We start from the raw sequence: 72089 nt of genomic DNA on the forward strand, positions 1-72089 counted from the left end.
GGATGAGTCTAACCAGTGTCTGTCTGTCTCAGGCAGGAGAATCATGGCGTCTGCCACACTTTCCTTCTTCCCAGCATTCTGTTCTGTCTACTCCACCCACATAAGGGCTGCCCTATCAAAAGGCCAAGGCAGTTTTCTTTATTCAACCAATGAAAGCAACACATAGAAAGAAGACCCTCCTACACCAAGGCAGTCTGAGGAGGCAGTCTGAGAACAAGACTGCCCTTTTGGTCTGAGCATTGGTAGAGGTAAGAATTCTAGTGGCTGACGTGATTCTTCATCTTTCACCTCTATATCTGACTCTGGATTTTTGTTATTAAGACCAATTAAAATTCATGCTGTATTGATCATTACTTTTTTTTAAAAAAAAATTTTAAGTTCATTCTACATACCATTTTTGTCTTTCTGGGTCCTGGTTACCTCAGGGACACTTGCTCAACTATGTTAATAGTAGCATTATTTGTAATAGCTAGAACCTGGGAACAACCTAGATACCCCTCAACCAAAAAAATAAAAGATAAAGAAAATGTGTTATATTTACACAATGTAGTATTGCTCAGCTATAAAACCAATGATATGATGAAATTTTCAGGCAAATCGAACTAGAAAAAAATCATCCTGAGTGAGGTACCTTAGATCTAATTTCTAATTATTCTTTATCAATAAAAAATTGGGAGTCAGATATCAGGGTAAGAACTCAAATAATGAGAGAAGTGATGGAGACAATACCAATGAATTCTTTTGTCTTCTGTTCTTTAATCAAAAGGCTGAGATCTTCTTAGTCCTGACTTACCACATCCTATCTCCTATCTGTACTCAGTCTTTTAGAACCTCCATGGTTCATTTTGGTCAGTAATGGCTAACTCCACCTTCTGGCTCAAAGAAAACTTTATTGTCAGAATGTGATCTAAATATCACATAACAACAGGAGAAAGATTTGAGTGTGCAGCACAACTTCTCATTTGAGATCCAATAGAAGGAATAGTATATTGTGTACACTGCAGGAGGAAACCATCTAGGCAATAGCTAGATTAGAGGTTGTTTCAGATTCACTTAGTGAGCTGTACCAGTCTCCATTTCAAAGGCAGTTGTTTTGGGGCACAGTGAATGCCTTCCTGTGTCTTTCCCCAGCACCCACTAGTTCATACCAAATTAATGAAGAAAAACCAAACTGATGGGTGTACAATTTTGAGACGTTAGCTTGAGTCAATGATACTTCTGATTGGGCAACTCTCTCATGTTGGTAAATGCAAACATGATTGGCTAACGTCAGACTTGTGAGAGGGCTGAGACATAAGACATTTGGCTGTGGCTTGTGTGTCTGCATACTTCACTCACCAGCTAACATTTTACACATGATGGGGTCAAACAATCTTTATTAATGGTATTCTTTCCACCAGGAAAGAGCCTAATCTCTTTTAAAAATCAATATTGCTAAGTGTAACAAATCTTTCTCTGTTCTACCACCAACTCCCAAATAATGTCACAGAGAATTCTTACTAATTATGACTGTTCAGTCTTAAGTTAGGCTTGTCCCTTATTAGTTATCACAAATTAAATTAACCTATATCTTTTAATCCACATTCTACCATGTGACTTTTTTTTTTTTTTTTTACCTTTCCTTCATTCTGTACCTCCGACTCCCTCAGAGTCTAGGTGGCAATCCCTGGTGACTCTCTCTTCTTCCCAGAATCATCTCTTTGCCCCAAAGTACCACCCATACCTCCTGCCTTGCTATTGGCCATGTAACTCTTTATTAAACCAATAACAGCAATATATCTTCACATAGCATACAAATATCTCACAATAGTTAAGTGTTCTTTAGTTATTTTTATCTCATTTTAAAGCTAAGTGTTGGCATCTGTCTGTATTCTATTGCTGTGAAGAGTCACCAAGACCATGGGAACTCTTAAAATGGAAAATATTTAAGTATAGCTTGCTTACAATATAAGAATATTAGTCCATCTTTATCATCACCTGGAGCATGGTAGCGCATAAGCAGACATGTTTTCTAAGACTTCTACATCCTTTCCTACAGGCAGCAAGAAGAAAGAAGGGCTTGGGGCCTAGCTTGGGACCTTGAATCCTGGAAGCCCACACAGGGTGGCAGACTTCCTCTATAGATTACATCTATGCCTATAAGGCCCAGCCTCCTAATCCCTCCAAAGCATTCCATGATGACTAAACATTCAAACATGTTGATCTAAGGTGACCACCCTGCAACAGATCACCTACTTCCAACATCCAGTTTCTCAGCATTACCATTAAAAAGGCTGGAATGGAAGCACAGTAGGGAACTACTAGAACAAAGCATAACCAAAGAGAAACTTGGCATATTGATAATTCTGTATCTCCATGTCTGATGCCAAAGCACTCTTCAAATCTCCAATTCATTTCAGTTTCATTGACTACAACACTCTTCTCTGTCATGGGCTGGTTCAACACGCTGTTACCAGATTTCCTTGGTGAGTATCTCATGGCTCTGGCTTCTCCAGCTTCTTGCAGTATCTAAGACAATCCAGGCTTCACCTTCACAGCTGTAATGGTTTCTCTGGGCTTCCACAGAGAGACACCCCTGACACATGCCTGACCTCAGTGGCTGTCCTTAGTCTCAGAGGGAGATTCCTCAACACCTTTTTCGTATCCTTGAGTTCAAAGCCATAACCAAGGCCAATTCTGCCAAGTTTTGCTGCTTGCTGGGGCTGAACTTGGAAACCTTCTTCAGTTACACGTGCACCAACTTTCCATTGCTGATACTTTCCTTCACTAAGATTTTCTTTAATTCCTTTTTGCAATTTTGGAGGTTAGCTAATCTTGTTGTGAGGTCATTGCACTTTTCTTTAAAATTGTTATTGCTTTGTTCACTAGACTTAGCTTCTTCATACTTTCTGGCACTCCATTTCTGCTCCAGTTCTTTTCCTTACTCAAATTTCTGCCTTTCCTTATAACTCTGCACAAGAGTAATCACTAAAAATGTGGGACAGAATCAATATTAGGCTGTCTTGACATCTCTTCTGACAATAGAATTAACCTAAACCTCATTAAATTTAGCCTTCTTCAGAAAACAGGGCAGAAAGCAGCCACATTTCTTTGCCAAAATGTCACATGTTAGTCTTTATCCTACTTGCTAATATTTCCCTCTAAAACCTCATGAACAGGAACATCCTAATCCACATTTCTCTCATTATCACTGTCCTTCAAACTCCATCTAGTATGTCCCATTCAGGTACACTTAAAGCATTCAACCACTCTCCTATTCCAAAGCCCCGAAGACCACATTCCACCAACAAGGAGTTTGTGTCTTATATTGCATTACAGCAGTGCCCTGTTCCCTGGTACCAACTTCTGCCTTAGCCAGTGTTCTATTACTGTGAAGAGATAACGTGACTAGAGCAAACATTTTTTATAGTTTTATTATTATAGTTTATTTATTCTATCATTGTGAGGAGCACAGCAGCACAAGGGAAAATATGATGGCTCATAGTTCTACATTCAGATCTTCAGGCAGTAGGAGCAGAGCAAGGCAATGTACCTGGTTTGGGCCCTTGAAACCTCAAAACCTACCCCAGTGACATAAGTGCTCTAATAAGGCCACAACTAGTCCAACAATAATACACCTCCTAATCATTCCTAGCAGCACTCCCAGATGACTAAATATTAAAATATATGGGTATGGAGCCATTCTCATTCAAATGCCATAATATCACATTCTTTTAATTGTATGTTTTACATAGGTCACTACTCTAATCTGTAATGCCTTCGATTCCACAATGACTTCTAGTCATTAAGAATTTCATTTGAGAGACACTACCTGCACCTATTGGAGGAAGAGGTCAGTGACTGGCCTCCCAGCTGGACAGCACAGTCTCTAGGAACTAGGCCCTGGGGTACATCCTATGTGCCTCCCCAACCCATCACAGCTCCACTATCTGGTCATCAGGTAAGACTCCTGCAGATATGCCAATCCACTACCCCTCCTACCATTGAACCCTGTAGTCTACAAGCCCCACTTCACCCCATAAACCCAACCATCTCCCATGGCATCAACGGCTTCCAGATACATAGAAACTACTTGCACTGATTGAGGGAAGAATGACTGCCTGAGGCACAGGCATATCCTGTATCAATTGGAGATAGAGATGTGTAGACAGTAGTTCAAGAATACATTCAACATAATAAAAATTAATATGACATCACCAGAACCTAGTGGCTCTATAGCAGTAAGATCTGAGTATCCTGATGGAATTCTAGAAATGGAAAATCTGGGTAAATGAATAGGAACTACAGATGTAACATTACCAATACAATGCAAGACATGGAAGAGAGAATCTCAGGCATTGGGGATACAATAGAAGAAACTGTTAAAGCCAACAAAATCATAACACAAAAGGTCCAGGAAAATCTGGGACAGAATGAAAAGACCAATATGAATAGAAGAAAGAGAATACCAGCTCAAAGGCACAGAAAATATATTCAACAAAATCATAGAAGAAAACTTTCCCAACCTAAAGAAGAACATGCCTATGAAGATACAATAAGCTTATAAAATGTCAAATAGACTGGATAAAAATAAAGTTCTCTTACAAAATAATAATAAAAACACTAAGCATACAGAATAAAGAAATAATATTAAGCTCTAAAAAGTAAAAAGGTCAAGTAACATATAAAGAGAGACCTATAAGAATAACACCTGACTTCTCAATGGATATTCTGAAAACCAGAAGGTCCTGGACAGATGTTATGTTATCTAGACACTAAGAGACCATGGTTGCCATCCTAGGTGACTATACCAAGAAAAACTTTCAGTCACCATAGTCAGAGCAAACATGATATTCCATGACAAAACCAGATTTAAAGAATACCTATCCACAAATCCCACCCTACAGGGGGTCCTAGAAAAACAACTACAGTCCAAGGAAGTTAGTTGCACCCACAAAAACACAGCTAATAAATTATCTGACACCAGCAAATCCCAATGGAGGGACACAAACACAATAACATCGCTACCACTAAAACAAAAAATAACAGAAATTAACAATAATTGATAATTAATATTCCTTAATATCAATGGGCTCGATTTGCTTATAAAAAAACACAGGCTAACAGAATGGATACAAAAACGGGAGCCATCTTGCTATATACAAGAAACACACCTAAACTTCAAAGACAAACACTCATCTCAGAGTAAAGGGTTGGGAAGCAACTTTCCAATCAAATGGACCAAAGAAGCAAGCTGGTGTAGCTATCCCAATACCTAAGAAAATAGATTTTAAACTAAAATTAATTAAAGAAAATGGAGAAGGACATTTTCTATTCACCACAGGAAAAATAAATCAAGATAAAGTCTTAATGCTGAATATTTATGTCCTAAATACAAGGGTACACACATTTGTAAACGAAATGTTGCTAAAACCTAAATCCCATATCACACCCTACACACTAATAGTGGAGACTTCAACACCCCACTCTCACCAAAGGGTAAGTCTACCACACAGGAAATTAACAGAAATGTCATGACTCAAATGTGCTAAACTGACATCTATAGAACATTTTACCCCCAAACAAAATAATATACCTTCTTCTCAACACAGCATGAAACCTTATCCAAAACTGTCCACGTACTCCATCAAAAAGCAAATCTTAATAGATACAAAAAATGGAATAACCCTGTTATTATTGAACCACGATGGCTTAAAGTTAGAATACAACAACACAAATTACAAAAAGTCTAAAAACTTCTGGAAAATGAATGATGCTCAACTGAATGACCACTGGGTCAAGGAAGAAATAAAAAAAATTAAAGACGTCCTAGAATTCAATGAAAATTAATACAAAACATCCAAACTTATGGGACACTATGAAAGCAGTGCTAAGAGGAAAGTTTATAGCACTAAGTGCCTACATAAAGAATTTGGAGAAAGCTCACACTAGTGACTTAACAGCACTCCTATAAACTCTAGAACATAAAGAAGCAAATTGACCCAGGAGAAGTAGAAGCCAGGAAATAAATTGATGGCTGAAATCAATCAAATATAAATAAAGAGAGCAATACAAAGAATCAATAAAACTAAGATTTGGTTCTTCAAGAAATTCAACAAGAAAGACAAACCCTTGTCCAAACTAACCAAAAGGCAGAAAGAGAGTATCCAAATTAACAAAATTAGAAATGAAAATAGGGACATAACTGACACTGAAGAAATCCAGAGAATCATCAGGTCATAATTCAAAAACCCGTACTCCACAAAAATGGAAAATTAAAAAAATGGACAATTTCATGGTAGCAATTTGAAGGTGGAAGCAGAACATCAAAATTTAAACCAGTTTGGCCTTGTGAAGCCATGTCAGCCAGCCCTAACCTGATGACAGTGTTTTTGTCTGCCCAGAAAGGAACTGACCAGACTAATGATTAACACAGGTCCCCTGGGATAGGAAAAGAAAGTTAATATGGAGCCAGGCATGACGTAAGGGCCATTGGCATTTTGCTTTGGTTCCTGGTGGCCTGTCGGTGAGATAATAACAGGATAATGGCTGTGAGGTATTTGCTTCTGCAAAAACTTCCTTATCGCTATGGGAAATGATGAATTGGTCTTTTATTGCAGTGTGGCAGGAAAGTAAGAAACAACTGATGGAATTAAAACAATTTTCCTGCCCAACTGTGGAGTTCATGGATGGTTATAATAATCACCTTTGTGCTATCTGCTTTAAAACCCACCTTAATCCCTCTTACACCTTGCCTCTAACACTGTCTTCCTTCTGTTAGCAATAAGAATGAATTCATTTCATCTAAATTTGAATAGGGTCTAAGTCTTTGGTCTTTTCCTGTAGATTAGAACATCAAAACATTCTATGTTAAACAACAACAACAACAGAAACCCAGTTCCCGAAAGAGGAAGTGTCCAGGATGAGGAACCGGGTTGAGAAAGAAAGATAGAAGATTGGGGTTGCTAGGTCTTGGATAAGCTGTTGGTTCATGCTTGACAGAACAGAGTAGAGGAATGTGGGCATGTGGGAATTCTGAGAGCTTGTGAGAACACTCCAAGAAGACCAGACAAAAGTTTTGTGACCTCAGTTTCTTAGAAACAGCAAATTGTTGGAATGCTTTGTCTTGTTTATTGTTATTTTTTGTTTTATTTATTTATCTATTGCTTCTCCAAGGGGTAATAGATAGGAGTGCATTTTTTCACATTAGTCATTCTTGTTTGAAACACTTTTTCATTTAAATGTTTCTGCCTCAGTGGAAAAACATGCTTTTGCCACATATTGCTTGTGCTAGTGACTGTATACTGAATGAACTCAGGAGAAATTTGCTCATGTGACCTTTCTTAAACCTCAGAATATACATTTTCTGAGGAGGTGAATAAAGTTGACTATTACATGTGATTTAATCTGCTTCAATTCTTTCTCCATTGTCCCAGGTATCACTGACTCTAGGGATCTAAGGATCCACACCTGATCATACCTCCAGTCCCTCACTGGAGAATTCTAGGGAGAGGTTACCACCTAATCATACCCCCAGCCCCTCAAGGAGGATTCTAGGCAGAGGCTCTACCCCTAAGGCATGCCTCCAGCCACTCTGTGAGGTATCCCAGGCAGGGTCTGCACCCCTGAGCCACAGTTCCATACCTAGGTTTCTATACATACTGCACTCCAGTTGTGTTTATTGCCATAACTGTGTTTTGGTCCAGAAGATCACACTTTCTTTTGAACCCCCTGCCCCATCCATGCCCTCACCTTTCACTGGTGAGCTTTTGCAGTGAGCTTATACTCCTGGGTCGAGAGTTCTAATGTAGCTGGCATGTGGGACATCATATCAGATAAAAGGTGATGGGAATCAGAGGGCCAGAGGGTAGGGAGCCCATAGTGTAGGTTGATGGGGTCAGCTGGGCATCATTGGCTTGCCTTCCAGTGAGTCCCTTTCATCATCCTTGGTCCTGGGGAAGGGTGTTCTGAAGCAATGTCTTTCAGAAATTGAAGCTGCAAAACAATCCCACACCAGTTAAGAATTATGGATAATAAAAAGGGTTATTTATTTAAGGGGAAAAACTTACAGATCACCGTCCCAAACAACAGTCCTCTCATAGCAAACAGGAAACAGAGAGTCTAGCAGCCAGAAGCAAGAGAGAGTGTGCCCGGTTGCTGCTGCTTTTTAAAGTATAAGAGACCACGCTCCAGTGGGCTGGTATCTTAAAGGCCACTGGCTGACCGAGCGGAAGGAGCTCCTGCAGCAAGAAATGATGTAGATTCAATGTCTGAGTGTCCTTGTGTCCTCTGTGACCCCAAGCCTGCAACTGCTGCATCTCCAGGATCTCCAGAATGCACTGCACGTCCTTATCCATCGGTCTCTGCAGTAAGATGTCAGGGGACACAGGTAGAGGCACAGCCTGGTTCACTAGTTGGGTACTCCACTGACCAATGCATTTCCCGCACTGAAACTCATGGTTGTTAATGTTCCATCAGTTAGAACTGCGGACAATGATGTTTTCAGAGCCACACGCTTGTCCCAGATCAGAAGAGGAAACTGAGGCCGAGGGAGTGGCGAAGAAATGTCAGGAGTCAGGGAACTCACCCACATGACCTACAGGAAATGACTATTGTATAAAGTCACCACAGCACCATGCTCCAAGGCTCTATCTGTGGGTAAGGGCAGGGAGAGGCAGAGGGATCAGAAGTTCAGTGCCATCCTCGGCTACATAGTGAATTTGAGGTCAACCGATGTACATAAGATTCTGCCTCCAAACAAAGAGGAAGAGAGAGTAAAAGGAAGGAGAGAAGGGGGTAGTTGAAGGGGAGGTCCATCCATAGCCGGACATACTCACAGACCTCTGTACCTGAGTCAAAACCCCATGTTCAGTGCTGCTGATGACTAATTCAGGAAAGTGACCCTGAGGTGCATGGAACTGCCTGGATCCTGCCAGCCATCCCTGTCCACATCCTGACTGCTCTTCCTGTGCCCCATCACCTGTCCCAAGTGCCCAGAGTCAGTCTCTCAATCAGTTGCTGCAAGGCTGTCACCTGCCCACACAGAGCTTCCTCTTCCTTGAAGCTTTCTGGGGAGGCCTGCTACACTTTCAGTGCCCCCTTCAGGATGAAGATATCTATAGACAGTTCTGTGATAGAGTGGAGAAAAGCACTCTGTGAGTGGCCATACTTATTTAGGCAGCCACCTCTGTACCTCTCCTGGGCAGCTTGGTATAGGGTCATTGATATCAGACAGTAGCCATACGGACTAGGAAGTTGGATTAGAAATTTTATTGCTATAGCTCAGGGGCTAAAATCATTCCTAATGTTTGGGTGGGGGATCCAAGGGAATATCTTTATTTGTAACCCTGAAGGGGTTCTAAATCAATTTGACATCTATAAATAAAACTTTATTGACACACAACCCTGTCTGCTCACAGCAAATAAGAAGACCCAGTATTGCCTACTGGACAGGAAATACTTTGTCTCATTGGCCCTTTATAGCAAATGACGCTGTCTTCCCCACTCTTAGAGTCCCTGCTGTTGAATCTATTGAACGACTAGAAAGACTAAGGTTTGGAGCAGCCTGGCCAAGCCCAGGAACCAACACACAGCATTTGGATTTTAATCTCATTTTAGGGGATTCACAATATTAATCTCTGACCTACAAACATGCACACGCACACGAAGAGCACAAACTAAAAGATCCAATTGGGATCCAGTGAGATGGCTCCGGGGACAAAGGCACTTGCTGGCAAGTCTGTCTCTGCCTGATTTTGAACTCGGGGACCCATATGGTTGCAGGAGAAAAAGATTAAGACAAGTTGTCCACTGACCTCCATATATGCCTGCCCTGTCCCCATTAGTGAATACATGTAATTTAAAGATACTCAAAAAGAGAGATGGGAAATGAGTTCAAATTCTGGCTAATGATCCATTTTGTGACTGTGTGACCTTGAGTGAGTGGCTTAGTAACTCTGTACCTATTACTTCAAGTAGGGATAGTTAGGGAGAGCAGTAAAAGCTAAACTCTGTTACCATGGTTACAATCACCAGTTGGACCACCCACATCCAGAGTGGCTCTATCTATGTATCCCTTTGTTCTCTGTGCTCCAGATTCTCGAATTAGAAATGACCTGATTTTATAAGGCCTTGCCAGTTGGGAGGATCCTCACTTCTGTGTAACCTCAGCTTCATGGGCCAAGACAGGGGCAAGGAGTGAATCCATCTTTTTGTCCTTATCCTTGACCTTGTGCATCCTGTACATGGTTCTGGGGCTGGAATGCCCTCTTGGACTCTGTACAATACCCACACTGCTGCAACTGGGCTGTAGCCAGCTGTGCCTGGGCCACATGCCTCTGCTTCATCTTAAACAATGGTTCATGCTGCATCTGTGGTCCTAGATCATCCACAATTCTCTAGACATTTAGAATGCAAGGAGGTTTGGATCCTGTTGCTCTTTCTACCCTTCAATGCAGAGAAGTTGACTTTTCTACCTCAAGGAAGGTTCTGGATTATCACTTGACCTGAAGAATATTCTAGCTCTTTCATGTACCTTTGGCTACTAGCTGAGTGTCCTGTGAGAGGTAGTTAAGCCTCTTTGTGCCCTAGCTTCATCACTTGGTGGTGAAGGCTTTTGATCTAGAAACATTGGAGGGTGATGCAGGAGGTTGAGAAGTTCAAGGTCTACAGTGTGAGTTCAAAGGCAGCCCAGGTGAGAGAGAGAGAGAGAGAGAGAGAGAGAGAGAGAGAGAGAGAGAGAGAGAGAAAGCTTGTCTCAAAATGCACACACACACACTCCATTGTAATGAATTGATTCATTTTCATTTGTTTTATTTATTTATTTTATTTCATTTGTTTTATTTATATTTATATAAATACATATTTATATATTTATTTGTTTCATTTTATTTTATTTATTTCATTTGTTTTATTTTATTGTTCATTTCATTTTGTATTTGAGAGGGTCTCAAACTGCATCCATGGATCACTAAGTCTGCTATATCAATGTTTTCAAGCTCAGATGAATCTCAGTGCATAAAATGATGGCCCAGCATGCACCTGGCCTCTGTGTAAACAAGGGTTGTAGATAGAACTTGTCATCCCAGGTATTGGTAGGTGGAGGTAGGTGGGATGAGCTCAAACTCAGCTGTACATACATCTACTACATGTCTGGAGGTGAGAGCAGAGTGTTCAGGCGTTGATACTTTTTTGTTATAAGATATGAACTCTAGTCATTCGGTTATGCTGCAAACACCTTTCAGCAATTTGGTTTCACATAAATTGGAGTTTTAAATGTCTCCTTTTCTTGGCATTCATAAGCAAAGTATTTCATTGAAATAGAGTAATAAAGTTCGAGTTCATTATAGTGTTTGTACCTAATTGAGTATTCGATTTACTGATGTCACGACATTTTATAGCCATCACTGTTCCAATTTAAAAACACTGGAGTATGGGAGACCCTATCTTTAAAAAACAGAAAACTTGCAGGTTGTGATGGCATACCCTTGTCTCTGCTCTATAGGTACTGGGAACTAGGAGAATGGAGCCTGAAAAATGAGGAGAATGCAATTTCATTCAACAGCCAAAGTTATTTAAAGTCCCAGACAGCTTATACTCTGCATTTAAAAAGGGCCTAATGGGTAAAGTTCTGCTGAGTCTAAGCTGTTGGACTTGGAAATCATGATTTTCTATAGGGACGTGTAAAGTGTAGTTTATACATTTCATTGAATAACAACAATAAACAATAATGAGAAATCTGAAGTAAACTCATTTCTGTTTACTACACCTGAGAGTGGCACAAACACACATCTAATAACAATGCCATGTTTTGAAGTAACTGAGGCCATAAGAATACTGTCTTGTTTTCTTGAAGCGTTTCTATACGCACTCAGAATTCTCCTTATATGGCTCCATGTAAGGACCATGTTCCACTATTTGCCCCATTTTCAAATATTCCTTTTAAATGCAGGATATCCCAAGTGGTTTTGATTTCAGATGTAGATAAACTTTATTGTCATTTGATGTATGAGTATGCTATAAACAAGCAAATTTAAACTTATTCTGCAACCAAGAACAAGAATCAAAATATGAACAGTATTATTTGCTACATTATCATTAGGGTCAGGAAAACCTAGGGAATAGATTGAAGAGGCCCATATGATAAGTAGTTCTGGTATATCTTGGAACTTACTCCATTTTAATTTTAATAGGAAAATAAACATTGGGCTGTTCTATGCAAATGTGAAGTTATTAAAATCTCAAGGATAAATTCAATGTCCTGCCTTCTTAAGATGAATGAATGACTCTATTGCACTCTCAGGAGTCAATAAAAGGCATGGACACATTAGCATTAATAACAGGAGCTGTGTCCATCCAATCCACAAATTTATACAAAGGATGATTAATGTTAGCCCAGTACACTCACTACAGATAGCTAACAATTGGAAAGAAAATTCTCCAGTGACCTATGACTCTGTGTGTTTCACAGAATATTTTTGCCCCAGATGTATAGGATTTTACTGTGGCCCCCAGTGAGCCAACTGGAATTCTGATGATATGCTCCATATCTCCTTTTGTCTTTTAGTGACATTTGCTATCTTTCTTGTAACTTCCACCGTCTCCTTGCTGTGCACAGTTGTCCTTGATTGCCCCGGGTAGAAGGGGATGAATAACTTTTGCTTGAGGTTTTATGTGTACTTTAATTTATGCCCCAGATGTGAGGAATAAAAGGAATGCTTGTAGTATGAGTAACAGTCACTCTTTACCCGAAGGTTAGGGTGTGGACAAGTATGAATAAGGAACACAAGATATTTGTGGGTTTCTACCAGACATTGTAGTTCCTGTAGTATTTGGAGCATAGCAGGATATGAATATAATTAAAGCAGTTTCTATTGCTGAAACTAGCCCTACAACATGATAAATGTGAAACAATATTTGAGGTTGATAAATTAAGCATAATATGTGAATCAAAAGAGCCAGTTTCACCTGTTGATCTCAGAAAAGACAGGTAATAATAGATGGATGAATCTCTGCACCATGAATTCCCCCTAGTACATTAGATGAGCTACCAACAAAATAAGTATCTGTCTGTGGAATAGAAGAAGGTTGTACAAGTTTTATAATCTTAAATTCAGTTTGTATAAGAAACTCTCCAGGCACCATTTGAGGATGATCCAATGTCATCTCTCTTTCTACAATGTTATTATGTAGGTAGATATTCCGAAAGGATGATGTAGCCAATTAATATACCCTAAGAATATCTGAAAGTCATTATGTGATTTTAAATTGTCTTGTCTAATAAACTTTTGGGAGGATTTAATAGTTGTTCTAGTAACTGGCTGTCCGAAATATTGCTCAGTGTCTAATCTTTGTGCTATAATATGTAGCATATTTTATGTAGTATATTCTGACTCATGTCATTTATGGATTTTATCTCTTTGGAAGTGACTAATTGAATATTATCTATAATAGTAAAAATATATGCCTGTGGGAAGGATTGCTTCACAGGCTCTAAAATATATGTAGACTGGGTTGACTTAAAACCAATAGTGTCCACTGCCTCTGTCTCTCAAGTGCTGGGATTACAAATGTGCCCCCCTATACCTAGCAGAGATGTTTTAAAAATGACCCATGTTTGAATTAGAGATGAAAGGATAACGTAAAAATCATGCCAGATTACTGATTGAACAGTGATTTTTTTTGTATCCTATAGTATATTCATTTCATCAGGCAAGACGTGTCTTATGTCTCAAATATTTTTGTTAATTTTTTTGGTTTGTTAAATTCAACTCTATAAAAATTTTTTAACTGTGTGTACACACCTGTAACATGGTATACATGTGCCAGTCAGAGAATAACTTACACATATCAGTTCTCTACTTCCTCCATGTTACTGCTGAGATCAAACTGAGGCACCTGAGTTTGGCTGCAAGTGTCTTAATCCAGTAAGTGAATTAATTAGCTCTTATTTCAGTTTCAAAAGTATCCACATATCTGTAGGTGTGTGGGTGTACTAAAGTAACAGCCTAGGTATAATAATAAAAAAAACTTGTATGAGTTTTGTGGGTCTCACAGAGACTAAATTCAGATCATCAAGATTATCAGAAATCTCCTATACACACTGAGACAATTCTCTACTATCCATTTCTGTTTCCAAGAAAGTGTTAAGAGCAAGAAAATACTTAGTTCAATCAAAATAAAATGGATGGCAGTATAAATATCATTTTCATTTACAAATAGATTTATTATTCAAAATGTCCTCTGTTTCTGCATTATTGGATGAGAATGTGCTTATAATTTGAAAACTAGGCAATATTTTGATGATGCAATAGTTTTACTAATATTGAGGCCAGTGAGAGAGCTCAGTGGAAAAATGTACAAGGTATTAGCTCATTTATTAGATTCATAGAATTTTTCACCAGTATGAATTCTTTCATGCTTGTTTTTCAATACAGGGTTTTTTGTAGCTTTGGAGCCTGTGCTGGAACTAGCTCTTATAAATCAGGCTGGCCTCAAACTCAACAAAGATTTACCCCCCTCTGCCTCCCGAGTGCTGGAATAAAAGGTGTACCACTACCCAGCTCTTCCATGCTTTTGAAGGTTACATTTTTGTGCAAAGGCTTTACCACATTGATTTTATTCATATTTTTGTTTCCATCATGACTTATTTCATGCAAGTGAAGATGAGTGTTACATGCCAAGTATTTACCACATTGAATACGTTCATATTTCTCTCCAATAGGACTTCTTTTATGAATTCGAAGATTACTATGATATGAAAAGACTTTATCAAAATGTTTATATTCATAGTGATACTCTCATTATGAGTTCTTTCATGTCTTTTTAGGTCATGATTAGATGCAATGGCTTTGCCACATAGATTACTTTCATAGGGTTTCCCTCTAGTATGACTTCTTTCATGTCTTTGAAGATGATTGAGATGTGCAAAGGCAGCTGGATGGTGATGGCGCACACCTTTAGTCCCAGCACTCAGGAGGCAGAGGCAGGTAGATCTCTGTGAGTTTAAGGTCAGCCTGGTCTACAGAGCAAGTTCCATGACAGATAGGATTGTTTTGATCCTACGTAATGTGCTGGCTTTGTGGGAGCCTAGCCAGTTTGGATGTTCACCTTCCTAAATATGGACGGAGGGGGGAGGACCTGGGACTTGCCACAGGGCAGGGAACCCTGACTGCCCATTGGACTGGAGAGGGAGGGGGAGAGGAGTGGGGGGAGGGGGAGAAGGGTGGGAGGAGGGGGGGAAGGGTGGGAGGAGGGGGAGGGAAGTGGGAGGAGGTGGAAACTTGTTTTTTTTCCTTTTCTCAATAAAAAAAAGAATAAAGAAAAAAAACACTGTCTTGAAAAAATCCAAAAAAGAGATGTGTAAAGGCTTTACAACAATGATTCCATTCATAAGGTTTCTTTTCAGTATGACTTCTTTCATGTATATGTAGATAACTTGTAGGTGCAAAGGCTTCACCACATTGGTGATTTTTATGCCTTATCTCTCTAGTATGAGTTCTATGTACTCGATGATGACTTGGTCACATGCAGGATTATATCACCTTGATCATATTTATAGGGTTTTGCTTCCAAATAAGTTCTTTTGTGCAACTGTGAAGATGAATCAAATTTAGGACCTTTATCATATTGATTATATTCATAGAGATCTACTTCATTATTGGTTATTTTTTTTTGTCTTTGAAGATACCTGTGATGGTTAAAGATTTTAATTTATGGCTCAACTTTATTGCTTCTATTTCCCATATGTTTTTCATATCTTTGAAGAGAACAGGAAGAATTCAGAACTTTACCGCCCTCATAGGTCACTTCATGCTATACTATCTTATATATGTATGCAATAGAAATGGTCAAACTGACAGCATTGTAAATGGTTGTAAATGTACACTTCATTGGTATACTACTTCCATGTCACATAGTTTCAGATGCAGTCACCAACTCATTTTAGAAGGAAACAGAGAAGCAGGATCATGACTCCCATTTCTGTGCCCACTGAATAAGATGTGGCATTGCAGAAGAAATGCTTAGTGACATATACAGAAAGACATGCAAAAAGAGCAACACTACTGAGTATATATCAACAAAATTGTGTCAAAACTACTAGTTTCAAGAAAGGACTGACAAGATGGGTATGGTGGCTCCCGGCTTGTGTCCCAGACCTTAGGATGCAGAGCAGGTGAAACACTCTGGTTTCCAGGCCAGCATGCATTTCATTTCTAGGACAACCAAAGTTACATATCAGCCCCTTCTGAAACAAACTAATAAGAAAAGATAGAAAGCCCTCAGGGATTCACTCAAAATTCCTTCCAAACGTTAAACACCCACTGCAGTTCTGTAATGGTTGGTTAGAAGATGGGAGTGACTATATTTAAAGTATAAGGCAAACACAATATTCCTATGAAGGAATTGCATTTCTAATAAGTTACTGACGGACAGAGCCAAGAGTTTTCAAAAGTGTAATAAAAACAGCAATAAAAAAGAGTATATGAGGAAGTGCTACAAGGAAGATCATCTGTTGCCTCTCTAAAAGACCTGGATCAATAAAAGCCTTTATTCCCTGCACTTGATGGGCAGAGGGAGGTTGGTTTCTATAGTTCAAGGCCAACCTGGTCTACAGAACATGTTCGAGAAGGATACACAGAGAGAAAAGAACCTGTCTCAAAAAAAAAAACTTTAAATGAATTAAAATGTTTATTTTTAATTAAAGTTTTATTCAAGGTCTCTCCATGTAACTACCTGATATAGGTGTTAGAGTGCAACCTGAGTTCCCTGGAACTGCATTGTATGCTCCTAATACCTGCACCTTCTTTCCAGCTAAGAAACATGAGCATTAAATCTCTGGAATTTTAAATCGACGGGTTTACTTTTTAGACACTTAAAAGTTGATTCTTTTATCAACATAAAATCATTAAAATAATTATTATATCATCTATATGAGAAAAATGAATTCACATGATGCACTAGTGATGCTCAGGAATTACATTCAAGACAGTAGTCTTCCCAGAGCAAAGAATTTCTATTTGTCATCTCTACTCCTTACATACTGATTTTTATTTTTGAGACCAGGTCTCACTGTGTAATCCTAGCTGGCCTTGAAGTTGCAGACTGTCCCAAAAGGGATATGATTAAAGTCATAAGTCATCAGACCTAGCCATATTTATAAACTTTATGTAACATGTACACAAAATATCACAAGCTGAGAGTTAAATAAAAAATGCCCTCTAGACCTCAAGTAAATATACTGTGTTCATAGAATACTTCTTTTTAACATTATTTGGACCTTCCCTCATAGGTTTTGTTCCAATTTCTTTGTTATGCTTTATATGCTTTTTTTATGTTTGTTTCGTGCATGCCTAGATATATGTACCTGACAAATAGTTCTCTCAGAGGACAGAAGATGGGTCAGACTCCTTGAAATTGGAGTTATAGGCATGTAAATCCACCATCCCGGATGTTGTGAACCAGGCTCAGTTCTTCAACAAGAGAAGCACACATCTTCACAGCTGAGCCATCTTTCCAGGCACTGCAGGTTTCTGAAACTGATGAGCTAGTACCCTTGGAAGATGGTGGTATGGGAAGTCCTTTTGTATATGCGTTGCTTTTATTGATTAGTGAATAAAGGTGCTTTAAGCCAATGGCTTAATAGAATATACTAAGGCTGGGAAAACATATATATATATATATACATATATAAATACATATATATGTATACACACATGTATATGGAGAGAGAGAGAGAGAGAGAGAGAGAGAGAGAGAGAGAGAGAGAGAGAATACAGAGTACAGAGTCAGGGAGAGGCCATGTAGCTGCCTGCAGGAGACAGACACATCAGAATCTTGCCAGTAAGTCACAGCCACGTGGCAATTACACAGATTAATAGAAATGGGTTAATTTAAGATATAAGAGTTAGCCAAAAATATGCTTAAGCTATTGTCCAAACAGTATTACATTTAATATAGTTTCTGAGTGATTATTTTGAATTAGTGTTTCTGGAAAACAAACCAGCGCCTTCATCAATAGAATGGCATGACAACATGGTCTAAAAACTTTGGGGCTGATGCATACCACCCACTTTGGTTCCAGATGCTTGTGTGTGCCCACTTAGGGTCAGGAGGAAAGTAGCTGAGACCATGTCATGGCTCAGCAGGCCCATTTAGGCAAGCAGCGGGACTGGGTCTGCTAGGAGTGCATGGCATATTCCTGCTGCCATGCACAGAGAAATTTCCAGGTAGCACAGTGCACTGCATGGCAGATTTATATTTTACTCAGATTAAAAGAGTTTATATGTGGCACACTGCTACCCAGAGTTGAAGTGGTGAGGATGGCTCCTACCTGGCAATCCCAGAGCTAGCAGTGAACTACCTCCACCATATTAAAAGCCTGAGAGAGATGAAGCCAGCACCCAGGGCTCCTGTGACCAAGCTGCTTACTTGATTTTAAAAGCTCTCCAGGACAGAAAAGGATTACAGATACACAATAGGACAGATTCAGACATAAAAGACCTCTAAATGAGATACAGTGTGTTAAAAAATGTATGTAGGCTTGGGACAGAGAAAAAAATATAGACAGTTATAAAAAGAAATGGCTTTTTAAAGAATAAAACAAAGTCTTTAAAGAGACAGACAGTCATAGATTAAAGGAATAAAGAGAAATAAGTCATGTAAAGATGGAATATACACAGAGAGTCTAGATTATGTATATACTATTGTGTTTTCTTTAAATTTCTTGACTGAGAATGAGCTAAGTACAAAGAGACATTTCATTGTATAGGTTGCTAAGCTAAACTAATATATTCATTTTAAAGGTATCTTGACTTCAAATTTTGGGTCTAAGGATTTGTTGTTTTGGAAAAGAGGTTCTGCTTTTGTTTCCACAGAGGGTGAGAACCTGTGGATTCCTTCCAGATTACTGTGGTTTGGTGGACCAAAACCCCTAAAAGGTCACTGTGAATACCCCCCCCCCCAATTATTTTGCTCAACGAAAAGCAAAATGCAGTTTGGAGAGAATCATACCCAAATTCTCAATCATTGTTTATAGATGTTTGTTAATGTTTAAAGGGGGATATGTTATAGAGATGGATAGTTTGCATTGGTATGGACCTTAGTTATTGATACAAATTTGAGGTCCATTTTGTTATATGTGTATTTCTGCTCTTGATTAAGGTATTGTGTTTGTGTTTAAAAATGTAATGTATAATTAAGAAATATAGGTTAGTAGATAATTATCTATAATAGTCAAGCTTCTAGTCATGTTAGTTAGGCTTTCTAGATATATAGAGATACATTTCAGTTAGATAGGTATCTTCACGTCTTTCAGAGACCTACAGGATAAGCTATTTAAAATGTTTTAAGAACTTAGGACTTTTCATGACAATGAGACACATCTGCTCCTGGCTGTACCAATTACTTCAAGAGGAAGATGGGCATTGAAGAGGCTCCTTATGGAGGTTGCTAGCCATTTGGGCAAGAAACTGCGCTTGCCTGGACTGCTTGATGTTAGGTTGTATTAAGTGGACATGTAGGACCCACAGAAAAATGACTGCTGTCCTTTGGGGTTCCTGCTTCATGAAAGAGTCTGCCAGATATTCTGCAGGACACAAAAGAGAGCAACTAATAGACTTTACCATTACAAGGCAGAACAGATCTTCAGATTTCCTGCTTCATGGAAAAGTCTGCTGGATGTTATAGACCTGTAGGCTGAAGATGGATGCCCCAATGTTACAGAAGAACTTTGGGTGACTGTCTAGGCAGCGAGATGTCTCTGTCAATTCTAGAGTTTTGGAAGTTGTTTACAATGCACTTCCTGTTAATTTAGGTAATATTGTATCCTTCTGGGGTCTTTAATGGAGTTGAAGAATAGATAGTTATAATTATAGTTTTCCTCAGTTATGATAAAAGATAAAGTAGATATAAATATTTCTTGCTTGATACCTGTTTTGTTATATGTAATTTTACTATGTTAAAGTTAAAACCTTTCTTTTTATTTGAGCAGAAAAGGGGAAATAGTGTGGGAAGTCCTTCTGTATATGTGTTGCTTTTATTGGTTAATGAATAAAGCTGCTTTTGGTCAATGACTTAACAGAATATAGCCAGGCTGGAAGATATATATATATATACATATATATGTGTGTGTGTGTGTGTGTGTGTGTGTGTATATATATATATATATATATATATATATATCAAGAGTGTAGGCCGAGTCAGTATATTTAACTTGTCTTTTTCTTCTTTCTTCTCTTTTTCTTTTTTTGTATTTTTGAGAAAGGGTTTCTCAGCTATGGAGCCTGTCCTAGAACTAGCTCTTGCAGACCAGGCTAACCTCTAACTTACAGAGATCTGCCTGTCTGCCTCCCAAGTGCTGGGATTAAAGGCATGTGCTACCACCGTACTGCTTAACTTTGCTTTTCTAACAATAAAATCATTGCATCCAAAGCATACCCACTCAATGCACTTAAAAAAAAAGAGCAAGTCACCATAAAATTATTGGTCATGCTCATTATGGCTGTCTTCATGCTCACAAGTAAGATGGTATAAATAATCATAAGCTTATTTTTTGGAATTTTCTGATGTTTGATGTGTTGGAATTTAAAGATATTTGACCCTAGTCATGTCATCTTGGAAGGGAAAGTCATCTTTAGCCTCCAATCACATCTTTTCCTGTCTTTGTAGCAACTGTTTATAAATTATGACAATAGTAACACATGCACCTTGGGCCTATCCAGGGCCTATCAGTGACTGTCCAAACTTTCAGTAATTTCACCATAGAAAGGGATTCCACCTAATTTCCAAGTTCAGGCACAAATGAGTAGCCCTAGGTAACTAGATTACCTTAGCCAGAAATAATGGTATAGCAGACTGAACCCGTCATTCAATGTTAGCGTCACTTGCAACAATCATCGATGGAAGGCCTGCAAGCAGGACACAGCACAAAACTCTCCAGAAAGCAGTGGAGCATAGTGGTAAAGCAGCTGGAGAGGGATTCTTCACACCATTGCCACTGCTCCTTGTTGTTGCTTCAGCACCATCACAGATTCAAGGCAGGGATGTCAAAAAGTGGACTGTGGACTTGGGGGGGCAAAAGCCAGCATGTCATAGTCCCGTGAGTCCAGAACAAAGACTGATGTTAATGATCCCCAAATTGGGGTGAAAGACCCTGCACATGCTTTGTCATTTGCTCTTTTGAGATAGGGTTTTGCATAAAACCCAGAACTGCCTAAATTTCAGAGTGATCTCCCTGCTACAGTGTGTTCAGTATAGAGTCAAATTGCATGTTGCACCAACATTCTGTTTATTTAAAGAGTAAATGTGCAGGCATGATGGTTCAGGCCTTTAATTTTAGCACTCTGCAGCAGATGCAAACTAACCTGTATGACTTTTAGGCTAGCTAGGTCTGCATAATGAGTTCCCAACAAGCCAGAGATAAATAGTAAGACCCTGATAAAGAAAATGTTACAAGATTATCATGCTGTAAAAATATTTATTTTTAATGTGGCTTACTTAAATTCTACTAATGAGAAAATAAATTTTAGACTCATACATCAAGTGGACAGCATATATATATATATATATATATATATCTTAGTCATCAAAATATTAAGAGGCTCTATAGTAAATATGTAGTGATTAAGTAAAAATACTTTGATCCTGTAGAGTTTAATTGACTAAAATCCTGTATTTACATTGATGGGCCTTTTATACAAAACAATTAAGAGATTGCAGATTTTTGGTGTATATTTTTAATCAAACTTTCTTTTGACAAAAATGAAAATTATAGCATATCTTTCATAGCTGGCCTGATGTATGGGCATCTGTGAAACTGGCAGGGTTTTTTTTTTTTGTTTGTTTGTTTGTCAGTTTCATAGCAAACCCAGCTAGTACCCGAGAAATGAGTCCTCAACTCCCACGATGCTGGTCAGAGTTGAATTCTGACCCAGCAAGTGGATGATCCCAGAAAACGTTCTAAGTACCACACTTCTCTTTCTCTAAGGGATGGTGGCAGCCCCTCACTTCCACTCTGCAGGCTGCCATAGTGCTACCAAGGGCTTGGGGGTAGGGTTGGCTTTCCAGTCCAGACATTTATTCTAACAGTGTTCTGAAGGAGTTCTATTTTGGTCAGTTGTTGAAGTACCACATAGCTAGCTATTTTTCTGAATTTTTTAGTTTTGGTGAATTTTTATTTTCTTTCTTTTGAAAAATTCTGAATTTGGTCCATTTAGATGTGTGGGCACACATGCCGCAGCAGCACACGTGTGAAGGCCAGAGGGCAGGTTGGAGATGTATGTTCTCTCTTGGTTATTGACCTCAGGCCCTCAAACTTGGTTAGAAGTGCTTTTGCTCCCTGAGTCACCTAGCTGGTTCCTGCCACAGTCCTCCCTTCTAACCTACCCATTCAGTATATTGGTTGTCGTTGCTCTGTTTTCACTTTGGGGGTAGAGAATACTGTGTACTCATTCTAGAGTTCTCCCATACTTGGCAAGCATCTGTCTACTGAGATTTAAAGATAAAGTTATATTGAGGAAACATCTGTCCACTGAGGTTTAACCAAAAAGTTATTTTGAGTCAGGGTCTGATTAAGTTGTCAAAGTTTTTGGTCAACTCAATCTGTAGCCATACCAGGCCTTCAACTTGTGATGATCCTGCCTCAACCTTCCATGTTGTGGGATTCCAGGACTGCACCACCATTCCCAGATCTATATTCATATGGGAAAACTAACAATTTTAATCTGTCTACTTTTAAAAGAAATGTAGCTAAATGTATATCAAGTATGGTTTTTAAAGTCAACTTTTGCTATCACTAATACTAATCTAATCACTATATACTATACACACACACACACACACTATATATATATATATACACACATCATTAATACTTTCTTATTCCTTGCTATGTCCTTTTCATCTCCAGCCTCTACTAGTCTTTCCAAGCCCATCTTTCAACGCCTTAATCCCTGCAGTTCCATTTTCACACATGCTTTTATTTAGATTGGATCTGGGCCTTCTGGTAGCCAGGCCTACCAACCCAAGGCTTTCTCAGATGCCCTGATGAAAACTCCAAGGGAACAGTGGTTCTTTGTCTTTTGCCAAGGGCTAGCTTGACTAGGTCTGCTCCAGTACCTGAGCGAGCATCTTGAAGGAGTCAAGGGAATCATGCAGCCTGAGAGGCTGTTGTTATCAATGTGATGCCCCTTGTGAGTTCTGTCTGATATATTCTCTATTCCTGCTGGAGGGTAATGCTTTTGTACACTATAAAGATTTGTCACTCACATTGGTTTAATAAAATGCTGACTGGCCAGTAGCCAGGCCGGAAGTATAGATGGGGCAACCAGACTAAGTGAAAGCTGTGAAGAGGAGTGACAGAGACCCAGTCACCAGCCAGATGCAGAGCACCTACGATAAGAATGCCTCACTGAGAAAAGGGACCAAGCCACGTGGCTAAACATAAACAAGAATTACGGGTTAATTTAGTTGTAAAAGCTAGTTAATAAGAAGCCTGAGCTAATAGGCCAAATAATTTATAAGTTATATAAGCCTCTGTGTGTTTATTTGGGAAGGACTGTGGGACAGGGCAGGAGAGTCTGTCTACATATTCCACTTGACAGTATAACTGAACTAACTTTCTGCTGCTTGTCCCACTTTCCCACTACACATGGGGCATCAGATTTGTACTTCTTAATAAACTATCTTAGCATGAGCCATCAGCTTATGCACGATCTACTGATACTTCCCTGGTCACCTCCTCTTCAGTTTCCAATTCTCTCTCTCTCTCTCTCTCTCTCTCTCTCTCTCTCTCTCTCTCTCTCTCTCTCTCTGTGTGTGTGTGTCATAAACTGAGCTGATATAAAGTTTTGATGTTCTGCCTCGACCTTCCCATGATACACTATTGTCACCAAAAAGTCTGGGGAGTGTTCACGTTTGGGTACCAATGTGCATCTGAGAGAAATGTAAGTAATCCTAGGTGAGCCTTATTGAAATTGCTGACGTCTAGTGAATGTCAATCAGGTGGTCTAAATTGACCCGGATATGCTGGGCATCATCTCAGCTGTCAGACAGGGGAATCACTCCACTATTCTTTAAGCAATGCTAAAGATTCTGTGAATGGAAACATAAAAAATAAAAAAGGAAGCCGGGCGATGGTGGCGCATGCCTTTAATCCCAGCACTGGGGAGGCAGAGGCAGGCGGATCTCTGTGAGTTCGAGACCAGCGTGGTCTACAGAGCTAGTTCCAGGACAGGCTCCAAAGCCACAGAGAAACCCTGTCTCGAACCCCCCCCCAAAAAAAAAAATAAAAAAAAAATAAAAAGGAAGGACATGACTGGTCCCAGGTTTAGCCACCAGATTGAATAAAAACAAACAAACAAAACTAAAAAAGGAAAGGACTGCTTCTACGTCTGGTAGAGGAGAAAGTTTGCTGTTGATAAAAGGGAGGGTGTAAAGAGAGACAGGGACATCTGGGAGAGGTCAGAGTGGACATGAGTTTGGGCCATGTGAGAAGAGGAGGTCGAGGAGACAAGAGGTCAGGAAGGTAAAGGGTAGATTGAAAGAAGAAAAGCTAAACAAAACAAAGCAAAACAAAACCCGGGTTATCAGAATGGTTGGGTTATATAGGGAAGGGTAGCTCAACCCCTGGCCTGGAGAAGTTCAGGGTAGGGGGCGGGGCATGGCAGCCAAACCCTGTATGAATAGGGACAGAGGGAGGCAGGCCGAACCTGTCAGTTTAATAGACACTTCAGCCTTTTATCTTAGGTTTGAGACCTAACACCGCGGACCCAGGAGCAAGAATGAAAAATGCTTACTAAGTGTAGAAAAAGTGCAGGAATGATTTTGCAGTTCAAGCTCAAGTTCTGCTGCAACGCCAATATCTGCAGGTCCGGGACAGTATTGTGCCTGGGATGGAAGCCAGGGCTGGGAACCACTGTGCTGTGTCCCTTCGTAACACTCTGTGCCTGAGAGGCTGATCCTGTCACTCAGGCCACATTAGCCAATGATGACCTCCAGGCAGACTGCCAGGCAGAATGAAGGCGGGCACTTCCGGCCCGTCATGCTAGACACTCTCCGGCTCTGGGCTCAGGAAGACTCCTGTGTTCTTTGTGCTGTGCTGTGATCCACTGCCGGGAGCCGTGAGGACAGCGGGGCGAGCTCGGAATCCACCATGGTGAGCGAGGGCCACCGTCCCCACGCAGGGAGGAGCTGCGGGAGCCGGTGTGGAGTCCCGGGACTGTGGGAACCGGCGGCGGACGCGGTGCCGGGTGAAATCTGTGAGATCCATGAGATCCGTGATATCTATTCTACCCCATGCAGCACCCAGGTCCTGCGGCCTCTAAATAACTTTCATCTGCGGATTGAGGTTGGGGCTGCAAAGAACACGGGGATGTGGGTACTGTGCTTGGACAGTTCCTTATTGTGACGTCACCATGCAGCGTGCGCGTCTGCGCCACTTTCATCATCGCCTTGAAAGGCAGATTTGCTAAGCGACAGAGCTAGTTTCTCTAGCGTCTTCTAGAAGTTCTGCACTTGGCACTGAACATTGAGGTGTAGGATCCGACTGCAGTTAATTCTGTGCAGGGTGTAAAGTCTGTGCCATTAACACATCTGCACGGAGATGCCAGGGTGGACCAGTCATGTGTGTCATTAAGGCCAGACTTACTGGCTTTCCTGGCCTCTTGTGTTCAAATCGACACTGTTTTAATTGTTACTTTGTTTCTAAATTTTCTCTTATGTTCCGCTGAGCTGTTTATTCTTTCCCAGACAGAACAATCTTCATTGCAGTTGCACAGGAAGTTTTAAAGTCAGGTGGTGTCACTGTGTGCTATTACTCCGTCTTGTGTTGACTAGTGTTTCATTCATGATGACTTTTCGATCAATTTTCTGTTGTTGGTAGGGAGATTGTTAGACTTTTGTTAGACTTTACTGGAGTGTTGCTGAATCTATAGCTCAGATTCTGTGCTGAAATAATATTTAGGCTTCCTGTCTACAATCATGGAATTTCTCTCTGATCAAGTTTCTTGATTTCTTTAATTACATAGGTATAGTTTTGGCTACAGATATTTGTCACATTTCTCTGCATTTCTGACTTTTTTTTTTATCTATGATGACTTATAAGAGATATGAGAGTATGTGTTTTTAATTTTATTTTATTTCATGTGTATGAGTGATTTGCTTGCATGTGTGTATGTTGACCACATGTGTGTTTGGTGTCCACAGAAGACAGAAGGAGGCATCAGATTCCCTGCAGCAGCATCTAGGGGTGATTGTGTGCACCGTGTTAGTGCTGGGAACCAAACCCAGGACTTCTACAAGAGCAACAGTGGTGGTACCTGCTGAGCCATTACTCCAGTTGTAAACCTGACAGATTTCCAAAACTTTGTGTGTGTGTGCACAAGTACACACTGAAAAGCCGGTGTCAAGAGAGCTGAGGTTTGCTTAAAAATCTGTGTTTGGGGTTTGGGAATTGACTCAGTAGGGATTCTGGTTAGATTTGGTCAGCTTGCCACAAGCTAGAGTCAGACTGACCTGTAGGCAAACCTATAGGGTATTTTCTTGATTAGTGGTTGATATAATAGGGCCCATCCCACTGTGGGTGGGGCGACCCTGGGTAGGCATTTCTGAGTTCATTAAGAAATCAAGCTAAGCAAGCCTTTCTCAAGGTTCACAAGATATGTGGAAAACAAACCTATGGTGTATATAAGTTGGCAAATCTGTCCCGCACCTATTCTTCTCAGAGTGTCAGCCAGACTGGGAGATTTGAAATTACTGAAGAGACTATATCAGTTAATTCTCCAAGTGTGTGGCATGATTTCTCATTGTAATGACACATTATTTCCAGAACAGCTGCACCTTCCAGCTTTTGGGAAATTATTTTGAGACAAGGTTTGTTGACTTTCTTTGCCTTGATGCCCACAGGGCATTGACCTTGCTGTCCTCCTGATTCAACCTCTTCAATTCTTGATGAAAGGTTTGTAGCACCATACGTGTCTAAAACTCCCCATTGGAGTCACAGAGTGGGCTGTCCACTGCAGTGATAGGAAAGGTATTTGTGTGGAACACAGCTTCTCCATTGAGACCGGAATAGAAAGAATGGTTTATTGTATACATTGCGGGGGAAACTAGGCTAGGCCATAGCTAGATTAGAGGGTGTTTAGTTCTTTGACCTGTAGGTGCTTCTGTTTTAAAACAGGATCTGATTGGTCAGAGTGATCACCTTTCTGTCTATTTTTTCAGTTTGCATTAACTCATAGCCTGTGCATGAAGGAAAACCAAATCTGTGGGTGCACAATTTGGGGAGGTTACCTTGAGCCACTGAAATTTCCAATTGGGTGACTCTCTCATGTTGATCTATAGAGACCTGGTTGTCCCAGTTTAGTCAGGTGAGAGGATTGAGATGCTGAGCATATATATATATATGTATATGTATATGTATATGTATATGTATATGTATATATACACACACATATATGTGTATACACATATATATGCTCTAAGTCTCTCTATATAATATATTATATATAGATGTTTAGCTTAGCAGCCCTCAGAATCAAATGTCTGCTGTAGTCAAAAATTCAAAGACAACACAATAATATATATAATCCAGACTCTCTGTGTATTTTCCATCTTTATGTGACTTATTTTTTTCACTCTATTACTTTTTAATATTATTTTATCACCTTTACTCCTTTATGACTGTTTGTATTCTTTCTTCTCTCTCTCTTAAGCCTCTGTACATTTATCTAACTTATTTATGTGACTCATTCAGTGGTCTTTTTCAACTGAATCTGTTTTATTGTGTACCTGTAATTATTTTTTAACCAGGAGCGCTTTTTTTTTTCCCTTAATGCTAAACAGGAGTGACTGGACCAACTCTATGGCCCCGCCTGTTGGCTACGCCCCATCCAACATGGTGGAGGTATGTTCATCTCCTCTGCTAGCCATGCTCACCGCACCAGCTCCAGGGAAGCAGCAGGTCTGTGTCACCATTAAGAAACTAGTAGCATGCTGCTCACAAACCCCATTCAAGTGCATGACTTCCTAAAAGAAACAGAGCCATCTGTGCTGAACTGGGAAGCCATTCCTTAAGGAAGTCTTGCAGTTTTTACTGCTAATACGAGTCAGGAAGCCACCAGTAAACAAAAGTCCAGATACCAAGAAACTGCACTTGGCTTCTATTTTTTGTGGGCCTAGGAGCCCTCTTTTTTTCCTTAAGCTTTTTTATTAGGTCTTATGTGGATCTATGCTCCAGACGCTGGGCATCATTTTGTAGACATAGACTGCTTGTTTTTGGTTTTTTTTTTTTCCCAGCCACCCAGACCCGAATAACACACAGAAACTATATTAACTACAACATAACCAATGTCTCAGGCTTATTTCTAACTAGCTCTTCCATCTTAAATTAACCCTTTCTATTAATCTGTACATCACCCCAAAGCTGTGGCCTACCAGTAAGGTTCTGGTGTGTACTTCTCCTTCTGCAGCTCTGTGGCATCTCCTTGACTCTGCCTACTCTCTATATGTTTTCCAGCCTGGCTCTATTCTGCCCATTAACACATACAGAAGAACATTCCACATCATTTTATCATATAAGTCTTTCACTTCCTCAGGGATACTGAGAGATATTTTATACAATTTGAGGCGGTTATGAAAGATATTACTTCCTTGCTTCAGTTCCTTTGCCATTTGTTTCTAGGAGAGTTACTGATTTTGCAAGTTAACTGTGTATCTAAACTACTTTGTTCAGAGTGTTTTTCAGCCATAGGCATTTTGGGAATTTTTAGGGTCTCTTCCATATCCTATCACATCATCTGCAAATAAAAATACTTCAGTTTCTTCCTTTCCAGTTGTATCCCCTTGATCTCCTTCTGTTGTCTTATTTCTCTAGCTAAGACTTCCACCTCTCTGGTGAGCAGACAGGATGAGAGCAGAAGGCCATTTTCACATGTGTTTTTGTTTGTGTAGATTGAAGTTGGTACTTTTGGGAACCTGTTCATGGTTTTGTCAGATGCCCTGATAAAAGCACCAATGAAGCACTACTTTTGTTTCCTGCCCAAGGGCAGACTTGGGAAGTTAGGGTCCAGTGCTTGAGTGAACATCATGAGGGAGTCAAGGGAACCTGTCTCTTCAGGGCCACTGTGAGCTCAGTCTGATGTATTCTGTGTTGTTTTTCCAACATTGCTAAATTGTTTTAACGGGATTTTCTCATTCTCCACCTATAAATAGTATTTCAGAGCTATATATCTTAAGGAACTTAAGTATGAGCCATTAGCATATACAAGACATGTCAATCCCAAAATTTCTGTTTTACACGTCATTCTGATCACCTTCTCTTTTCTGATCCTAATTGTTGTTCTTGGGTGTCATAGACCAAGGTGGTTTGTGGAATGATGTTAAAAGAAATCCCACACTAGCTCAGAATTGAGAAATAGAAGGTTATTTACTTAGGGGTACACTCACAAATCATAATCCTCTGCTTAGAGAACAGAAAACAAATCCAGCAACCAGAAAGAGCAGCCAGAAAAGAGGGTGGATGCAGGCTCTGCATCAGTATATATAGTATAAGAGGCCACACCCCAGTAGGCGGGTAACCACAAGCTGTAAGACTTCCTACAGCAGTGGTTTAACCTTGTAATGTGCCCTGTCTTAAGCTTCCAAATGCTAGCATCATAAGCGAGTGCCACCACAGAAGGCTGGGAAAGTAATACAATTTTGATCACCAATGTGCAGCTGAGAGAGGTGTGAGAAAATGTAGATTAGCCTTCTTCTTATTCTACGTCATTCTCCACCCTCCATGCAACTCTTGTTGTCTCAGCGTTAAGTGAATAGATACATTGAGAACAACACAGAGAGCAGAGATGCAAGGTATCATTAATACTTCTTATTTTAGTATCATAGATTAGAGCCATGTAGGTTCTGCTTGCACCAAATAGAAAAGAATAGAATTAAGATGGTTCTGTAATAATAATACCATCACCACTCCTAGTAATGGTTGTGAGCTGTTATTATAGCATGGGAAGTTGCCTCCATCTCATCTAGAGGAAGGAGCTGCTCAAGAGCATCTATGGAAACTAATATCATCATTGGATAACATTTAGGTTTGGGAGGGGAATATATGGAAAAATACTTCTAATAATGAGACTCTGTCCCCTTGTATAAAAATGTAGCTCATACTATAATGGCACGTGTTTATCTTCCTTGTTTGTTTATGATTGGGAAAACTACTTTGAATCAATCTAGAGGATATATGTCTGGTTCCATTTTTCTTTATATACATATTTAAATGCTAGTACTCCTATTACTTTGAGCTTCTAGAGCATTTATGTACTTTGAGCCCAGATGGGTGTTTGGATTCCTGTACAGATGGAATGAATATCCACAAGAATAGCTATACAACATCTATAAGTGAATTTACAAGTCCATTAAAAAAATCCTGGTTATCATTGACTACAGAGGGAGTTTGAGGCCAGCTTAATAGAAATGACTCTTGTCTCACAGGTAAATAAATACATCAATAAATGGGTTGAAGTCCTAGGTGGTACAGATGACATGAAAACACAGGCTCCGTGCCCTTTTGTGCTCTCACATATGATGGAAGTTTCAAAATTAATATTGAAATATTTCATCATATAATATTTTGTCATGCTCCATAGGTTTGGGTTATTAGAATTCTAAATATATCTAAAGTGTATTTTATAAGAAAAGTATTTATCCTACTCATGAGAGTATAAACACATACACCTAGACAGTGGTCTCTAATAGTGTTCCACCCAGCACTGCCACCAAAATAGCTATATGTTCGTGATGAGCTAGACTTTGTGTTTTCTTGAGTATTTCTTTCAGGAATTGGGTTTGTGGAATGAGACAGATGATCAACAAGCTGAACTGCAAGGTAGGAGTAGGGACGCTGGAGCACACAGGCTTAAGTGGAAGTGTGAGGTGGGGGAGTATGGAACATACAAGCTGAATTGTAGGGCAGGACTGGGGAGTTTGAAGCACAAGGTGAACTGAAAGGTAGGGATGGGTGTAGAATGGTTCATACCTTTGTTCCTAGCACTAGGGAGCAAACTGAGGAAGGATCACTGACAAGTCCAAGAGGATGAATGACTTCCTTTATCAGTACCTAGATACATTTTAGTTTTAAAATGATATTTGTTTACTAGCTTGTATGGAAAGGGGCATGTCCATGTCATTGTCCCTCTGTGGATCCCAGAGAACAGCTTGTGGGAGTTGTCTCTCTCTACCATGTAGGTCTTAGAAATCATACAATATCAGAATTCTCAAGCCATCAGGAAGCTAGGTAGGAATTTCAAGTTTGAGGCTACAAAACCCGTCATCATTTAGCCACCTTTACACACATTTTCAGTTCACTGACTTTACTGGGCTCTCATATCCCCTAAGTGCCCTCAGTTCATCTAATCTGTCACCTCTACAATTTCAGACAGTGTTCAGTACCAGTGGGTTATTTTCTCATGCCAATAGTATTTTAAATCCTGTCTTAATCAATTTACCCAGAGTCTGGCTTTGCTTTTGACACTGTTCAAGACCCAGGCAATTCTATGTAGTAATTCGTTTCCAAACTCAACTCTAATCCTTGCATCGTCTAGATTTCAATCTTGATATGGCTTTAATATAATATAATGACTCTAATATAATAAGACAGTGGGTACCAGCATCTTGTCACTACCCTCACAGTTCAGGTTTAACTGGCAGTGACTTTTTGATAAAAATACCAGAATGTTGGTTCGTTGTGTAAATTCTTGTCTTACAGCCCCACCATTTTTTTTTTTTTTTTTTTTTTTTTTTTGATTTTCGAAACAGCTTTTTGGTTCCTGTCCTGGAACTAGCTCTTGTAGACCAGGCTGGCCTCGAACTCACAGAGATGGGCAGATTTCGCAGAGTTCTGGGTCTCTCTGTTTTAATTGTGAGTTTCAGGCCAACGAGAATACACAAGTGTAATACTGTCTCAACAACACAACCCAACAACAAACATAGAAGGGTACGCTAAGTTGGATAGGCTGGGCCAACGAGATGGCTCAGTGAGCAGTGGTGTTTGTTGGCATATGAAGCACATGGTCACCTGCATTCTGTTCCCCAAAGTCACCTAAATGCTATAAGGAGAGACTCATCAATGTTTTCTTTTGGCCCCTAAAAGCAGCATGGTATGCACATGCCCCCAATATACATCACAGAAATATATATATAGTTAGGCCAGGAACTGAAACAGGCTGACCAAGGATTCCTTCTAGGCCAGGCAGTTGTTGAAATGAGTCGGGATGTGTGTCCTTTCACCATGAATCCTGAAGATACTTAAGATCTTAAATTTTATTTATGCTTATGGGTATTTTTCCTACATGCACATGTGTGCCCCATATTTTGCAGTATCCTGAAGAAGCCAGAAGATAGTGTCACATTCTGTGGAATGGCAGTTCAGACAGTTTTGAGATACCGTGTGGATTTGAAGAATTGAAATTTGGTCCCCTGCAAGAAGATTCTGTGCTCTGCACAGGTTGAACCCTCTCTCCAGCCCTTTATTCGGGCACCCAATGCTGTATTTTTATTCCTGGGAGCAACTTAGGAATCAAAATTATTTCAAAACATTTTGTTGCAGGCTGGTTGGAAAACTTAATTCTACTTTACTTCTTACGCTGTGGCTGGCTGTGTAGCTAGGAGGGTGATTGCTGATGTCCTTCTCGCCTTTTCTTGCTCTTCGATCTTTTCTCTCGCTTTTTCTCCTATTTATTGTCTCTGCCTGCCAACCCTGCCCACCCTTTCTCCTGCCTTGCTATTGGCCATTCAGTTCTTTATTAGACCAATCTGGTATTTGAGATATGCCACATCCCACAGCTTCACAGAGTTAAACAAATGCAAAATGAAGGAATGCAACACATATTAAAATATTCTACAATAGAACTTGTTTGCCCAGATATCAACATTCTGTAACAATCAATAAATATGGCTTTGGAGAGCTACTCAAGGTTTATCCACCAGAGGCTGGACCTTCTTGCTGCCACAGGCCTAAAACTGGAGGGACTTTCTTATTTGATCATCTCACACAACACAGAACACCTGACAGTCCCTGAGTGACTTACTGCACAGCACTCAGGAAATGGTGCCCTTGTCCTCTGTTTTAAAAGTCCAGAATATGAAGGGCAGAGTATGTAAGACATTGCAGCAGGATGATGATGCCACTCAGGACTGCAGAATAGGGTCTGTCAGATGGAACATGTGAAGGCAAACCTAACATATGGACCATACCTATATAACACCAAATAAGAGTTTGACCGTGGATGGTTGTCATCCACCTGGCACCTTGTGGAGAACTCAGAAGCACATACAAGTGTCATAGGCATCGGTCAGCAGTGTAGAGACTTAGACATGACATCTGGCACCTTACCCCTTGCAGGAGTCATTCTCCGGATGGGTGCTGAACAGCCCGCTCTTGAGATCCCAGATTCTCAGACGTGAGAAGATACCACAGTCAAGTCCTCCTGTCACAAGCTCAGTGATGAGTGGGAGACAGGAGAGTAGACACGGTCTGGGTGCTGTGTACGCGTGGTCTGAGCAGGCCTGAGCAAGAGACAGACCTGTGTGTGTCCTTCTAACGGGGTGATCTGACAGATGCTTTATTCACAATTCTTGCTCATTTCATTACATATTTCTTTGCTTTCTGTCCTTTGTTTCTCTTTTCTTTGCTAACTTGGAGTAGTAATCTGTTGAATCTGTTCAACAGTAGTAATCCTTTGAATTTGTTGTTGAAAACAAAGTGTCTAAGAGGTAAGAATGTCCATGGAAAGCTATTTGTTCCTGTTTTACCCCGAGGAAGGTGTGCAGAGATAACCTGATAACTTAGCAGGAAGTTAGCTAAGAGGCTTAGCTTCCTCTTGTCGTCATGGCAGTGTGGTGAGCGAGTTCTATTTTGGTCAGTGGTTATATTACAACATAGCTGGCTAATGCATTGGCGTTTTCAGTTTTTGTGCTTTTTTTGTTTTTCATATCATTTTTCCATTTTTAAAATTCTGAGTTTGGGCCACTAAGACGTGTGTGAACACCCATGTGACAGCCACAGGACATGCATAGAATCGTAAACTCTGTATTTCTTTCTTTCTATTTTTTTTCCTGGATTTTTTTGAGACAGAATTTCTCTGTAGCTTTTTTTTATTTTTCTCTCTCTGTAGCTTTTGAGTCTGTGCTGGAACTAGCTTTTGCAGACCAGGCTGGCCTCGAACTCACAGAGATCCACCTGCTGCCTCCCTAGTGCTGGGACTAAAGGCATGCACCACCCGGCCCTGTATTTCTATATCAAAAGATAAACCACAATATCTTTCCTTTCTCTAATACAACCAGACATTTAAAGTGAGCTTCAGTGAGCTAAGGGCCAATGAATATGGGTTACTGGTCTGTAGTTACATTAGGTCATACCTTCCCTGTGTCTGTCTATTTTAGTTCCCAGGTTCAGGCCTAAGTGCTGTGGAGGTTGGAGCATGATCCTGTATTCATTCCAAATGTCAGACTCAGGAGGGGTTTGAGGACGATGGAGTGGAAGGACTTTGGGGCCCGACGAGACCTTAATTTTAATGGGTTCATTTTCCAGAGACTCCATTTGGCAGCATCTGCAGCTTCTGCTTTCTTGACCTGGGTGTGGTGCGTTCACGGTAAAATACCAGCTATTTTCACTGCTGTAGGAGTGGAGAGAATCACCATGTAGGGTCCTTTCCAGGTTCTAGTGTCCTTGCCTACTCACCTGGCCCAGATGGTATCGTTGGGCTGGAACATGGGGAAACTGGTGGTTGACTCGGAGGTCAGCTGGGTCTCACGGCAGTCCAATCATTATGGAGGACTGGAGTGCCTGTGTTGCCTTGAGAAAGCAAGGGTTAGACAGCTCTGAGCCTGGGAAACAGTGGGGAGGTTTCTCAAACATAATCTCATAGGGGTAAATCTCTCCCCATAGTTCCGAAGTCATTTCAGTTAGTGAAACTGCTGATGCTCCAAGGTACCTGGTTTCATTATACATTTTTCTGACTGTCATGGATGAGTATCTGTGTCATCTGGTAAGAGAGCAGCTGGATTGATGTTGGTGGGTTTCTCAAATTAGAGTCAGGTGGGCCAGTATTAAGGGTGTGGTGCTGGGTCCTACACAGGCATTAGACAGTCAGTGTTTTGGTGCTCCTCAGAGGAAAACACATGTCATGATGTGCTGTCAATATAAGATCTTGACCAAGAGTTAAATTGTTTGTTTGCTTTCTTTAAACTAGCAGTACCTGCGATTGCTGTTAGGCAGGCAGGCTAACCTACAGAGTTCAGTTTTTTGGACAGATATGTTATAGGGCATTTTCGTGGCCCCAAAGCTTGAGTTAAATCCTCTTTTACCTTTTGTTTCGTGGACAAACAGATGAAAAGGTTTTGAGACATCTGGAAATTCTGGCTGGTGCAGAAGTCAGAACTGTTTTTAAAGCTTCAAATGCCTTTTGTTTAGAAAGTCCAGATTAAGGACCCAGTGCCCACCTTTATGCTGGTGTGTAGACACTTCATCATCCCCACAATCTCTAATATCCAGAGGCAACAATAGCCAGTTGCACCTAGGGCCTCTTGAGCCTGTTTCTTAGTATTGGTGTTGGGTTCTAAAGGATGGCCGCAATCCCGCTCTCAGGCGCTCATTTCAGTATTTCTCTGTTTACCGTTTGTCTGGATGGCCTGTCCATCGTTTAGAGTGGGGTCTTCACATCTCCTATGATCAGTGTGTGAGGCTCAGTAGTTGACTTATGATGCAGTAGTGTTTCTTTTACAAGCGAGGGTGCCCTTTGTTTGGGGAGCAGCTGTTAGAAATTGAAATGTCATCATGGTATATTTTTCCTTTGACGAATATGCAGTGTCTGTCCCCATCTCCTTTCGATTAATTTTGGTTTGAAGAGTCTCACATGCATTTTATATGCTTATGGGTATATTGGGTGAACAATGAGGCCACATTTCCCCCTCTGAGGGCTACGGATCAAACCCAAACACTTCACACATGATATGCAAATATTCTGCCACTGAGTGATATTTTGTTAGAGAATTTCCTTGAGCTAGGCATGGTGACTAACAGTTGCAATCCCCGCACTTGAAAGCTAAAGCAGAAGGATCACCACCAGCTTGAGGCCAGACCAGACCATAGACCAAGACCATGCTCCAAAACCACAAAACAATAATGGCATTATAGGATCAAGGTCTCACCAGGGAGCATGGTGTGCAATTCAACAGTGTGTTGTTGAGAAATAAAATGCAATTTTCCTAGGCCAATAGGAGACCAAGTGGTGATGTCTGTTACATGGTCAGACTTGCCACTTGCTAGAGTTAAAAGATTTTAAAATGAGCATGTCACTTCTACTACAATTTTCTTAGGCCAATAGGAGACCAAGTGGTGATGTCTGTTACATGGTCAGACTTGCCACTGGCTAGAGTTAAAATATTTTAAAATGAGCATTGTCATTTCCACTTTATTTTTGCCCCTCAAGAAGTTGTCATTCACCTCTGTATAAAGTCTGGTTTAATTAGTACATTGAATTGACACCATGAGGGCACACACCTCTCATGCTACTATTTTGGAGGCAGAAACTGGAAGTTCAAGCCTTCTTCCAAGATAAATATGTCTTCTGCTGTTAATAACATTAAGATACAGAAGCTACATTGTACTTGAAGTGTTCCTGGGGCTGGGAAGATGGCGCAGTGTAAAGTGTGCACATGAAATTTGCAGAAGATAGAGTTTATTTCCCATCCCCAGCTTGCCATTTTTATCAACTGTGAATGAAATCCATACCTAGTCCAGATTTGTGGCTTTTCATAATCCTCTAGTAACTTGTGTCCCATATGTTTTTCTCTTCTTTCTCCTGGGACATTCTTTGTGATTCTTTTTGTGTTTTGTTGTGTGTGTGTCTGTGTGTGTTCCAGTAAAGATTTATTCATCTTTTTTCATTTCATTTTATACTTCAACCACTGCTTTCTCTCTCTTACCCCTCCTCCTACCCCCTATGCCTCCCCCCAGCCCACTCCCATCTACTCCTCCCAAAGGTAAGGCCTCCCATGGAGTGTCAACAAAGCCTGGCACATTAACTTGAGGCAGGACCAAGCCTGTGCACCTGCATCAAAACTGAACACAGCATCCCACCATAAGGAATGAACTTCAAAAATCTGGGCTATGCACCAGGAATAGAACCTGGTCCCACTGTCCGGGGCCTCACAGATAGACCAAGTTACACAACTGTCTCCCATATGCAGACAGCCTATTTCGGTTCCATGTGGGCTCGACAGCTGTCAGTCTAGAGTTCGTGAGTTCCCATGAGCTTGGTTTAGCTGTCTCTGTAGATTTTCCTGTCGTGAGCTTAACCTCCCTTACTCATACAGTCCCTCCTCTCTCTCCTCGACTGGATTCCTGGAGTTCGGCCTGGCGCTTGGCTGTAGATCTCTGCATCTGGTTCTATCGGTTACTGGATGAAGGCTCTATGATGACAGTTGGAGTATTTACCAATCCGATTACAGTAGAAGGTCAGTTCAGGCACTCTCTCCACTATTGCTAGGAGTCTTAGCTGGGGCCATTCTTGTCGATTCCTGGGATTTTCCCTAGCAACCCCATAATGAATGGCCCCCTCTGTCAAGATATCCCTGTCATTGCTCTCTCACTCCATCCCTCTCCCAACTCAACGATTCCATTCCCTCATGTTTTCATCCCCCATGCCCTCTCCTCTGCTACCCCTCTTTCCCCCAGTTTATCCAGATCTCATCTAATTTCCCTTCTCAGGGTGATCCATGTGTCCCTGTTAGGGTCCTACTTGTGACCTAGCTTCTCTGGAGCTGTGAATTGTAGTCTGGTTATCCTTTGCTTTACATCTGATATCTACTTATGAGTGAATACATACCATGTTTGTCTTTCTGAGTCTGGATTACCTCATTCAGGATGTTTTTTCTAATTCCATCAACCTGTCTTCAAATTTCATGATGTCATTGTTTGTTTGTTTTTTCAGCTGAGTAATACTTCATTGTGTAAATATACCACATTTTCTTTAACCATTCCTCAGTTGAGGGGCATCTAGGTTGTTTCCAGTTTTTGGCTATTATGAATAATGCTGCTTTGAACATTCCTGAGCAAATGTGCTTGTGGTATAATTGAGCATCCTTTGGGTATATGCCTAGGAGTGGTATCATTGGGTTTTGAGGTAGACTGATTCCCAATTTTCTGAGAAGTAATCATACTGATTCCCTAAGTGGCTGTACAAGTTTTCACTCCTACCAGCAGCACTCTTATAGCACATTATCTCCAATATATGCTGTCCTCGGTAGTTTTTAATCTTAGCTATTCTGACAGGTATAAGAATGGCAACTCAAAGGGTTGTTTTGATTTGTATTTCCCTGAAGATTAAGGATGTTGAGCAATTCCTTAAATATCTTTTGGCTATTTGAGATTCTTCTATTGAGAAATTATGTTTAGATCTGTACCCCATTTTTCTTTAAGGGAATCTTTCATTTCCTCTTTTAAGGTCTCTATCGTCATCATAAAGTTTTTTTAAGGTTGTTTTTTTCTGCTTCTGCGTTGGGATGTTCAGGTCTTCCTGTTTTAGAACTAGGTTCAGGGGGTGCCATATTGTTATTTAGGTTTCTGGATGTATTCTTGCAGTGGTGTCTACTCATTTCTTCCTCCAGTTGGTGCAGACAGTGTCTTTGCTTCTTGGTCTCATCAGTGTAGGCAGTGTACGCTCTTGGTCCAATCAGTGTAGGAGGTGTCTGTGTTCTAGGGTTCCCCTGAGGTCACAGGAGATGGATGGGTTTGGGGACAGAGTGGGACTTGTAGTTTACAGGATCCAGTGTGGGAGCTGGTGGAGTAGCCAGCCCACAGAAGTCTTTTCTGTTGGCAAGGTAGTGTGGCCATGATTGGTGGGGGAGGGGCACAGGGTATGCTCAGGGTGTAGGATCTAGAGACTGAACTATCCATCTTGGAGGTCAGTCACTCACCTCTTGGTCCATTTGGTGCAGGTGGTGTCTGCTTCTCAGGGAACAGTGGAAGTGGCGGGCGTTGGGTGGATTTGGGGCCAGATAGGAAGTGGTGGTAGAGCAGCCTGCTCACAGGAGGCTTTTCTGCTGGCTGGCAAGTGTTTGCAATTGGAACTTGTCTGCCTGATATTTACTGAAGTCAGAAGAGAGCACTGGATTCTCTTGACCTGATGATAGGAATAGTTGCTGCTGAGAACTGATCTAGGACCTCTTCAAAAGCAACAGGTGATCTTATGTGTTGACACAACTTTATATAGTCCATCATTTTTATTTTTTATTTTTTTAGGCTCAGTATTGACTAATTTTTTGAGAACTCTTTGATCTGTCACTCAGTAACTTACTAGAAATACATTTATTCCTAGAAATTATTAGCCTTACCGTTTACTAGGAGTCAATTCAGTTTATGATTGAGAAGTACCGAACTGGAGTGAATGTTTTAACTCTATGCAGGAGTTTTGAGTGAACCTCTGAGTGTTTTCTATTTGCTAGTCTATTTGAGACAAGGTCTTACTGTGTATCTCTGACTGTCCTGGAAATCTGTGCACAGACCAGGCTGGCTTGGAAATCAAAGAGTATCACTTGTCTTTGCCTCCTGAGCTTTGGGATTAGAGGTTGGCACCCCATCAACCTTTAATCTGTCTTTTTTTGAAGTTAATTATTTTGATTAAATTTTGCTGATGTATACTAAATAGCACTAATCTATTTGCATGTCTCTCTGTATATCTTACTAGGCATTTTTTTCCGGCAATGCCCTAATCTATTTTGTGTCCACAGAAGTAGAAGGCATGAGTCTCCTTTTCTGTTTCCTTTTAAAATGTGTGGGGACTGCGTTCACTATTTTAAGACCTTATCATAGTATACATTGAACATGATAAATTATGTAAATATATTCTCAATGAAACGTACTTTTGTAATGCAGTCGGTCTCAACATTTCTATTATGTACATATACGGGATACTTTAGGAGGCCGTGACCTATGAGGATGTGCATGTGAACTTCACGCATGAAGAGTGGGCTTTGCTGGATCCTATCCAGAAGAATCTGTACAAAGATGTGATGCTGGAAACCTATTGGAACCTCATTTCTATAGGTAGGAATGAGCTTTCTGTTACTTTTTAACTTAAGGGGAAAAGCCTTTCTTGGGGATTGGTGCTCTTCTGTTATATTAAATGTGAAAGAAGAAGAATCTAATGAATAAATCAGGCATTGTTCAAAGACTCACAAAAAATAGCAATTTCAATTGTGCCTAATTTCCAGTAATGTATCACATACATTTTCTGATACTCTGTTTTAGGTTGCAAATGGGAAGACCACAATATCGAAGAACATTGTCAAAGTTCTAGAAGAAATGGAAGGTAATTTTCATGTGCAAGCTGATACATATGTACCTTTGAAGAAAAGTTAATGTACCCTGAACTTTAAAAAAAAAGCAACAGTATAAATTGGCACAGCTGTGTGATGGCTATTACATTCTCAGAACACCATGTATCCCAATGTCAGGAAGCTGAACACTGTGTGGAAAGTATTCTTTTATGGATAAGAAAGGAAACAATGCTAAAACAGATGTCACAATTTTTATCAGCCATACGAGAGGCATGTTGTAGAATTGTTATGCTATTCAATCATCATTTAAGGTATACACATTTGTTGTAATGATAAGAGCGGCGGGGCTGCGTCCCCAGCACCCCGCTGCCGGCAAGGCTAGCTTTACCCGAAATAATTACACGGAAACTGTATTCATTTAAACACTGCTTGGCCCTTTAGCTCTAGCCCTTACTGGCTAATTCTGATATCCCAATCAACCCATCTCTAATAATCTGTGAGCACCGGTCTTAGTGAGCACCGGTCTTACCGGGAAGATTCTAGCCTACGTCCATCCTGGGTCAGAGCTTCATCACGTGTGTCTGCCTGGGAGAGGGGAGGATGTCGTCTCTCTGAGGCGTCTGCCCCCGAGAGGAGAGCTGTCCAGTCTGCGCTTACTTCCTCTTCCTCCCAGCATTCTGTTCTGTTTACTCCTCCCACCTATGTTTTAACCTATGAGGGCCAGCCAAGCAGTTTCTTTATTTTTTTAACCAATGACCTTCCTCCATCACACATTGATAAGGGGATTAGAGTATGTCCAAGGACTTTTATAAGCAAATCTTTCATATTAAAGCTAGTGGTCCTCATACACTTATATTGAGTGACTTACCATAGTTTAGTGAGAGGAGCACTTTAGGAGAGACAAGGAATTTTTCTTGGTGTAGAATCCTGAATCCATATACCATGTCTGAGGCACGGAATGTTAGACTATATGAATGTAAAGTGAAAAACCTTTTATTTGCTATTATTCCTTTAATAGGCATATCAACTGTCACTCTGGATACAAGCCATATGAGCATCAGGGATATGGAAAGAAGCAGTATACCTCTTTTCCTCCTGGAACAGTTAGAAGATATGTTGTAGTCCCCACTGCGAGAAGACATGATGGCTGTGATACAAGTTTACACTCTCACTTTGGAGAAAACCCTTATGAGAACAAAGAATATGGAAATCCATCTGTCTGTCCTGGCTCACTTTGCTCATGCAGTGTGACTCACAGTGTATGTTATACATGCAATCAGTGTTGTAAAACTCTGAGTTATTCCAGTTCTTTTCAAAGACATGAAAAAACTCCTATGGGAATAGGAATTGATAAGCTTGATCTTTGTACTAAGGACTTTAGCCATCCCATGTATCTTCAAACACACAAAACAACCAATAATGAAGAAGAGCTCTATCAATGTAATCAGCATGATACAGCCTTTAGATATGATTCTTCTTTGAAAGTACACCAAAGAACTCATTTGGAAGAAAAACCCTATGAATATAATCAAAGTGATAATGTCTCTGCATGTCACAGTCTTCATCAAGTACATAGAACTCATTTTGATGTGAAAAAGTATGAATATCACCAATATGATAAAGCCTTTGCAAGTCCCAGTTATCTTCAAATATATAAAAGAATTTATACTGGAAAGAAACCCTATGTATGTACACAATGTGATAAAGCCTTTTCATGTTCCAGTTATCTTCAGATTCATAAAAGAATTCATACTGGAGAGAAACTCTATGAATGTAATCAATGTGGTAAAACCTTTATACAAAAGAGTCATCTTCACAGACATGAAAGGAGTCATAGTGGGGAGAAACCCTATGAGTGTAATCACTGTGGTAAAGCCTTTGCACACAAGTACAAGCTTCTCATTCATGAAAGAATTCATACTGGAGAGAAACCCTATGAATGTAGTCTATGTGGTAAAGCCTTTGCAGAGAAGTGCAATCTTCTTAGTCATGAAAGAAGTCATACTGGAGAGAAACCCTATGGTTGTACTCAATGTGGTAAAGCCTTTGCACAGAAGAGTGATCTTCGCAGTCATGAAAGAATTCATACTGGAGAGAAACCCTATGAATGTAATCAATGTAATAAAGCCTTTGCACAGAAGAGTAATCTTCGAAGTCATGAAAGAGTTCATACTGGAGAGAAACCCTTTGAATGTAAGCAATGTGGTAAAGCCTTTGCACAGAAGAGTAATCTTCTTAGTCACGAAAGAAGACATACTGAAGAGAAACCCTATCTATGTAATCAACCTGCTCAATCCTTTGCACTGGAGAAGAATTTTCTCATTCATACTAGTAATGCAGAAGAGAGACCTTATGAATGTAAGCAATGTGGCAAAACATTTGCAAGGAAGAGTCATCTTCTCAGTCATGAAAGAATTCATACTGGAGTGAAACCCTATGAATGTAATCAATGTGGTAAAACTTTTGCGTGCAACAGTAACCTTCGCAGGCATGAAAGATGTCATACAGGAGAGAAACCTTATGAATGTAATCAATGTGATAAAGCATTTGCACGTAAAAGTCATCTTCAGAGTCATGAAAGGTGTCATACTGTACCCTACACATATAATCAGTTTGGTAGAGACTTTGCATGTAGCAGTCCCATTCATATAAAAGAAAGAACTTCTACTGGAGACAAACCCTATGAATGTAATCAATACAGTGAAGACTTTGCACAAGACAGTCCTCTTCACAATCTTGACAGAAATCATATGCAACAAAAACCCAGTGAATGTAATCAGTGCGGCAAAGTCTTTCCCTGTTGCATTGTTCTTCAAAATCATGAAAAATTTCACAATGGTGAAAATCCCCATGACCCTAATCAATGAGGCCAAGCCTTACATTCCACATACATTTTTTTTTCACCATGCTAGCTCACCAGTGCTTGAGAAAGGTTAGTAGAGCCACTCCTTAGTTAAAAGATTGTCTCTTTTCAAGTAAACATATTGCATTCCAAGAATACAGAAAGACATGATATTTTGAATAATAAAATGAATTGAAACTGCGAGTTATACTGTCATTCATTATTCGGGGGTCATGTTACTTTATTCTGAGGATGAAATACTTACTCCTGTCATATTCTCAACAACACAAAAGAATGGCAGAGAATTTTATCAGTTAATGTGATTGCTGCTAACCCTGATTACCTGATACTGAGTTTCAGGGTGGCCTTAGTTATATAGTGAGATATTTTCTCAAGAAAAATCCAAAAAGGGAATCTGGAAAGATGGCTGCATTTCCACAGGACCCAAGTTTAATTCTTAGCACTCACATAGAAGTTCACAGCTATCTGTAAGTCCAGTTCTAGGGGATCCAACAGCTTCATATAGAAATGCATTCAGTCAAAACACTTTTTCATGTAAAAGACAAAAGTATATGTCACTTTGTGATTTTTTTCCCCATAGTATAATGTGGATTCATTTCTGCTCTGCTAAGTCATTTGTGGGGGTCATTCACTTCAAGAGAATTATGTTAACAGTTAAAATAAGCAATGTGCGGAGTCCATTTACAAAAGGATTGAAATCCACTCATTCTTTCCCTGTACAAGTAGCAGGGACTTTCGTCACCTGCAAGTGATGTAAGGCAGAAGAAATAAAGAGGCAGGGATACCTTCATTTTCTGCATTATAATGACATCTTTGGAAGCTGGAGAGTTGACTCAGTAGCACTGCTGCTGTTGGTCGTACAATTTTGGTTCCTAGCACCCATATCAGGTGAACCAGATGTGCCTGTAAATCCTGGTTTGGAGGTCTGATGCACTTGCATGCCTTCCTTGTGCGCCCGGTATGTTAATGGAATAAAGGCAGATATGTACATATGCATACACATATATCTGTATGTATGTATATGTATGTAATAGAGAAGAGAGAGACTATATTTCAAAAAAATTTTCTTTATGTAGATGCCATTTTTTTTTTCTTAAAATCACTTTTCTTCATGTGTATTGTCGGAACACTGTCCTGGATTGAAGTCATGTAAAAACGAGAATTTTGAGTGCTTATGCTTGCACATCAAGAAAACAGAAGAAGGTAATTGTTACTTCAGATTTTTCAAAGCAGAATTGTTCTTGGAAAGTGTTTTTATGTTCCTCACAATATAGCAGTTAGGAGTGAGTTTACTTCATACTACCCATTATTGTTTGTTGTTTTTGTTCAATTAAACTATGTTTTATATGTCTTCATGGAAAAATACGTTTTTGTCCCATGTGGATTGTTCTTTCATTGTATACAGTTTCAGCACACTAGAACTTTTCTCACGTAATCTTTCTTAACCCTCCCAGTATAAATTATTTGTGGTCTGAATAAAGTAGGCTCTTCCATGAGTCTTTAGTGTGCCTCATTTACAGGGGTGACAAGTGGCTCTTGAACAGGGACCAGAAATTGGCTAAATGATGAGAGAGTAAGGACTCTCAGAGAAAGAGGTAAGGAGTAATAGTGCAGAAATCAGAAAGGCTTTGCCTTATCTTGGACAAAGGCATCACTTTAAATGTAAGAATGAGCACAAATATTAAAAGCACAACTATTATACATCATGTGAATTGGTTTTAACTCCTGATTTCCCGAAGATGTCGATTCAGGTGAAGAAGTATGGGACAGTTCAGAAGGAAAATGAAAAAAAAAAAAAACATATAAAGAAGTGGAAAAAATCCCTGTTCAATTTTGGGTCACTTGGTCATTAACTTGGATTGTTGCCACAATAATTAAGGAAGATATTAATCTTGAGGAAGTGATACCAAATTCTTGAAATGAATATAAACTTCATGACTAAACTTTAAAATTGATAAAAGAGGCAAAGATGAATTTTTATTTGTTCAGGCAAAATCGAGAGCAAAGTCGCACCGACATGGGCACAGGTGGCAGTTCCCTCAGCTCTCTTACTGGAGCCTCCTTCGATGCAGATCCTTTGTTTTCTGATAAAGATCCTGAAGTGTTGGTTGAGTAATTTACTCATCAATCTAATCTTGAGTTTTCTTCATTTTGATGAGGATGTAGGAGAGTCTGTTGGAAAGTTAACCTTATTTACCAATTCCTTCCTGACCTCATGAACTATGATTGTTATTTCTAGTGTAATTTCAGCAAAATGAAAATGTTTAACCTCTAATTATGCATTAAACACTCTGTTTAAAATCATAGAAGGATAGATGGCACTGGACTGTCTTTCTTCAGAGTTTTACATGAATGATATATTACCTTTCCATGCCTATGTGTCATAACTTTGAAGAGATCTCAGTCGCCTGTGTCTTCCACAAAATATCACATTGGTGAACTATTTTGGTAGTATTATTTTTATTGGACCATTTGAGTAGGTGGTAACAACCACTTTGAACTCATTGGTAACAATATGGCTAGGATGGTTCATAAATCCAACCAAAATTCAAGAGCCTTCCACCTAATTAAAATTAGGGGAGCCTCTGTGGGAGCAAGACCAAACCAGGGAAATCTGTGGGAACAGGCCCAAGCCAGGGACCTCCTCTACCAGAGCAGGCCAGAGACAGTGACCTCCACAGGAACAGGAGGAGCAGGTATGAGGGAGTGATAGCCAAGGGAGCAGGCCTGAGCCAGAGACCTTTGTGGTACCAGTCCCAAGCCAGGTACCTCTGTAGGTGTAGGCCTGAGCCAGGGACATTCCCTGGAACAGGCTCAAACCAGGGACCTCCACCAGAGAAGGCCTGAGCCAGCAACATCTGCCAGAGCAGGCCCTTGGCAGCAACCACCACAAGAACAAGTACAAGGGATTGACCACCAAGGGAGCAGGCCCAAGTCAGAGACCTCTGTGGAACCAGGCATGAACCAGGAACCTCTGTGAAAACAGGCCAGAGCCAGTGAACTCCACCGGAGCAGGACCAAGACAGTGACTTATGCCTGAGTAGGTGCAAGGCAGCAACCTCAGCAGTAGCAGCCCCAAGCAAATGACCTCCATGGGAGCTGCCAAAATGACCTCTGGGATTGCAGAGTGACCCCTGGGAGTATCAAGCAGCTTCCAGGAACAGTGAGTGACCTCCAGGATAACTGGAACAGTGACCCTGATTGCACCATGAAGAGAAACCATCTGAACCATGGGACCACTGGCATCTGAAAGACTGATCACAAGAGACACAGCCCCAACTAAACCAATCAGAGGAAAAGATGGGTAGACCGGGTAAGAACACACCCAGCACCACATAGAGCAACATAACAACAAAAACTAGTGGCTCTATGACAGCAAGACTTTGAACACCCCAATGTAGATGAAGCAGAAGATAATGGCCTAAAAAATAGGAAAGTGTTTGAGGCACTTAAAGAAGAAATGAAAGATTCTTTCAAAGAAATTGAGAAAAAGACAAATTAAAAATTGGAAGAAATCAACAAATCCCTTGAAGAAAACCAAGTAAAAGCAATCAAACAAATGAAAGAAATGATTCAAGACTTGAAACTGAAACAGACAATAAAGAAAGCACAAACCGAGGGAACTATACAAATGGAAATATGAGAAAATGATCAGAAACCACAAATGCAAGCATTAACAGTAGAATACCAGAGATGGAAGAATCTCAAGTGTTGAAGATAGAATAGAGGAAATAGACTCATTGGTCAAAGAAAACAATAAATCTAACAAAATAAATCTTAACATAAAATATCCAGGAAATGTGTGACACCATGAAAAACCAAACCTAAGAATAAAAGGAATAGATGAAGAAGTCCAAATCAAAACCACAAAAAATATATTCAACAAAAACAAAGAAGAAAACTTTCCCAACCTAAAGAAAGATATGCATATGAAGATACAAGAAGCTTACAAAACAACAAATAGACTGGATAAAAAAAGTCTCCACATAATAACCCAAACTGTAAACATATAGAATAAAGAAAGAATATTAAGAGCTGCAAAGGAAAAAGGCCAAGTAACATATAAAGGCAAACCCATCAGAATAGCACCTGACTTCTCAGTGGAAACAATGAAAGCCAGAAGGTCCTGCTCACATTATGCAGACATTAAGAGGCCATGGATGCCAGCCCAGACTACTATACCCAAGAAAATTTTGAATCACCATAGGGGCGGGCAAAACAAGATGTTGCATGACAGAACCAGATTTAACCAATATCTAGCCACAAACTCAGCCTTACACAAAGTACTGGAAGAAAATTCCACAAAAACACAGACAATAGATGGTCTCACAGCAGCATATCCCAAAGAAGTGTAAAAACACACAATAACATCACCACTAACAAAAAAAACAGGAATAATATAACAGGTATAACTAGAAATCACTGGTAATTAATATCCCTTAATAGAAACGGACTCAACTTACCTATAAAAAGACACGGGCTAACAGATTGGATACATAAACAGAATCCATTCTGCTGCATGCAAGAAACATACCTCAACCTTTGAGACAGACATTACCTCAGAGTAAAGGGTTGGGAAAAAAATTTCCAGTCAAATGTATCTAAGAAACAAGCTTGTGTAGCTATCCTAGTATCTAACAAAATAGACTTTAAACTAAAGTCAATCAAAAGAAACAAAGAAGGACATTTCATATTGCTCACAGAAAAAATCATCAAGAGGAAATCTCAATACAGAACATCTCTGCCCCAAATACAAATACCCTCATATGTAAAAGAAACACTACCAAAGTTTAAATTGTACATTAAACCCCACACAATAATAGTGGAAGACTTTTAGCACACCACTCTAAACACTGGACAGTTATGCCAGACAACGTTAACAGAGAAATAAGGGAGCTAACAGATGTTATGACTCAAATGAACTTAATAGACATCTATAAACATTCCATCCCAACATCAAAGAATATACCTTCTCAGCACCTCATGAAACATACTAAAATGATGAGCACACCCTAGGTAACAAGCAAACCTCAACAGATACAAAAACATTGGAATAACCCCATGTATCATTGGATCACCATGGCTTAAAGTTAGAATTCAGCAGCAACACTAATTCCAGAAAGCTCACAAACACATGGAAATTAAACAATGCTCACCTGAATCATCAATAGGTCAAGGAAGAAATAAAGGAAGAAATTAAAGACTTCCTAAAATTCACACAGCGGAAAAAAATGATATCTTGAAATTTGCAGCCAAATCGATGGATCTAGAAAACATATTGAGTGAGATTACCCAGACCCTGAAAAACAAATATGATATGCACTCACTCATAAGTAGCTTTTAGACATACAGCAAAGAAAAACCAGCCTACAATTCACAATCCAAGAGAACCTAGACAACAAAGAGGACCCTAAGTGAGATATATATGTATCCAATCTACATGGGAAGTAGAAAAATACAAGATCTGAGAAGATTGGGAGCATGGGGATTATGGGAGAGGGTAGATGGGGAGGGGGAAAAAGTTAGAGGAGCAGAGAAAATTATATAGCGCAATAAAAACAATTTAAAAAAGAAAATTTTTTTTTACAAGTTCACTGGTTGTTGACATGCAGAGATATTTCTTCTAATGTAAAGGACAAGTCATTACATCTTCCTCCTTCCACCATCAAGATAGAAGCATAATATTTATGTTTGGTGTGCCTGTTTAGATCTGGAGACTGCACATTACTCTTTTAGGTGTATTATTTTGGTTCATATATGAAGTGACATGGAAAGCTCCTAGCTTTTTGTGGAGCTTGGAACAAAAGAAGACTCTACAACAGGTATAGGCTGGTGTGCAGGCTTCTGTACTTGGACTTGATATACAATTGGTAGGTGAAGTTTCAATGGCAGATAGGGAGGCTCTTAGGAGCCTTTGCTGGTACCCTGTAGTTGTATCAAACAAGAGATCTTTGGGCATTAGGGGCAAGGCTCTAAAACCATCTGCAGTTAAGTATTCTCCATTTTAGAGAAAATTATTGGCATATTATTAAACCTTAGTGGAAAATGGTCATTTGATATTAGGTCACTGAGTTACATGCAACCTGACCTGCATTCCCATCATGATCTTGGTGTCATCTGTCCCATCATTTCACAAATGTGGACGTTGACAGCAGAAATCTATTATCAAATGAAAGTGATATATTTGTGATTTGCCAAGTAATGTCCTGAAGGCACACGCAAGTTACATTAAGGTTTCTACACCCAATATAATTCCCCTGCTGCCAAGTATTTACCTATAGGGACATGAATGTGAATGAGTCCTAGAAGGGTTGATGCCAGACAGGGGACATTGGGTGTTGCTGTGAGCACAGAGACGGCGGCTGGTCAGGGTTGGGTTAGAAGCTGGTGATGGGAATAGATGCTAGGTGTGGTTGGAGACTTGGATTGAGTTGAAGTCTGGGGAAAGTTGGGGAAGCGTTTGGACAGGGTTGATTGGAGCATAGTGGTGTGTGCTGGTGCTGTCAATGGCAAGTTTGTCAAGGCCACACCCAAGGAAAAGACTGGGCTACACTGTTGCCAGTGGCCAGTGTTGCCAATGGCCAGTTTGGCAAGGCCACACTCAGGGCAGAGGCTGGGCCAGGTAAAGAATTAAAACTACAAGTACAGCAGTGGACAGAATCAAAGACACTTGAGCTGGGCTTGATGATTTTGGCCAGATCAGTCAGTGCCAGGCCAACCCCGACATGCTAGAGCTTCACACGGGCAACCTTGTTTATTCACAACACCTCTGGCACAATGACTCCCACAAGCCCAAATACTCATGAAGACCTCCAAACACACATGCAAAGATGGCAACCATGCTGACACACACACATCACACATTCTCTGCGCCTATAAATGTGCTAATGATTCTCAGATACCTACCACAAACATACTCCCATATTTCTCAAACTGTATAGTCAGAGTCAGCAAGATGGAGCAGGTAATGATATTGCTTGCTCCCACACCTACTTACCTAAATTTGCTCCCCACTTGATGGAAGGTTAGAGCCAGTTCTCAAGTTGTCTTGTGCCTGCCACCTATGCACATCTGTGCACCTACCTAATATACACACAAAAGAAAAAATGTGATAAAAATAGTTTACAGTATGTAATTACACAAACATGCATAGAGATGATCATCTAATTGGAAGGTGGTGGGAGCCTTAATCATACCTTGCTCAACCTGGAATACAAGTAGGGACTGGAGCACATGGTCTGGGCATCCTGCCAAACCACAAACCCATCTACAAAGAAAGCTACTGCACTTTGGATCCAGTCATGAGGAGACAGCTGAAAGTTCTGCATGAACGGCTCCTGCTACTAGGCTGCCTTGTGGGCTATTTCCCCATGAGCACGGGTATCTGTTAGTATTTCTGTCCACATCTAAGAACATTTTCTGTCCGGCAAGAAGAGGTGTTTGGATTTCCTGGAACTTTGAAGTTACAGATGTGAGGTGCCATGCAGGTTTTGGAAACTAAATTGTGTTTTATGCAAGTGGTGCTTGGCAGAATCCATCTACAGGAGGGTTCAGGTCCCAGAGAAGAGGTGTTGAGTCAGCAAATGAAAGAGACGGACAGGATCTGAGGGTGAATCAGGATAGCTGATGCTTTATCTTCAATGTCACCATAGAACCTTCATCAAGCAACTGATGGAAGCAAAGGAAGGGATCCACAGTGGAGCACTGGGCTGAGCTCACAAAGTCCAGTCGAAGAGTTGGAGGAGTGAAAATACGAGCAAAGAGGTCAAGACCACGATGGGGACACCCACTGAAAAACAGCTTACCTGAGCTAATGGGAGCTCACCATTTCTGACCTGACTGGGAAGGAACCAGCATAGAACCAAACTAGGCCCTCTGAATGTGGGTGACAGTTGTATAGCTGAGTACAGGACCACTGGTAGTGGGGACAGGATTTATCCCTACTGCTTTTACTGGCTGTTTGGAAGCCATTTTCTCTGGAGGGATAAGCTACTATATCTTGCTAAGCCTAGATATAATAGGGTGAGCTTTGGAACTTCCCCAAAGCAATGTGCTAGACATCATTGACTCCCCATGGGAAGCCTTACCATCTCTGAGGAGTGGATGGGGGCTAAGGTGGGGGGAAAGGTAGAGCAAATGGGAGGATGGGAGGGAGTGGGAACTGGGATTGGTATGCAAAATGAAAAAATATAGTTTTTTTAAAAAGTAAAGAATAAAAGACTACATCATTTGTGTTCTATAATTGTACCATAGTTTAGCCACAAGCCAGACTGAAAGGAGATTTAATGATTCTTGGATGAACGCAGCCATGAACCTTATCACAGCATTTGTCCTGAGGCAAAAGCAGTACATTCAGAAAGTATCTAAATGCCTATCTGGATGTGAGCCCATTGTTTCCGTCCATAGTGTACTTTCATCCTTGGGACCAGCTGTGTCCATTTCTCTGCTCTTTCTGTAATCAGGGGACACAATGTGGTTTCCTGTGTGGGAGTAGGCAGAGTTATCTTGCTATAAGATTCCATAGTGGTTGCAGATGATATGATAGTATACATAAGCGACCCCCAAAACTCCACCAAAGAACTTTTACAGCTGATAAACACCTTTAGTAATGTGGCAGGATACAAGATCAACTCCAAAAAATCAGTCGCCCTCTTATACACAAAAGATATAGAAGCAGAGAGGGAAATCAGAGAAGGTTCACCTTTCACGATAGCCTCAAACAGCATAAAATATCTTGGGGTAACTCTAACCAAAGAAGTGAAAGATCTATTTGACAAGAACTTTAAGGCATTGAAGAAAGAAATTGAAGAGGATACCAGAAAATGGAAGGACCTCCCTTGTTCTTGGATTGGGAGGATCAACATAGTAAAAATGGCAATCCTACCAAAGGCAATTTATAGATTCAATGCAATCCCCATAAAGATCCCATCAAAATTCTTCACAGACCTTGAGAGGACAATAATCAACTTTATATGGAAAAACAAAAAACCAAGGATAGCCAAAACTATCCTATACAATAAAGGAGGGTCTGGAGGCATTACCATCCCTGACTTCAAACTCTATTACAGAGCTACAGTGATGAAAACAGCATGGTACTGGCATAAAAACAGAGAAGTCGACCAATGGAATCGTATAGAAGACCCGAATTTTAACCCATAGTGGTGAGGATTTTTTCCAAAGATTTGGTTTTTTTTTAAGAGACTTTCATTTTATATATCTCTATTATCTGCTGAAACCCACACAAAATTTCCTGAATGAAAAGACATAAGGAAACTCCCATAACACTGTAAGTCATGGCACCAATGTAATGGATTAAGTAAAATGCTACAGGTCTCCTAGTGGCTGCAGTGGGCCATGAGACCATGCCACAGGTCCCCAAGCAGGAGCAGGAAGTGGGCAGGGGGTCTCGTGTGCCCATCCCAGTGAAATTACCTGGAGAAGGAAACAGGGAACACAGAACAAACCCGCTTAGGAGTTTTCACGGCGAGGAAAAAAAAGAAAAGGGAAGGAAGAAAAGAGAAAGAAGAATCTGAGGGACCCTGTGCCCCAGTCATGGTTGATCGGACCCAGGCCATTCCAAACACAATTTTAGCTAATGTGATGGTCTGTCCTGTCTCTTTAAGAGACAAACCACGCCCACTCCCTCCCCCATCTGCTGAGGCAAGCTGATCTTCAGCTTCCATCCTGAATCTCTTCCTTTTCTGTCTCTCCCCTGAAGAGGCAGCTTCTGCCTCGCTCCATTCTTCCCCACTTCTCCTCTTCCCACTTCTTTCTCTCTCTCTCCTCTTCTCCCCTTCTCTTTCTTCCCTTTCATAACCCACTAAATAAATATTCAACCTCACTCTGCGGTGCCTATCCATCCATGTCTCTGTCTCTCACCTGCTGCCGTATGTCACCCTGCCTGGGACCAGCTACCATCAGAAACCTGTGGCATGGTCTTGTGGCATGCCCATCTGTCTGTCTCTCTTTGTGGCTTGCTACAGTCACTCAGGGAACTGTGTTATCCCTGCCTGGGACTGGCTGCTCTCAGGACCTGCTGTTTACTGCCTGCTGCCACATGGCCTGCTGCCACTGCTCAGGGACCTGCAGCATTTCTGCTGCTGTAATCACCAGGGATCTTGCAGCATTTTTCTTAATCCTTTACAAACACATAGTGAGAATTATTAAAATTGAAAGTAAAAAGATACTGGAGAATTGTGTTCTGCTATTGAAATGCTATGTTGAAATACCAGAACTTTGTCAAGCAGCAATGGTCACTGTCTGGTCCATGCCAGGTACTAAACTGGGGAACCATCTTGTACCTCTTTTTAATTCTTTTTATATTTAATTAATTATTCTTGTCTTTGTGCATGCACATGAATGGTATAATTCTAAATCAGATGACAGCCTTGGGACCCAGTCCTCATCTTCTACCAGGTGGGTCCTAAGGACCAAACCATGTTCATCAGTCTTGGCTACAAGCATCTTTACCTGCTGAGCCCTGATCTTTTTTGTTAGGCATTGCTTTTGAGGTTTTGTTTTAAAAACAGGCCCATGAAGTTCAAGATGGCCTTGAAACCATGACTGTCCTGCCTCCATCTTCACTTACTACAATAACTGGTTTCAACACCATGCCCTGTTTATGCAGAGGTCTGGTGCATGCTGGGCCAGTGCTCTCCCAATGAGACCCATCTTAGCTGAAAACATTGATATAGTTGGCATTTTGATATACAGGTCCACACTGAGACCCTATCTCAGAAACAAAAACTCCACACAAAAAATTTATTAAAAGATATTGTGTGTGTGTGTGTGTGTATGTGTGTGTGTGTTGAGACAGTCTTTCTCAGTTGTATAGACTCACCCAGAGCCCACACTATAGCACTTAAATTCCTGCCTCTTTGCCACAGCCTTGTACCTCAAGAATAGGTATAGGCTACTAAGGGAGAAAGCCAGGGCACAGAGAGGCCTAACTATGTGTCTGGGGACACACAGTAGCCAGAGGTGCCATTCCTACTTCCCAAATAAATCTCTTTCTTAAAGGAGTTTTGGGTGAAGGTTGTCTTTTGCTGGTGCAGAGCTTAGAACCTTTCTGAGATCTTCCATTAGGGGGTCTCAGCTGAAAAAAAGAACCTTTACTGAAACATTCCCTTAGGGGGTCTGAGGAAAAATAAAAAAATAAAACAGAAGAAACAGTGACATTTGTTGGGAAACTCCCATAGAAGTAACGCAGGAAAAGTGACTTTTTGCCTGAGCCAGAGGAAATCACTACATTTCTACAAGGGCTTCCCTTCAGCATAGTAAAGCAGATGAAGCACCAGCTTGGGCTAGAGCTGAGCAGAGCAGAAGAAGAAACAGATAGCTCTGTCAGGATGTTTCCTTAAGGAAAATGGAGCAGAGTTCAGCCATTACTGGATCTCTCTCTGAGAGTAGCAGCATTGCTACATGCTGCATGGAGACCATCCCTAGCCACACCGCAGCTTCAGGAATATCTGACTTCTCCTCCAGGTTGGACACCTTTCCCTCCATAGCTGCCTCTTTGCAGCGCCATGTATCTCCTGACTTCCTGATGAGTCAGGATACTTTTCCCTCCATGGGTCTTCTGCCTATGTGTTACTTTCATTGGTTAAATAAAGAAGCTGCCTTGGCCTTTTGATAGGCCAGCCCTTAGGTGGGTGGAGTAGACAGAACAGAATTCTGGGAGGAAGAAGGCAGTGTGGCAGATACCATGGCTCTCCTCTCTGAGACAGACAGTGGTTAGACTCATGCCGGTAAGCCACAGTCAAGTGGCAATACACATTCATAGAAATGGGTTAATTAAGATGTGAGAGTTAGCCAATATTTGGTTAGAAATAATGGGCCAGGCAGTGTTTAAATGAATACAGTTTCCATGTAATTATTTTGGGTAAAGCTAGCCGGGTGGCCGGGCGGGACAAAAAGCAGCCCACTTCCCTATTACAACACCTCCAGAGCTGTAACACTTGCTTATAACAACTCCAGCAGCAGCAACAGCAGTAGTTCTCAATACAATGGCAATAAATACTCAAACCATTCCCTTAGTCCTTTTCTTTATTTGATCCAATAAATATTGAAGCATAGAATTGAGAAAGATTCTTTCCAGGCTCTGTCCATCTGTACAGGCATCCAAACACCAATCTGGGATCAACATACATAAATGTTCTGGGAGCTCAAAGTAATAGGAGTACTAGCATTTAAACATGTGTATAAAGAAAAATTGGAACAAGACATATAGTCTTAGGATTGATTCAAAGTAGTTTTTCTATTATAAACGAAGAAGATAAACACATGCCATAATAATATGAACAATACTTTTGGTATAAGGGGACATAGTCTCATTGTTAGAAATATTTTTTCCATTTATTCCCCTTCCAAGCCTAAATGTCATCCAATGCTATTAGACGTTCTTGAGTCTATGTTCTTCCTTCTTTATGACAGAGAGGCAATGTCCTATCCCTATGCTATTACTAACACTTCAGAACCATTACTATGAGTGGTGATGGCATTATTATTACAGAAGGATTTTAATTCTTCTCTATTTGGTGTGAGCAAAAAATACATGGTTCTAATCTATGATGCTACAGTAGGAAGTACTAATAAGACCTTGCACCTCTGGTCCTCTACATTATTCCCAATGTATTTATTCACTTAACTCTGATACAACAGGAGTGTTGTGAGGGAGGAAAGTAGGTAGAGTGAAAAATATCATTAATAATACTTCTTTTAAACTTTATAGTTACTAAACTTTATAGTTACTAAAAACATGTACTTCTTCCCTTCATTTTTTATTACATTATGAATAATTGGTTACTCTCCCCTAGAAATCACTTTCACAACATGAACTTCATTCCCAAAACATATAGGAAGCCATTCTATTCCATATCATAAGATGAAATGTAATTTAAGCCCTCTTCATTGGGGAACAAAGAACCCCAAATGTCATAGGGTCCTGGAATTTAGAGTTATTAGTATAAATCAAAAAATGGGATCCCTTCAATGAAGTATTAGGTGTAAGCCAAGTAAAAATTAATCTTTGCCTCACTTACTTGGACAGTGGTGATGAACAAGAATCCAGATGTTTTATTTTGCCCTATGTAATGAACCATCTCTTCTATTTCTTTGGCTAATTTTTCAGCTACCTCCAGGTAGGAAAGGTACCATTCATTATGCACAGTAATTGTTTGATAATTGTTTTGGGAGTTTGACCCAAAGTCAGATGGAGCCATTTGTTCAGGCCACTCAGGGTAAGACTGTGGATGGTCACTTGCTCATCTCTCAATTTCAGCTGTCTTTCTGAAAAGCCAACATGCACTTCCATTTGTGGAAACATAATCATACCCTTTCCCCTATTTTAATATTCCCCTTTTTCCACTGTAAAGATTCTTTCTCTTTATATAAAATAGGATGTATATTAGCCTCAATATTTTCTCCAATAATAGGTTGACAATGAATTTCAGTAGGCATAAAATAATTATCATTACAACTTAAGAATGTTAAAGTAAATAATCAGTAGAATAAAATGTTCATAGAATTAATAGTTGTCTTTCCATCTTTTTGTTTAATTAACATGCTTTAATATTTTGATAGATCTTTCAATGATGGCCTGTCATTGAGAAATATAAGGGACATCAATGGTCTGTTTAATATTTCAATGTTATAAAACATCTTGAAATTTTGTGACATACAAACTAGAACATCATCCATTTAATTTGTTGAAGAATACCCTTGATATTATAAGTTACTCAAAAATGTAATATGACTGATGAAGCCTTTTTATTACTAAAAGCAGTGGTCAAATGAAATTTGAAAATATATCAATATAATGATGTATGCATTAAAACTATCAAAAACTTTCTTTTAAGACAGGATTTCTCTGTGTGTAGCTCTGGTTGTATTGGAACTCATGATGTAGAACAGACTGGCTTTGAACTCAGAAATCCACTGCCTCTGCCTCCAGAGTGCTGGGATTAAAAGCTTGGGCCACCACAACCCAGCTACCAATTTTTTTAAAACATTTATTACATCCATTTGCTGTATCTCATTTGATATATTAATTTTGGGGTACTTAGCAGAAGGCAATTGAGGCCTATGAAAACTGACAAATTTCACAATGTGAAATTATTAACTTTGTCATTTGTTGAAATAAAGGAAAAATTTAAGGCATTTCATTTAGCATGTGATTGTGTATGAATCTTAATAGATTCAGGTAAAAGATACAATAATATAATTGATATACATTGATCAAAGAATATATTAATTGATTGACATTGGTCATAGAATTAGAAGATTAGTGAATGCTATGATAAGAGCATGCGTCCAAGTATACAGCAATAGTTTTATGGAAGTATGCCATGCATGGGGCATGGGGCATGGGGCCAGAGACTGGAGGCTGGACCCGAGACTTGGTGTAGCTGAAGCCTTGGAAGGAGACAGAAATTGGAAGAAGGTCTGCAGAAGGCAGGCACATTGAAGGGAGGGGCCATCATCAAGGTGAATGGAGCCAGTGCTTTCAGTCTTTTTACCAATTGCTCACAACGTATGACAATATACTTCTGAAGCAGGTTTTCTTGGAGCATCAGTTTCCAAGTCATGATACAGAGATTACTATTAGTTAGGAATGCTTGGCCTCAGTTTTGACTCATGCCTAGCTAGGTTTTTTCACCTCAGTTAGCCTATTTCTATTAATCTATATGCTGCTCTGAGGCTGGTTTACCTCACCTAATACTCTCTATCCTTCTTTCTCCTTCCCTGTCTGGCTGGCGTTCTCACTTTCTTCTTCTCCCCCTTTCTCTCTGGCCACTAGCCCCTTCTATTCCTACTCTGCCTAGCTATTGGCTATTCAGTTTTTTGTTAGACTCTTCAGGTGCCTTAGGCAAGTAAGGTAACACCACACATCTTTACATAGTTACAAATGCAACTCACCTTTACATAGTTAAAAATGTAAACTTGGGGTTCACAATGTGATCAAATATCCCACTACATTTTGGTTTTAAACTCGAATACAGCAGAATTATATACAACAAGAATAACTATAAAATAAGGATTATAGTCACAATTTCCAATGCATTCGTATTTGGCAAATTCAGGAAAACTAATCTATTTTGTTTTGGTGAGTTCAAAGTTTTGTACCTAATTTACCTTCTATCATAACTAAGGAAAACTGCAACTCTCTAGTCTTCTACTCCATAAAAGACCCCCAAAGAGATAATATTACCTGTGTAAACATGAAGCACAGAGCACACAACTTCCTAAACTGAAGAAACAACAGAAACATCTGACTGCTTGGACAGTCATCCAAGTTTCCTCTGTGATGCTGCTGCATCTGTCTTCGACCTACATTCCTAGACTATCTGGCAGACTTTTCTATGAAGCAGAAACTTTGAAAAACTTCCCATCTTATCTTGGTAATGTTCAGCATTGCTTTTCTTTGTGTCTTGCAAGATCAATTTGGATGGAATACTGTCAGCAGTCAAGGACAGGGAAGTTTCTTGCCCCAGTGGCTAACTATGACACATTTAAAGCAAACTCCATATTGAGGTCTTTGATTTTCATCATCCTTTTTTATTTTTTACATAAATTGGTACTTCTGGGAGCAGATATGTCTTATTCTAAATGAAAAACCTTATGCTATGAAAATATTTTAAAAGCCATATTCTGTAGGTCTTTGAAGTTTTTGAATATCCACTATTTATCTAAAATATACCTATTTAGCTTTGAAAACAGAATTAATATAATTGCAAGTTTGGTTTTTATAGATGACTAACTACTAACCTATATGTCTTAACTCTACATTATACTTTTAATTGATTTATTTATTTTTGTTTTTTTGAGACAGGGTTTCTCTGGTTTATCTGTGTAGCTTTGGAGCCTGTCCTGGAACTTGCTTTGTATACCAGACTGGCCCCAAACTCACAGATCCACCTGCCTCTGCCTCCCAAGTGCTGGGATTAAAGGCATATGCCACCACCACCTGGCACATTATACTTGTAAATGAGCTGAATAAGCACAATACTCCAAACAAGAGAAATATACATATAGTATAACAAAAATAACTTTAAATTTGTATCAATATACCAAAATCCATAGCAATGTAAAATATCTGAGATTTATAGTTATCCTTCTATCGTAGATTCCTTTATACCCCCTAAATGATGGAAAGCATCCACAACCCATAAAAAGACCAAAAATCACCCACACCACCTCTTGGCAATATGGGCATTGTGTTCTCAAGACTGTTTGCTGTTGTCTTGATGTTGGGTCAGCATCATCTTTAGGCTACCCTGAGAATATTAACATAATGGTCAAGTCCTGGTAGAACTAGTTGTAACATTTGACGTCCAATCTCCATATAACGAGAAAGTGTAGGGCTTATCTAAATTCTTGCTGGAGTTGTTTGTGAGGTTGGACCATCTCAGCTAGCAGCTTTGAAGTTGTTTTAGGTGCAGATTTTTGAGAAAACTTTAATAGTGTTGAAAGGAGGTGCAGGCTGGCATTCCTGCCACCTAGCTCCCATCCGCCTGGCTAGCTTATGCCCCAAAATAACAACACACAAACTGTATTCATATAAACACTGCTTGGCCCATTTCTATTAATGTGTGTAGCACCACCGAGGTGCACTTACCAGGAAGATTCTAGCCTATGTCCATCCTAGGTCAGAGCTTCATCGTGTCTTCCCTGGGGAGCAGCGGCATGGCGTCTGTCTGAGGCGTCTTACCTCACTTCCTCTTCCTCCCAGCATTCTGTTCTGTTTACTCCACCCACCTATGTTCTAACCTATCAGGGCCAAGTAGTTTCTTTATTAATTAACCAATGACCTTCCTCCAGCATAACAGGGGCATTCTGAGTGGCTGGACTATCTGAGTTACTTGTCCTTATTTGTGTTTTGTCCTTTTTTTTCTGAAAGAACACAAAAATTTAAAGGTAATATATCTATCTGTATTAACACAAGTATGGAATGTATGGTGTGCACAAGTCAGGTAAATATAATTTTTGTTTTATATTTGATCAGGTAAAAGGCATCTGTCAAATTTAAAGGTATGTTTGGACTGTATAGCCAAACTACTATGAAGATTCTGTAGCCAATAAAACATTATGTTTCATCAATTCTTAGAACTGTTCTAGTCTGTACTAGTCTAGTCTCCTGTTGTAGAATATTAATTAAGGTGTGTTACATTTGTGTATGCTTTGAGATATTTGTTTAATGATGCAAAGATGTATTCTTTCATTTTGCATTTGTTTAACTCTGTGCAGCTGTGATCTTTTGCTAGTCTAAAACACCTGATGGTCTAATAAAGACCATTAGAAAGGCCAATAGCGAGACAGGAGGAAGAATAGGCAGGGCTGGAAGATAGAAATAAATAGGAGGAGAAATCTGAGAAAAAAGTGAAGGAGCAAGCAAGAGAGGAAGAAGGAATGAGAGAACAAGGAGAGGAGGATGCTAGGGGACAGCGTTCCCCCTCCTCCGGCTACAAACCCAGACATGGAGTAAGAGTGAAAGTAAGATATATGGAAGAAAATGAAACAGGTAGATGTGATAATTTAAGTTAAGAAAAACTGGCTCGCTAATACTGGGTGTTTATAACTAAGAATAAGCCTTCCTGTCATGATTTGGGAATTGGGTGGTGCATCCCATAAGGAGCCAAAAGAATAAAAGAGTAAAAAAAAAAACCTAACAATAGTGACTTGTCTTGTAGTTCTTTCTGGTTTATTTCTTTATGTCTATAGTCAACATTTTCAGGAGGTTCTCCCCTGATCAAACCTGATCTCTATTAATTTTGAAGGAATCCACAAAAAGCACAACCTCTCCCACTACATAATACATTTTCTGACTTCCATTTTAAAGTTAAGACATCCCTTACATATCTAGGCTCATCAATTCAGTGTCTCTCTGCAGCTGTCATTTGCCCATCAGCATTCAAAAATTCAACATCAACACAATACCTTACAGGATACAATATCCCTGTGTATTTTCCATCTTTATATGGCTTTTTTCTTTTACTTTACTCTCTCTTTAAAGATTTAAGTGTCTATACCCACTTTCTTTTCATTCCTAATTGCCTAAGCACGCTTTATGCACACAATAACTTGTTTAAAGGATTTTTCAGGCTGAACCTGTCTTTTTTTCTGACAATTTGAGAAAACCTTAACTGGCTAGGCTCCACTTAGCCACTTAGCACCTGGCATTGGTGGCTCACTCTGCCACCTCCTCAGGTCTGTAAGAGTCAGTCTTGCGCCAGTGGGCCTCACTGAGAACTGCATTTAACTGCCTCAGCTCTGGGATTTTTGTGCTTGTGCTATGCCAGGTATTTTTCCTAAGCACGCTGTTTCTACTTAATGTGCTGGCTACTCCGGTTGATTGCTGTATGACAGAGCTCTGCCTCTGTGTGCTACAACTACCAAGCTACTAGGAAGCCATGTCCTTTGTTTTCCTTTTCATTTTTTTCAGCTTTCCTAGGCCCTATGAGGAATATATGGGTACCACATTGGGCATCAAATGTAGTAAATTTTCTTGGACCACCAATCTCCAAATCATGACACAGAGACTTACTATTAAATATGAATGTTTGGCTTTAGCTTAGACTTGTTTCTATCTAGCATTTTGAACTTCAATTAACTGATTTCAGTTAATCTATGTGTTGCCCCGAGGCTCACTTACTTCATATATGCACTGTCCATTCTGCCTCCATGCTTCCTCTATGTCTGTCTGTCTGACTTCCCTTTCTTCTTTCCTCCTTTCTCTCTGTCCACTTATCCCTCTTCGGCCTAGCTAGTGACCTTTCAGCTTTTTATTAGACCAATTAAGTGTCGTAGGCACTCAAGGTAAAACAACAACACATCTTTACATAGTAAAAAATGCAAATTTGGTGTTCATGGTGTGACCAACTATCCTATTACAAACCTGTAGTTCATCCAGGAGCTGTCAGTTACTGTGCAACACTTCCGTAACTGCCATTAGCAGGTGACCGCACCTGCTGTTTTCCAAGGTCAGGTAGAAAGGAATACCCTGGGAAAATAGATTACCTGAGCTAGAAATTGCATATTTTACCAGAGTGAACATGCCCGCCAAGTGTTAGTGTGACTTTAAAGAATCATAAGTGGAAGGCCTGCAAGCAGGACACGGATGAAATTCCTCCCCACAGCAGTAAAGCAGCTGGACACGGGCTCTTCATGTCATTGTCACTGCTGTTAGCTGCTGCTCCAACACCATCACAGATTCCAAGCAGGCATGTCAAAAAAGTGGACTGTGGACATGTGGGCAAAGACCAGGGTGCCACAGACCCAAAGGAACACCAGGACAAAAATTGACACTAATGGTTCAAAAGCAGTTGTCCAGAGTCTGCACATCCTTTGCCATTTGCTCTTTTCAGATAGGACCTCACTTGTAACCCAGGCTTGCTTAAATTTCATAGTGATCCTTCTGCCAATGCCTCCAGTCCAGAGTACAATTGTGTGCCACACACAGCTTTTGTTTATTTCACAAGTAACTTGCAGAATTAATAGAATCCGGGCAAGGTGGTGCAGGTCTTGAATTTATGATCTTGAGGGTAGTCTGGTCTGCATAGTGAGGTCCTGTCCATACTGGGTCTTCAGAGTGAGACCCTGACAAAGAAAATGAAACACTAGGAACATAAAGGAAATGTAAGTATTCTTAATTTGCTTCACTTGTTTTCACTAATGATGCAGAATTGAGAGAAAAATAAATCTTTAGACTCCTATTTCAAGTGGGCAGTTAAAATAAGTATAATTTAGTCATCAAAATATTGATGCTCTATAGTAAATATGGAGTGATTAATTAAAAATACTCACTTTGACCCCATAGGATTTAGATAACTAAAATCTTTTATTTAAATTTTTGGGTCTTTTCTACAGAATAATAGTTTAATAGACTGCAGAGTTTTGGTGCATATTTTTAAATCAAATTTTCTTTTACAAAAATGAAAATCAGCACGTTTTCCACAGATGTCATCGGGTATGGCTAGCTTTGAAGTTAGCAGATTTCCTTTGTCCTTTCTCAGTTTCATAATAAAACCTAACTAGTGCCCCAGGAATGAGTCCTCAGCTCCAAGAAACTGGTCAGAGATGAGGTCTGACTCAGTATGTGGATGGTGCCTGTAGAGGTTCAAAACATCACACTTTTTCCTCTAGCTGGGATGGTTGGAGCCCCTCACCCAACTCTGCAGGCTGCCATGTTGCTATAAAGTGTTTGGAGGCAGGGTTGGCCTTGCCAGAGTACACACTTCCTCTGGTCCTACAGGGTAACATCTGAGTTCAGGTACCTTTTCCTTAGATCGCAGGTCCTTGGGAAGCCTTCATTACTGAGCCAGTCCAGATTTCCCATAGTCAGAGGTTGGGACACAGGCCTAGGAGCAAAGCAGGGATGGGAAAAGCGCGATGCAGCACTGCCCCTGCCCTGAATAGCTCACTTGCACAGTCCACAGGAAGGGGTGCCCTTACCTGGGGTTTAAATGCCCAGGATATAGAGGCTTTAAGACATAAGAATACGGAGGCTCTAAGAAACGAAAAAGGAAAGGACATGATTGTTTCTAGGTATGGCGGAGAAAAAGGTTTATTGTAGATAAAAGGCGGAATGCAGAGAGAGGCAGCGACATCTGGGAGAGTCCAGAGGGGACATTATCTTGATCCATGTGAGGTGCTAGGGGAGAGCAGAGAACCAGACCAAGAGGTCAGGAAGGTAAAGGGTAGATGGGGGGGGGGGGGAGTGAGGGAGGTTACCAAAATGGTTGGATCATGTAGGGAAGGGCACCTTGGAGGAAGATCTGGTCAGATTTTGGACTGGAGAAGTTCAGGAGAGAGGGCGGTGTATGCAAGTCTTATCCGGTAACAGGTTGGGGTAGAGGGCTGCGTGGAGAAGCAGGCTGCCAGTGTCTGCTCTGATATGTTAAATAGGCTTCTCAGCAGCTGGTCCCAGGTTTGAGATCTGTGCCCAGGAGGACGAAGGGGAAGTGCCTACTAGTTAGTGCAGGGACGACTTTGTAGTCCAGGCGCGTGTTCTGCTGCAATGCTAATATCTGCATGCCTTGCGTGCCTGGGGCAGTTCTGTGCCTGGGTGGAAGTCACGGCTGGGAACCACTGTGCTGAGTTTCTTCACCATAAGGAGTCCCTAAGGGGCTGCTCCTGCCACTCAAGCCACACTAGCCAATTAGGGCTCCCAAGCGTACTGCTCTTCAGAATAAGGGCGGGCACTTCCGGCCCGCCGTGCAGCAGGCTCTGCTTCACCTCCCGGGCTGAGGGAGACATTCGTTCCCTTTGTAGAGCTGTGGCCCGCTTTCGGGAGCTGTGGGGAGAGCGGGGCGAGCTCAGAGTCCGCCATGGTGAGCGAGGGCCGCCGCCCCCCGTGAGGAAGAGCCGGTGTGGGGTCCTCCCGGGGCTGTGGCAGACAACGGCTGGCCGCGCGCCCCGTGAGGTCCGCGATTTCCCCGGGGTCAACGCTGTCCTCTGTGGGGTCCTGCGGCCTCCGAATGACACCCGTGCGGGCTGCGGCTGCGGCTGCGCAGAACACAGAGCTGAGGGTGTGTGTGGGGTGACTGTGAGCCTGTCTTTATTGATGACTAGCTCCTTGTGAGGCTTTCATTGTCTACTGGGAGGCAGACTTGCTAACTCGCAGAGCCCTGGTCCTCTAGCGTCTTCTAGAAGTTCTGCACTTGGCACTGAACATTCAGGTGTAGGATCCGTCTGCAGTTAGTTCTGTGCAGGGTGTAAAGTCTGTGTAATGAACACATCTGCGTGGAGATGACAGGGCGGTCCTGTCACCTGTGTTAGGCCCCACTTACTGGGTTTCCTGACCGTAAGTGTCAAAATTGACTATATTAATTATGTTTCTGTGTCAAAGTTTGCTCTCATGTTCTGTTGATCTCTTTGTTCTTTTCCACACTTAAGTCATTGTTGTGTGAGACGTTTTGAATCAGAGTGTGTTACTGAGTGTGCTATTTACTCAGTGTTGTGTTGATCATTTTTTTCGTTCATGATGTCTTTTGAAAGCAGTTTTCTGTTACTGATAGGAAAAAATCTTAGACGTTTTATTGGACTGTTGCTGAATCTATAGCTTAAATTCTGTACTGAAATAATATTTAATCTTTTTGTCTTACAATCCTTTGAATCTCTTAATTACAAATTTATAGTTTTTGCTACAGAGATTTGTTACATTTCTGGTTTATTTCTGACTTATAAGAGATAAAATGATACTTTTAATTTTCCTATATTATTTTATTTCATATGTATGAGTGATTTGTTTGCATATGTGTATGTTTACCGTGTGTGTTTGGTGTCTACAGAAGACAGCAGGAGGCATCAGATCCCCTGCAGCAGCATCTAGGGATGATTGTGTGCACCATGTTAGTGCTGGGAACCAAACCCAGGACTTCTACAAGAAAAAAGTGTTGGTAACTCCTGCTGAGTCATCTCTCCAATCCTGAACTTGACAGATGTTTTTTTTATTTTTATTTTACTTTATCTTTTTTTTAGGTTTTTATTTTTTGAGATGGGGTTTCTCTGTGTAGCTTCTGGAGCCTGACTGTAGACCAGACTGGCCTCAAACTCACAAAGATCTGCCTGCCTCTGCCTCCCAAATGTGGGATTAAAGGCATGTGTATGCATCCATAAGTATATGCTGAAAAGCAAGTGTTAAGAGAGTTGAGATTTGATTAACACTCTGTCATTGGTGTTTGGGATATGACTCAGGAGGTATCCAGGTTAGATTTGTTCAACTTGACACAAGCTAGAATCACTCTGGTCTGTAGGCAAATCTATAAGGTATATGTATTCTTGATTAGTGCTTGATGTAATAGGGTCCATTTCATAGGGTGGTTGGTGCCACCCAGCGCAGGTGATTCCAAGTTACCTAAGGAAGCAAACTGAGCAGGCCATGATAACAGGAGTGGAGTCAGCAGCATTTCTCCAGTTGTGGTGTATATGAGCTAGCAGATCTGTTCCTGGACAGATCCTCTTTGTGTGTTAGGTAGATCTGGAGACTTGTAATTACTGAAGAAACTTTTTTCTCTGGTAATTCTCTAAGTGTGTGGCATGATTTCTCATTGTCATGGCACATTAATTCTAGAACAATTGCACCTTGAAGCTTTCAGAAAATTATTTTGCGTCAAGGTTTGTTATGTTGACATTCTTTTCCTAGATCCCTCAGTGTTTAGGCTCCCTGACAGTGACCCTGCTGTTCTCCTGACTCAACCTCTTCAATGGTTGATGAAAGGTTTGTAGGAGCACAAAGTTCTTAAAGACTCCACTTGAGTCATAGAGTAGGCTGTCCTTTATACTAGAAGGAAAATGATTTGTGTGTGAAACAGCTACTCCATTGAGATTAGAATAGAAGGAATAATTTATTGTATATACTGCAGGGGAAAAAAAGACTAGGCCATAGCTAGATTAGAGGTTGTTTAAGTCATTGACCCACAGGTGTCTCTGTTATAAAGAAGGATCTGATTGGGCAGGGTGAGTTCTGTGTACTTTCCCAGTATGCATTAATTCATACTATATAAATGAAAGGAAACCAAATTGGTATGTGATAATTTGGGGAGGTTAACTTGAGCCACTGAAATTTCCAGGTGGGAAACTCTCTCATATTGGTAAGTGCAAACCTGGTTGACCCATTCAGTCAGGAGACAAGATTGAGACACAAGGCGTTTTGCTGTGGCTTATGTTTCAGCCTTCACCTCAGCAACTAACATTTTACACAGGGCAGGGTCATACACTGTCTTATAAATGTGGACTTGAGTTTGTACAGGATTATGAGTATAGATCTATTTGCATTCTTTACCTGCACACATCCAGTTTGACCGGCACTATTTGTTGAAGATACTGTCTTTATTCCAGGATGAATTTCTGCTTCTTTATAAAACAACAAACAAACAAAAAAACCCAGGTGTCTGTAGGAGTGTGGGTTCATTCTGGGACATCAACTTCATTGATCATTGTTTCTGATACTATGTATGATTTTAATTAATTTGTTAATTAATTAATTTATTTTTACTATACCTCTATAGTACAACATGCAATTTGGAATAGTGAGACCTCCACAGTTCTTTTGTGGTTCAAATTGTTTTTATTATCCTGGGCATTTTCTTTTTCTCATTCAAAGCTGAGAATTTTCCTTTCATAGTATGTAAACAATTGTGTTGGGATTTTGATGGGACTGATATTACATGTGTAGATTACTTTTAGTAAGATTGCCATTTTTGCTATGGAGATCTTTTCATCTTCTCATAACTTTTCAGTTCTTTCTGCAGGGCCTTGAAGTTTTATTATAAAGTCTTTCACTTGCTTAGAGTTACCCCAAGATATTTTATATAATTTGAGCAATTTTGAATGGTGTTATTTTCCTGTTTTCTTGCTCAGTTCTTTTGTCATTTGTACATATGAGAGCTGCTGATTTGTGAGGTAATTGTATATCCAGCTACTTTGCTGAATGTGTTTATTAGCTGTAGAAATTCTTCTGTAAATTTTTTTGGAGGGTCATTTACATCACCTGCAAATAAAAATACTTTCATTTCTTTTTTTTCCATTTTATTTCCTTGATCTCATTCATTTGTCTTACTGCTCTAGTTAAGACTTCCATATCTATATTGAACAGATATGGTGTGACTGGACAGCTTTGTCTTGTTCCTGAGTTTAGGCAAATAACTTTGAGTTTCTCTTCATTTAATTTGGTGTTGAATGTAGGCATGCTGGAAATTGCCTTTATTTTGTTTACGTATGTTCCCTGTATCCCTCATCTCTGTAGGACTTTTATCATGAAGAGTTGTTTGATTTTTGTCAAAGGCCTTTTCTGCATCTAATAAGATGATCTTAATTTTTTTCTTTCTGTTTATTTATATGGTGGTTACTTCTCTTAATTTTTGTATGCCGACCATTTCTGAATTTAGATGAAACCTACTTGATCATGGGTGGATGATCATTTGATCTTTTTGATGTGTTCTTAGATTTGATTTGTGAGTATTTTATTGACAAGCTTTGCATCTATGTTCATAAGGGAAGCTGGTCTGTAATTCTCTTTCCTTGTTGGGTATTCATTTATGTGGTTTGGGTTGAGGGTAACTGTCCTCATAAAATGAGTTTGGCAGTGTTCCTTCTATATCCTTGTTCTTTTCCTTCTTTTATTATTTATTTGTTTATTTATTTATTTTGACTTTTTGAGACAGTGTTTTGCTATGCAACAGCTCTGGCTGTCAGGGAACTAGCTTTTGTTTAGTAGGCTGACTTTGAACTCTGAGATATCTACCTGCTTCTGCAAGTGCTGGGATTGAAGGCATAGGTCACCACTGCCTAGCTATTTTTCTGTTTCTATTTTGTGGAGTAATTTGAGTAGTATTAGCATTAACTCTTCTTTGAAAGTCTGGTAGAATTTTGCACTAAAATCATCTGGTCCTGGGCTTTTTTTTTTTTTTGGTTGGGAGGCTTTTGATGATTGTTTTTAATTTCCTTAGGGGTTATATGTCTATTTAAGTTGTTTATCTAATCATTTAATTTTAGCAAGTGATGCCTATCAAGAAAATTATCAATTTGTCTTAGATTTCCAATTTGACTGAGAAAATTTTCAAGTATGTCCTTATGATCCTCTGGGTTTCTTCAGTGTCTGTTATGTCCTCCACTGCTGATATTAAAAGTGCATGTCATTATGTCTAGCCCCATTGTTTAGTATAAAAGTGTCACTACCTAGAGGATGTAGCTTGGTAGGGAAAAATGCAAGGCTACCCAGCTATTTATTGACCTTGAGGCCAACCTGGACTAGTTGAGACCTGTTTCCCCAAAACAAAAACAACTGTGGATGGTGGTGCACAAATGTAATACTAGGACTCAGGAGGCAGAGGCAGAAGAATGCAAATAAGTTCAACCTAGTGTTAGCATGTGGTTCCAGATCAATCCTGACCTTGTCCCCAACAACAAAATAATGCATGATGTCATAATCTGTGAAAAAAGAATACAAGTGAACTTTCAAATGTGTGTAATATTTAAGCCACCAAACATGAAAACCAAGGTGCGGGGGATGTAGGGGAGGGGTACCTCAGTTGCCCTAGCATATAAAAAGCTCTGTGTCCAATTTTAGCACTTCACAAAAACATATTACATGAGATAGAATCCTTCAATATAGTCCCTGATCTCCTGTATTTCCCTGTATAGCCCATACTAGTCTGACTGCTTGAATAACAGGCATGTAACACTTAATTAGCTTGATATATTGTTTAAAAGTCTCTTGAAGAGTTTGGGTAAAGATTGCCTAATCAAACAGAAGTAGTAACAGCAGAATGCATTTATCATCCTCTAGCCCCAGGAATTAAATCCAACATGACATAGACTCTGGGATCTCCTCTCTGTTCTCCCCCCACTTCAGGGGGTCACTCATCCGGGATTCCATTTAATCCAGTTTAGGTGACTAATCAGTGTCTGGATAGTTTTATTCCAAAGCTGTAGTCATCTGAGTAGAGGGAGCCTCAATTGAGATAATGCCTCCATAAGATCAGGTTGTACATAAGCAAATATAGGGTATTTTCTTAATTCATGATTAATGGGAAGGGCCAGCCCATTATGGGTGTGCCATCCCTGAATTGGTGGTCCTGGGTTCATTAAGAAAGCAATCTAAGCAAGCCACGAGGAACAAGCCAGTAAGTGGCACCCTCTATAGTGTCTGCATCAGCTCCTGGCTCAGGTTCCTGCCCTGCTTCAGTTCCTGTCTAGACTTTTCTCAATGATGGACAGTGATATGAAGGTGTAAGTCAAATAAACCCTTTCTTACCCAAGTTTCTTTTGGTCATTGTGTTTAATACAACTATAGAAATCCTAAGATAATCAGATACCCCTCTTTTGCAAAAATAAATAAATAAAACAAAACCTCTTTGCTGTCCTGATCTGTTTTTTCACTAACTATCCACACAGTAGCAGCACATTCAGCCTCATAGTCATATTCATAAGCAATCAGTCTAAGTCCTGTGTTCTGGTATGCACTACTTCAACATTTCTTGACCTGGCATGGTCACACAGGCCTGAAATGCCAATAATTGGCACACTGAGGCAGGAAGATCATGAGGTTGAAAATATATTGGCTATATGGCCAAGGATAGTATCAAGAATAAATGAATGAGTACATATTTGATGAATTTGACTTTTGGTGGATTGTTGTGGCATTCTTGCATTGTGTGACCTTGAACAAGCTATCTGCCCCTGTAGGTTTACTCTGCCCTTTGTAGATAACCAGAACAGTTACCCTCAGGGGAATGGAGCTTTGAGAATATTCAGGTACTGTGGACATTAGCACCATATTGGGAATCTGATCACGTGGACCAAATCCAATTTCTCTTCCCTGCCTTGAACAGAAACCATGACTCTGTGTCATATCCTGGAAGAGTGTGTTGAAAGGAACAGGGACCACTTGTTGGTTCCTGGCTGCCTGGCTAGCTTAGACCCGAAATAATCACATAGGAACTGTATTATTATAAATCACTGCTTGGCCCATTAGCTCTAGTTTATTGGCTAACTCTTACATAATGATTTAACCCACTTCTATTAATCTGTGTATCACCACGTGGCAGTGGCTTACTGGCAAAGTTTTGGCATGTTTGACTCTGGAGATGGCTCCATTGCTTCTCTCTGATTCCTTCCCTCATTTTCCTAGCATTCAGCCTAGCTTTCCCTGCCTACCTAAGTTCTGCCTTGCTAAAGGTCCAAAGCAGTTTCTTTATTCATTAATGATAATCACAGCACACAGAGGGGAATCCCATATCACCTTCCTTTTTCTGTTTAAATAAAAAGGTTTTAACTTTAACATAGTAAAATTACATATAAAAAACTGTTACCAAGCAAGAATTACAGTTACACTATATCTACTTTATCTTTTATCATAATTAAGGAGAACTATAACTATAAATTCTTCAACTCCATTAAAGACTCTAGAAGGATATAATATTACCTAAGTAAACAGGAAATACATTGTAAACAACTTCCAAAACTCTAGAATTGACAGAGACATCTCACTACCTGGACAGTCACCCAAAGTTCCTTTCTACTGTTGGAGCATCCGTCTTCAGCCTACAGGCCTATAGTATGGAGCAGACTTTTCCATTAAGCAGGAAATTTTAAAGACAGTTCTACCTCTATTGGTAGTTTGTCAGTCATTTTCTTCTGTGTCCTGAAGAATGTCTGGCAGATTCTTTCATGAAGCAGGAACCCTGAAGGATGGTCTCACCTTTAGACAACTTCAGCAGTCATTTTTCTGTGGGTCCTGCATGTTTAGTTCATACAGCTATCCAAGCAAGAGCAGTTTTTTGCCCAAATGGCTAACCAACTCCATAAGGAGCCTCTTTGATGCCCATCTTCCTCTTGAAGTAGTTTTTGCTGCCAGGAACAGGTGTGTCTCATGGTCATGAAAAGTCTTAAGTTTTTAAACATTTTAAATGCCATATTCTGAAGGTTTCTGAAAGATTTGAAGAATACCCATCTAACTGAAATATATGTCTATACATCTAGGAAATCTAACTAACATGACTACAAGCTTGACTATTATAGATGATTATCTATTAACCTATATTTTAAATTATACATTACATTTTAAAATAAGCTTCACAAACACGATACCTTAATCAAGAGCAGAAATATACATATAATAAAATTGACCTTAAATTTGTATCAATAAACCAAGATCTGTACCAATGCAAATTATTCATATGTATATCATATCCCCCTTTAAATGTATACAAACATTTATAGACAATATTTGGGAATATAGGTGTAGTTTTCTCAATACTGCTTTCTGCTGATTGTTGGATATAGTCATTTTTATGGGTGTTCATGGTGACCTTTGTGGGTTCTTTTTCCATCAAACCACACTGGTCTGAATCTAGCATCCAGGCAAGAGAGACAAGGGAAAGTGAGCAGAGAGCATGAACCTTTTTGGTACCCAAGACCACAC

At 40.1% G+C, this 72089-nt stretch overlaps 2 protein-coding genes across 5 annotated transcripts in view; both read left to right on the forward strand.

Annotated features, from left to right (window-relative positions):
• Nucleotides 1-24997: 24997 nt before the first annotated feature.
• Nucleotides 24998-46620, forward strand: LOC106144051 (zinc finger protein 431-like). 2 transcript variants are annotated; one of them, XM_013350243.2, is made up of 4 exons: nucleotides 24998-25132; nucleotides 39946-40072; nucleotides 40277-40337; nucleotides 41324-46620. In XM_013350243.2, exons 1-4 carry the CDS (start codon nucleotides 25130-25132, stop codon nucleotides 43170-43172), a joined length of 2040 nt encoding a protein of 679 aa, XP_013205697.1. In that variant the 5' UTR covers nucleotides 24998-25129; the 3' UTR covers nucleotides 43173-46620. The 2 variants fall into 2 exon arrangements, with proteins under 2 accessions (XP_013205697.1, XP_026640122.1); XM_026784321.1 differs by lacking the exon at nucleotides 24998-25132 and adding an exon at nucleotides 37261-37482.
• Nucleotides 46621-64384: 17764 nt separating this feature from the next.
• LOC106144053 (zinc finger protein OZF-like) overlaps nucleotides 64385-72089 on the forward strand; it is a 40202-nt gene continuing 32497 nt past the window's right edge. The window contains exon 1 of one of the 3 annotated variants that reach the window (XM_013350257.2): nucleotides 64385-64494. In XM_013350257.2, coding sequence (XP_013205711.1) covers nucleotides 64492-64494 — 3 coding nt within the window. In that variant the 5' untranslated portion in view covers nucleotides 64385-64491. Of the gene's footprint in view, nucleotides 64495-64515; nucleotides 64968-72089 lie in introns of those variants that run through there. The other 2 variants (XM_026784322.1, XM_026784323.1) reach the window with 2 other exon arrangements.

This window comes from Microtus ochrogaster, chromosome 22, assembly GCF_000317375.1.
Source record: "Microtus ochrogaster isolate Prairie Vole_2 chromosome 22, MicOch1.0, whole genome shotgun sequence".
Taxonomy (NCBI): Eukaryota; Metazoa; Chordata; class Mammalia; order Rodentia; family Cricetidae; genus Microtus; species Microtus ochrogaster.

Excerpts from the sequence above, each read along its gene's own strand:
- LOC106144051 (XM_013350243.2), top strand. Across the intron at positions 40,073-40,276 it reads TTGGAACCTCATTTCTATAG|GTTGCAAATGGGAAGACCAC; the intron begins GTAGGAATGAGC and ends ACTCTGTTTTAG. Across the intron at positions 40,338-41,323 it reads AGTTCTAGAAGAAATGGAAG|GCATATCAACTGTCACTCTG; the intron begins GTAATTTTCATG and ends TTCCTTTAATAG.